This window comes from Pleurodeles waltl, chromosome 1_1, assembly GCF_031143425.1.
Source record: "Pleurodeles waltl isolate 20211129_DDA chromosome 1_1, aPleWal1.hap1.20221129, whole genome shotgun sequence".
NCBI lineage: Eukaryota > Metazoa > Chordata > Amphibia > Caudata > Salamandridae > Pleurodeles > Pleurodeles waltl.
Window position 1 is genome coordinate 167,049,168 of NC_090436.1, and position 72,089 is coordinate 167,121,256.

Here is a 72,089-nt window from a genome sequence, read left to right on the forward strand (position 1 = left end):
AAAAGAAGGACTGCCCTGCTGGACCCCTGGCCTGCACTCTGAAGGACTGCACCAGCTGCACACTTGGGCTTCACCACAAGAAGGACTTTGCCTGGCTTCAACTGGTTCAAGTAGGGACTCCCTGTTTGCCACAGGTGAAAAATTGCTAACCAGAGTCCTCTGCACCAACTCCTGAAGAAATCAACCAGCTGACCACTGTCCAGTGGCCAAAAAGGAGTTTGTGCCAGGTGCATTCTGGGAGTTGTAGTCCACATCCCCAAGGATCATCTCAGAGCTTCTGGAACCTTGTGGTGAGCTGTGGACCCCAAAAGAACCTTAAAGGAACATCTGGGAGAAGATCCAGAAGTTTGGAGGAGTTTAGAGAACTTTTGGAAAAAAAGCTCCATAGAGGGACCAACCCGCCGCTGCAACTCTAACAGGCCTGCCTCAACCGCGACCGGGCCTGATTTGCGGGTTCGTCCCGGTGAAGAAAATCTCCAAAAAAGAGACTAAGTCAGACCGTAAAAAGTTGACCGGGACCTCCCAGCCAGCGTATCCGAGGAGGGCTCCAAGGACATCGGATCAAGATCATGGTTTGCCCCGGTCAAAGGATTTTCACCTCGAAAAAACGACTAAGTCCAAAGGTAAAAATCTCCACCAAGGGCTCCCGCGATGCGTATCTGGAGAAGAGTTCCTGGAGGTCAGATTGGACTGGCAGGTTCGTCCCGCTGAAGAAAATCATCAGAAAAACAACTAAGTGCGAAGGTAAACTTTTGACCGAGGCCTCCCGCTGGCTGCAGCCGAGCCGGGCTCCATCGCGGTCGGCCTTAAACTTTGACTTTGCCCAGGTTGAGGTGCGACCAGATGACCAGATTGGCGCTTTTTGTTTCTAGGCACTAGAAAACAATAATTCTTTAAAAATTCATATCTCCAGTTCCCCTTATCCGATTGTATTCATTTTTGTGTCATTTTAAAGATATAAATATGAATTGGTTTTGCATTTTTAAACTGTCTCCTGTGTTTCATTTAATTACTGTTTTGTGATATTTGAATGCTTTACACTCTGTCTCCTAAGTTAAGCCTTGTCGCTCGTTGCCAAGCTACCAAGGGTTGAGCTGGGTTTAATTTACTGAGACCTAACTGGACCTAAGTGGAGGTTAGTGGCCTAGTGCTAAGTGTAGGTACTTACCTGCCCTTACCAAGAACCCATTTTCCAACATTTTTGGTGTGCAGTGGTGGGATCCTGTACTTGTGTTCAGTATCACATTACAGTTTAAGTAAAACAAATTAAAAATCCTTTAAAGTGTCCTAGTGCAAAAATTGTTTTTAATTTTTAATTTGGATTAATTTCAATTTTTGAATTTTTGTGATTTTTCTAAATTCTTGTTTCCAATTTTTGCAAAAAGTTTTTGTTGACACAAAACTAGGGAACCTTGGAGCTTGATCTGGCTAACCTATCCACACTGACAGTAGTCCAGTTAAGAGGGTTGTATACTGAAAGAGGGTTGCCTGCAACCACTGACCTCAGGAAGCATGTCCTGATTAAATCCCTGACAGCATGGGCTGAGGCCCAAGAAGTAGGCCCAGAGGTAGCTCCAGAGGAGGAAGAAGTAGGGGAGGATGCTAGCTTTAACAACTCAGGGGAGGGAGGGCATCTGAGCCTAAGTGAGGATGAGGAAGACCGGTCCTCACTACACACAGTTACTAGGGTCATACCCAAAGCTAGTTGGGGGAAGGGGTTCCCTTCAGGAGGAGAGAACCTGTCCCTCAGGGAAAGAGAGCTGGAGGCCCAGCTAGCATTTATAGCTTTAGAAGCACAGAAGCTGGCCCTAGAAGAGAAATAGTGGGCAAAGAAAGAGAAAAGAGATGGTGGCAGCGACAGAGAAGCTGAGTGTGTCCATGGGTGGGGGGGTTTGCCCCAGATTACCCAAGGGGGTGGTTCCTGCTTATATAGAGGGGAATGACATAGACAAGTGGTTAGAGGCCTTTGAGAGGGCACTCCAAATGAGAAGGGTTAGGCCTCAACACTGGGGTTCACTTTTATTGGAGTTGGTCCCCAACTCAGGGAGGGATAGGCTTCTGAACTTAAGTCGGGAGGAGGCAGATTCATACCCTAGTATGAAGAGGTGCTTAACCAAGAAGTTTGGTCTAAGCCCAGAGCAGTACAGGATGAAGTTCAGGGACACCCAGAAGGTCAATACCCAGTCTTGGGTTGACTTAGTAGACACCTCACTTAAGGCACTAGAGGGCTGGATTCATGGTAACAAAGTAAATACTTATGAGGGGTTATACAATCTGATCATGAGAGAGCACATCTTGACCAATTGAATCCAAGAAAGGTTACGCCAGCATCTAGTGGACTCTAAGCTGACCAACCCTAGAGAGCTGGGGGAGGCAGCTGATGAGTGGTTGAGAACCAGGGTGGTTGTCAAGTCCCAGGGGGGGAGACTCCAAGAAGGGGGGGTCAGGTCCCCAACAACCTAAGGAGGGAGGTGGGAAGCCCACCACAGAGACTCCCTCTGTACCCCAGAACCCTAAGAAGGAGGAGAGTAAATCCCACTCCCACTCTGACAAGCAGACACAGGGAGACCCAGGGTTAAAAAAGCACTTGGACAGTAAGGCTTGCTTTGACTGTCAGCAGACAGGTCATTTCAGAGGAGATGCAGCCTGTCCAAAGAAGGTGGTTTGCACTGGGCTGTCCAGTGTAGCCATAGAGGAGGACTCCTCAGATGATGAAGTCCTCCTAGCATTGAGCTGGGAGACAGGACCTGGTAAGCTGGTGATCCCTGGGGGAGGGAGTAGGCATTTCCACCCCCATTCAGGTGAATGGGATCCCTACCACTGGCCTGAGAGACACCTGTGCCAGTCACACTATAGTGAGTGACCGGTTTGTGATCCCAGACATGTATGTCCCAGGAGAGACCAGGAAAGTCAGAATAGCCACAGGGGCGGTCGCCTCCAAACCTGTAGCCATAGTGCCCCTAGAGAGGGAGGGTATCCTTGACTTGTTTAGGGTGGTAGTCAGTGCTGACCCCCCCCTAGTTTGTATCCTGGGCAATGACCTCCCAGAGGTGAGTCTGGTCCCAGATGGGGCGGTCGCCCAGGGCGCCCCCCAGCCCAATGTCCTGGGGAGTCAGTCCCTACAGTTAGGAGACATGGGTCCCCAAGAAAAGGAAAGAAGAAAAGGAAGGGTGGGCCACTCTTTAAGAGAGTTCCAGGGAGCCAAAGGCCTTCTGCCCCAGTAGGGGGGGGGGGGAGCCCAGAGTTGGCACTGGTGAGGCCTCACCTGACCCCAAGGAAGTCCTGATTAGTCAGGCAGCTGTCCAGATGCAGGGTGTTGTCCCTGCACTGACAGAAGGGTGAGTGGAAGGAGGGTGTCTGCCACAGGAGGTGGTAGCCCCCCACTCTAGACAGCAAGAGGGGTGCCAGGACCCCACAGTTGTCCGTAAAGCAGCTCAGCCACCTGTCAGTGGAGAGCTTAGGGTGTGGTTCTGGGTACTGACAGCTGTCAGTAGCCTCTGCTGGGTGCTAGCCTTCCTGGCAGCACTGTACTTGGTCTGGGAGGCAGACCCCATGGCCAAAAGCAAAGTAGGCCCCCTGACCCTGTTGATCATGGTGGGGTTGCTCAAGTGTTGGGTGACCTCTTTGGGTAAGCTAGGTGTTGCCCTAGCAAAGTTAGGAGTAGGGCACCTCACTACCCAATTTGGCAGAGAGAGAGGAGGAAGACCCCCCCCCCCTAGAGGGAAGTTTCAGTTTGAGAAGGGTCCTTTCACTGTTGGGATGGGTTCACTACCCAGACGGAGTGACCATGGCAAAAGGATGTAAGGCAGAGTAGGCCCTGAAAAGGGACAGCCTGTTCTCTGCACTGTCTTTCTCGCCTGACAAGCCAGGAAGACTCTCCCAGGGTTGGGCTGAGTCTCCTGGGTGTGTGGGCTGGGGGGCTTGTGTGAGAGAACAGGGGTGATTGCAGAGGCCCCCTAACATTTTGCCCCCATTTTCCACTTTTTGCTGGTGTTTTCCTGACTCTGATGGTGCCCTGGGTACTGCTAACCAGTCCCAGGGCCTGTGCTCTGTGTAAAATCAGTATGCAAATTAGGCTAATTATAATTGGCTAAGTCAACCTACCTATAAGTCCCTAGTATATGGTAGGGCATGTAGGTTTAGGGACCACAGCATAGGTAGTGCACCCATAGGTGCACTGCTGAGGTGCCCAGTGTCATTTTAAAGGCAGGCCTGCCTTGCTGGCTGCTTTTAAATTAAAGTTATATGCAAATTCGTCTTTGGAAATAAAAGTAGTTCCAAAGTCTTAAAATACCTTATTTTTACATATAAGTCACCCCTAAGGTGTACCCTATGTTCCCATAGGGCTGGGTGCCATGTAACTATAAGCAGGGACCTTATAAAATAGTTTTATAAGCCCTGGTGAGGTAAAACAGCCAAATTCGTTTTTCCCTCATTGTAGTAAATGGCCTCCATAGGCTAGAATGGGGAGACTTTATTTTAATTTTAAAAGACCCCTTAAATGACAGATACAAAGAGTTTGGTATCAAATTAATTGTTATAATAAATCCCACAACTTCCAGCTGTTCGATTTAATATAACTTGTTCAGGTAAAGAGTTTTACCCGAAAAGTTGCCAATTTCAGCCCTGCATTGTTTTTGCTGCTGTGCTCTGATTGGCCAGCCTCTGGCAGCCTGGCCAGGCTGATGAGGTGTGAAGTGGCCTGGCTTCACACAAAGAGATGTGCCTGTGGAGAGGGGTGTGTTTATGATTTGTAGCCACACCAGTGGGTGGGCTCAGACAGATGTCATCTCCAAAAATAATTTTCAGCCATGATGGATTTTTGAAGAATGTTGCCTCCTGGGATTGATTTTTGCCACACTTCCCAGGAAGTGGTCATCACAGGGGGAAGGACCCTGCACTTGATTGGAGAATCAGGTCCCCCCTGTTTTTCACCCAGGAGCAAGGATAAAACTGGCAGACCTGCACCCACACCTCAAATCCCCATCAGATTCCAACAAGGTAGAACCAAAGGAGAAGAAGGACTGCCCTGCTGAACCCGTGGCCTGCACCTGGAACCTACACTCTGAAGGACTGCACCAGCTGCACACTTGGGCTTCACCACAAGAAGGACTTTGCCTGGCTTCAACTGGTTCAAACAGGGACTTCCTGTTTGTTACAGGTGAAAAATTGCTAACCAGAGTCCCCTGCACCAACTTCTGAAGAAATCAACCAGCTGACCACTGTCCAGTGGCCAAAAAGGAGTTTGTGCCAGGTGCCTTCTGGGAGTTGTAGTCCACAGCCCTAAGGATCATCTCAGAGCTTCTGGAACCTTGGGGTGAGCTGTGGACCCCAAATGAACCTTAAAGGAACATCTGGGAGAAGATCCCGAAGTTTGGAGGAGTTTGGAGAACTTTTGAAAAAAAGCTCCATAGAGGGACCGACCTGCCGCGGCAACTCTAGCCGGCTTGCCTCAACCGCGACCGGGCCTGATTTGCGGGTTCGTCCCGGTGAAGAAAATCTCCAAAAAAGAGAACGTAGAAAGTTGACCGGGACCTCCCAGCCAGCGTATCCGGGGAGGGCTCCAAGGACATCGGATCAAGATCCAGGTTTGCCCCTGTTGATGGATTTTCACCTCGAAAAAACGACTAAGTCCGAAGGTAAAAATCTCCACTGAGGGCTCCCACGCCGCATATCCGGAGAAGAGTTCCAGGAGGTCGGATTGGACTGGCAGGTTCGTCCCTCTGAAGAAAATCTTCAGAAAAACAACTAAGTGCGAAGGTAAACTTTTGACCGAGGCCTCCAGTGGGCTGTAGCCGAGCCGGGCTCCATCGCGGTCGGCCTTAAACTTTGACTTTGCCCCGGTCGAGGTGCGACCAGATTGGCGCTTTTTGTTTCTAGGCGCTAGAAAACAATAATTGTTTAAAAATTCATATTTCCGGTTCCCCTTATCCGATTTTTGTGTCATTTTAAAGATAAAAATATAAACTATTTTTATGAATTGGTTTTGGATTTTTAAACTGTTTCCTGTGTTTCATTTAATTACTGTTTTTTGATATTTGAATGCTTTTCACTCTGTCTCCTAAGTTAAGCCTTGTCGCTCATTGCCAAGCTACCAAGAGTTGAGCTGGGTTTAATTTACTGAGACCTAACTGGACCTAAGTGGACGTTAGTGGCCTATTGCTAAATGTAGGTGCTTACCTGCTCTTACCAATAACCCATTTTTCCAACACACCCCAATACCATCTCTACCCTCCCTGTTGCTCTCCACCCAGTTGCCTAGGCTTGCTCAGCCAAGAGGGGAACCGTTTTGTTTGCTCCAGGCACCTCACCCCCACCCCTGTTCCCCCTGCTGCCCTGAGTGAGGAGGCTATTGACCTCCTGAGAAAGATCTCTGTGGGTGAGATGACACTACTGAATGCCATCCAGGTGCAGGGCAGCCACCTGCAAAAGATGGTGGTCTACATGGAAGGCATCCACAGCTCTGTGCCTGCCCTACAGATATCTTTTCAGGCTCTGGCCTCCTCCCTTATGACAGCCTTCCACCCATCCCAAGCACACTCACACATAAGCATACACACACACCTCAGCAGCCTCAATTAGCACACATAAACAAAAAAACACAAAACACACATGCACATAACCACTCAACAGACACTCAACCCACTCACAGCCACCACCACCCCACTATACCACCAGATACTACAGCCACACCCACAGACCCATCCACCACCTCCACCATTCCCCCAGACACTACACCGACACCAACCAACACATCCACCACTTCCACCATATTCCCAGACACCGCACCCACACCAACAGACCCAGGCACCACTCCCACTATATCCCCAGACACCACACCCACAGACACATCCACCACTCCACCATACCCCCAGATATCACACCCACACCAAAAGACACATCCCAAACTCAGTATTCACAGCACATCCACATCACACTACAAAGAAACACAAATGTCCACACTCACCCACACAACAGACACCTACAAAACAAACATCATACATCAGACACACAGACATCAGCACCAACGACACACACACACACACAACTGACACTCCAACTTCCTCCACCCCACAACTCCTGGTTTCTCCTGGACACCCTAACCATTTCCCTAATAAAAGTCTATTGTTTGCCCTTGCCCTTACTCCTATCAAAACCACTCCGCTCCCAAAGCCAAAGGGACATCGTACACCCCCCCAACCCATCCCTTCAATATCCAAGTCCTTTTCTGTGACCCCTGCTTCCACCCCACTGAAACCTGCCATACCCCCTGAGACTGCCAAAAAAGGACCTTCCCACCAAACCCATGCCCACCGCTCCCAAAACCTAACTCACCCATCCCAAAACTGACCCCCTAACCCCAAAGGACATCACTGGAGTGCCTGGACTGCCCACTAGATGCCCCTTCCAAATGAGGTTTCCATGGCAATGTTCTGAGAGGCAGTTAAGTGGCACAGCAATATGCTTGTCAACCAATACTGCTGTTGAACTGGCCATTGGCCTTACATACATTTGTTTATTTGTTAAAAAATAAAAAGGTTGCTAGTTTTCTTACACATTTGTCCTGCCATTACTTTTCTACCATTTTGATGTTCATGGATACTTTGGGATGTGTGACTACGGTTGTGTTTGTTTCACCCTGATTGATGACCCATATATGATCTGATAAACACAAAAGGGTATGGGGTTCACTAATGATACGGAGCTATAACCACGGGAGATTATCCACGGGCTCCTAGACCTCACTGGGCATCAAAACGTGGAGTGTGAGTACTGTGGGGTGGTGATGGATAGGGGGAGGGGGTATTTCCTTTACGGACTAGGTGGTCTCACACACTATATAGTGTCATGCTTCATCATTTGACCACCTAGCCCCACCCAGGTAGGACAGTGCCACCTGGGCGGACTCAACCTCACAGTTAAAGGAACGGGAGGGAGTGCGTAAATTATTATTTTTTATCTGGAGTTAGTGGGATCCAGCTAAGCTAGGGGAAGATATAAAAACACCTAGGCAGCTACCTGTGTGTAATCTACAGTTTTAATAGTGGTGTCTGCTGGTGTATTAAAAACAAGGGTAGGACACCAAAGTGAGAGTAAGGACTCACTGAGTCACCTATCTAAAAAATGTCCGACATGTTTCTGCCCTCTACAATGAGCCAAGGAAGGTCTGGGGGCATTCTTCAGGGCCTAGGATCCCTAAACGTCATGCAATGCACAAACAAACATCCACACTCAATAAGAGAGTGGGAAGGAAATAATAATTGAAGGGGCCTACCTGTGGCAAGGAAATACCTAGCGGAGGCCCCAGTATCTAAGGCTACTGGCTTCAGATTCCAGGAGGGGGAGTGTCCCCTTATAGTCACACTTATGTCAAAGGAGGCGCTCGCTGTGCGCCTAGCCCGACCCCTCGCTGGACCGCTTGAGGTATGATCTGACCTTGGAACCAGTGCTAGAGTCACCCAGGACAAGGAGACATGTACAATAGAGAGATATGTGGGATGTAATCTTATTGGGGCTGACACTGTATTAGGTGATATATCATTTGGTAAGTATTTAATCTTGGCTTGGACAATGTCAACATCAATTAGGTTCCCTTTCTCCTCATGATGTAGGTTGAACATTTGTTTAATGTGTGCAAGCTAAAGATGTGTTTGCCAACACATGTAAGCTGTTCAATTGCCATACCTTTGAATACATTTTAATGGACGTGCCCATTTTCATGTGTGTACCTTGCACATACTTTAACTAAATGTGTGATCCATGCTGTTACTGCTGTATTTGCCTTCATGACTTGCACTTTTCTATTTCTCACTTATGCATGGCACTTAGTTATACTACTGGTTGTTCCTGATATACATCAAGCCACAGTTCATGTGCAGATAGTGGTTCTGAGGGATGTGCAAAGTGGTATGTGGCCCAGGACACCAGTTTTCCAGGGGTCCCCCTGGTAGAGGCATTGCTGTTCTGCACGGATTCTGCACATCGTGACCTTTGAATGTTTCTCACACCGATTATTTGGCATCCCATTAACCTTGCATTATCATGAAATGAAATGTGGGTGATACATGGAAGTGCATAACAGAGGTTTAGCAGAGAAGGTGGGATTCAGTTTCATGACACTTCCATACAAATGTATCTTTTATATCACAACAGGCCATGGCATGTGAACAATGTAAGGGTATCTCTTAGAACAGTTGCTGTTTTGTGACACAATGTTATGGACACACTTTCCCAGGATATAAGTTGAGCACTTATTTGAAATTCAGAAGGGAGTGTCTGTGGAGTGTCAGTGAACGGGCCAAAGGAGGCATCATAGGACTGTGATAGGGCCACACGTTATGCAGTATGTCAAAAAGGGGGACACAAAATATGTTTGGCACACGGACCACGTACCCCATGCCAGGTCCATGGCGAGGCATTGATTTGCTGTGGTAAACAGATAAGTGTTTGGCTTACCATCAGTTGCGTGCATGACGGCAACAGTTTTGAGCGTCATCTAACGATCAGCTCCCTGGTGGCATCAGATGTGTTAAGCTGAGTACAGGTGTGTTTTGGCCTTATATGCCTCGCTTTCCGCCTGCTCAGATGTGGTGTTGGGACTGCCACAGTCACATCAACGGAAGGCCACATTGTAATTGGACCGGCAGTTGCACTGGTGGCCCTCCCTCCGAAAGGTGCATTGGCCTACCTCGCCAACACCTTGGTCTATCTTTGCTGGTAATGTCGGCAGGACCACATCGGTCTTTCGTCTATGTAGCCGCATGCATTGTAATATGGGGGTCTGACCTCCAACACTGCAGTGGTGTGGCAGCCGCCATGGCGGTCCCAGGATTGCCAAAGTCGTAATCAGGCCCAGAGATATTATCTTGCCAGGAGATTTGACTGAATTGCTAATCCCTGCGTGTATGCCAGACACTGCATTAACATTAAGGGTCAGATGTACGTACCATTTTTCTTGTCATAAACAGCCCAATTCGCAGAATCAGTCCGTTTGCGACAAGAAAAAAGCATTTTGGTATGTACAGACCCTATTTTGCGATTCGGTAATCTATTCACCGAATCGCAAAATAGGTTTGTGAGTCACAATTAGGAAGGGCCGTTCCCTTCCTAATTGTGAGTCGCAGTGTGATGTAGGATTGTTTTCTGACCCTGAATGCGGTCACAAAACAATTGCAGTTAGCACCAGTTTCAAATTGGTGCTTTCCCATTCGAAAACGGGAAGGGCACCCCATGGGACCCCTTCCCCATTGTGAATGTTAGCTAAAATATTTTTTTCAGAGCAGGCAGTGGTCCCGCGGACCACTGCCTGCTCTAAAAAAATAAAAATAAAACTTTTCAATTTTGTTTTTGAAATCCATCCTGTTTTCCTTTAAGGAAAACAGGCTGCATTTTTTTTTTAAAAACTGTTTTATTACAAGCAGTCACAGACATTGTGGTCTGCTGTCCCCAGCAAGCCACCGTCCCTGTGAGGGTGGCCATTCCCAATGGGGTCGCAAATTGCGACCTACCTCATGAATATTTATGAGGTATGTCTTTTGTGACCCCATTGGGAATCGCAAACAGTGTCATTGACACTGTTGTACATCAGGGTTTGTGACTCGCAAATTGCAAACCATGTAAAAAAAACAAAGGGGTCTACCCTAATAACCCTACTATACCTGGGTAGAATCAATGTAATCCATAAACATAAGTGGTACAATAGTAGGGACAGATTAAAATATTGAGTTACTCACAATGAACTTCTAAATTGATCATTGGTAATATACTTTAATTACAACAAAGTTATTTTTGCATGGTTTGGACATACAACCCAAAATGACAAACATACAACATATATATAGTACATAAATAGAATTACATTCTAAATATTTACAAACACTTATATACAGACATGTATAGAAACAGTCTTCATCGGTCTCCACAACTATTTAGAGAAAAGTGGTTGTCAAATTATATTTAGACTATCATCCACATGAAAGAGATGGTTACGGCTGTTGTCACATCTCATATTTCCGCTTTCCTTAGGCTTTAATTAAAAAAAAGATGTGGGTTCTAATCATCGTTTATACACTAACTATTGATTGCAACCTCCTTGACAAAAGGTCGATGCGTTTCGGCCCCTTAACCTATGGGCCTCTTCAGGACTCGTGGAGAGATAAAGCCCCATAAACAATATACAAAAAACAGTTCAACTTCTCTATAAATATTTTGCAATTGTTCCAAAAGTACCTTCACCGTGACAGATCATGACACACCCAAATGTGGCATAGTAGAATTCCTTTACCAACAATATATACTCATGTTATTTTTTTAGTCTAGGGTCACCATGAATGGTGTGATGAGACATATCTAAGAAATAAGTATTCTATTTGTGCCATTACCACCCAACTATTAAAGGTAATCTGGCAATTACTGAGGAGAAGAATAGAACAAAATAGAAACAAATGTGAGGGTATGACTCCCCAACTGCCCATCATGCTGAGAGAAAAATTGTGGTCATCTTACTTTGTTAGTCTGGACTAGTCCAAACTCACTGCCTCACTGTGTCTAAAGCTGGAGAGAAATAAAAGGAATGGAATATAGGAAAAAGATTCAGGACTACGATTTTAAAGTTAAAGCTAAAACAGACACAACTAGTCATGTTGTTTCTAGTAACTTACTGTTCATTCATGAGAGGCCAACACTGAGTCCGGAGAATCTGCCATACTCACGCGTTCCATTCGTTGTAAAAACGCGAAGTAGCATCTGCCATCTTTAAATAGGGTGCACGCTCTACGGCGGCCATCTTAACTTATGGCAGCGATCTCTAAGAGTAACCCGAGAATTATAACTAGGGTGAAAAAGCCAAGGCTGCCTCGCTGTTTGGTCTGTTGTTAGTTCTCCCTTCAAAATTAGAACCCAGGAGTGGAAATGAGACAATGGGCTTCTCAAAACCACAAAAAGGTATGGCGGCAGACATCTTGAAACAGGGAGGAACCCTGTTGTAGACTACACAGTGGCCATCTTGTATGGTGGCACGGTATCAATATTGCTCGCATCCTGATTAGTCAAAAAATAATAGCATCAAAGAGCTGGAAGATGCGGTCAGGCTATCTACTAATACCTTTTATACGTTGCCTCTCCTTTAATGAAAAACAGAATTGTTTGGATCCGAAAGGGTGGTATGCTAAATCGCAAACATGCTGCCAGGGGTCATCTAAGCTATGGAAAACATGCAGTAACTGTCGGAGGCCCTCTATGGCTATTGCAATGCTTCAGCCACCTAATGCTAACTATTTTATTGTATTCACATGTCTTCAGTGATATACATGCTCTAAATGATAGGAAAACAAAAATATACGGAAGCGAAGTGGGGCTAATACACACCAAGATCATATAGACTATCCAATGGATTTTAATATACTTGTCCTTTGAAGTGTTCTTATAAGCACCTAAATCTCTGCAGAGCCAAGATCTCTATATTACATTAGAGCAAGCATGTGTTGCAAAACACCAGGTATCGACGTGTAGTGCACCTATACAGATCAGAAGGTCTCTAGCCCTCACTATAACCACAAACTGAACATCTTATGTTTTATAAATACATCGGGCATAGACGGCCATCATCACAGATATCCGCACTGAATATTAGAGGACGTTAATGTACAAGTCAAAAATACATCCAAATCTGTCTTCAACAATAGTCAAATTGAAGATCATAGTTCATCCTGGTCATTCAGACTGCGTGAAAGAGAAAGGGCAGGAATGCACTGTATTTACCATTCCTGTCCATTCCTGTCCTTTCCTAGTGTTGGCACACGTTTGGATGTCTAGCTCCAGTGGAGGCACACTTGTGTCATGGTGCCAGGGTGCCTGCATTGTAGGCAGGATTGCTTTTGTGCAGCAGAAAGATGAAAAAACGACACAAAAGAAGGGTAACATTTTGGACTCTTGTCTTCTCTCACAGAGGATATTCCTGTGCCGCTTTTTTGGTCTGATTATTTGTGCAGTCTCTGTTAAGGTTCATATTACAGCAGCTGATTTGCAAGCTTCAGGTCCTTCTACCATCTCCAGATCTTGGTCAAATTTCAACCCAGAGGTCTTCTGTTCCTTCCTATTTACAGGAGAAAGGTCCTGAGCTCTTGTCACTTTGGAGGAGGACACAAGAGCAGTGGATTTATGGATTTGTTACTTTCTGGACAGGGCTTTACCATTCAAGTCTATGTCCAAATATCTCACTTACATTTCAGCCCCATGGTTCAGTGCCTTGCTGTTGGGTTTAAAGAATCAATGAAAGCAGTTAGAACAATCCTGGTGAAAGTCTTATAGTCAGGAGGAGAAGGCCAAGCACAAAGCTGTCTCTAGGGTCTATACCAGGGCCTGTCATGCTACTCATGCAGCCTACTATGCCGATAAGATTGACAATGGCCAGAACTCTTCAAAAGAGCTTTTTGCTATTGTTAAGTCCCTCTTAGATCCTCCATGGGTTGCATCATAGCCATCTTTTTCGCAGCAAAAGTGTAACAACCTAGCTGCTGTTTTTTCACAGTAAGGTTGTGGAGGTCTACCCTTCCCTGTCTATTTCTGGGGCTAAGGAGCTGAGCTTAGCCTCTAGTGATGCTCCCAAGTTCAGGCTAGACAATTTCTGCTATTTAGATGATTCTGATCAATTGGATATGCTTGCATCCATAAAGTCTGGCTCTCCATGTGATCCTCTTCCATCAAGCATTATCAGAAAAGTTGGTCCTCTCGTGGTCCCTCACCTGCTTCAGCTATTAAATGCTTCTATGATGAAAAACAGGGTCCGAGCAGTATAGAAACATGTTAAGGTTGCTCCCTTGTTAAAGAAGCCTATTTTGGAAGCCACTGATTGGACTAATTATCAACCTATATCGCTTTTGCTCATCTGTGCAAAGATCCTAGATAAACATATCAACCACCTGCATTTTTGGATGACCACGATCTGTTGCACGCATCTCAGACAGGTTTTTGCCCTTGATTTAGCACTGAAACTGCATTACTTGGTGCTGTAGAGCATTTGAGATGGTAACTGAACAGTGGAGACATGGGTGCCCTAATCCAGTAGGATCTAAGCACGGCTTTTGATGCAGTTTATCACCCAGTTTTACTTTAGAGGCTTGGTGACATTGGGATTCAGGCCTCAGCTTTAGCCTGGTTCAGTTCCTTTTCACAAGATCGCTCATTCCAGGCGTTCTTCTAGTCTCCTGTGTCCAAGGTGCTACAGATGCCATGCAGGGTGCAACAGGGCTCTTCCCAGAGCCCTACTCTGTTGATTGAACATCTATGTTCGGCCCTTGTAAAGTCACATGGCCTTACTTCTTTTCTTATGCTGAGGATGCCCGATTCATTGTGTCCCTACACAGGGATGATGCATCAAGCAACTCAAGCTCAGCCTATGCCTTACTGAGGTAGCTGAAGCAAAATGGACAGATGATGGACGGAATGCTGAACAAATCAAACATTCACCCCGTCTCACATCTGAGTTTAATACATTTTCTTTTGCTCATCACGTCACCCAAAAATTGTAATTCATTATCTGATTTGTCCCTACCTGCCGCTCTGTTTGGTGTTTTTGATTATAGATTGACCCTAGGCAGGATAGGGTAATAGGGTCCCCCCTTTCTAGTTATTATATATATATCATCACGTCACCCCAGCCATATGCAAATCAGTCAAGGGAACAGTTCAGCCTGAACTGCCAGGTCAGGACCTGAGGTAGCTGGCTGGATAAGGAACAACTGCCTCAAATTAAAAGGAAACAAAACAGAAGTTCTGGCTGGGCACAATCTCAATTATGAGTTCCATAGTGGTGGGCCAGCAGGCCTAGGGCCCTTGGCCATTTCCGGTTCGTGGTTAGGTTTCTGGGCTTCAGGCTGGATGCCAGCCTTACTATAGATCATCACATAACTAAAACTGTGGCATGATGCTTAGGTCTTCTCAAATGCATAAGGAAAACTCTTTGACACCTTCCTGCCTCTGCGCAAAAAAATCGCACAGTCCTTTGTTATCTCTAGTCTGGATTATTGTAAAGTTCTATAGTTAAGGACCTATAAAATGTCGGTGAAAATGAGGCCCTTCTTCTACATGCCATGTTACCAAAACGGCTTCGGACTCCACTCACCTATGCGCTCTTCACCGGCTGCCTATCACCAAGTGTATTTAGTTTTAAGTGCTGTACTGTATACACAAGGTTTGGGGGTGGTTGTGGCCTCAGGTATTTGAACTCACTGCTGCATCCTTATGCACCTTATTGCACCCTTCACTCAAGCAATTTGCTTCTTGCTAAGATACCACATGCAAAACGAGCCAGGATAGGTGGAAAGTAATTCTCCTTGCTTGGCCCCACTCTGTGGAACACTTTGGGCCTAATTATGAGTTTGGCGGTCCCACCGCGGGACCTCTAAACTCACAGGGAGGACACCATCGCCATAGTGGTGATGTCCCCCACCGAGTGTATTAAAATGTTCCAGCTGAGAACGGGAACTTGGTAATATGCATATTATAACAGTGCTCCTTTAAGGGAGCCAAAGCCAATATCGTAGCACATAGCACCCACGGAATGCGCACTGTCTTCAAAGCAGTGCAGGCGCCCCCCTGTGATCCCCAGCACACTCTTACCACCAAGACTTTCCATGGCGGGGTGACCGCCATGAAAAGGCTGGCGGTAAGGTGAGTTGTAAGTGATCAGCCAGGTGGTGCTGAGTTCAGCGTCGCTCTGGCTAAGTACAACTCAGACCGCTGTCACCCTATCAGGAACAATGTTCTCTGCAGGAACTGCAGTCTCCTGGCAGGTCTGCCTGCCAGGATTGTAATGTGGAGGTCAGACCACCACAGTTATGTTAGTCTGACCGTCAACCACGTAATGAGGCCCTTTGTCTTAAAAGCTGCATTAGCGTACTTACGTTTTGGAGTTTTGTAAGCTGCTGAAAACCTGGCTGGTTTAACTGTGCTGTTCACAATCCAGCAGTCCCTTGCTTACCCCAATAGGCAGCAATGCACTTCAGTAAGTCACAGATAGATAAAAAGTTAGGTAGATAAAAACACAATGGAATTACGAGCCTGAATTTTTTTTTTTAATAAACTGTCAAAACCACATCAAAACATGATCTAGCATCTACCAAATTAGCCATCAAATGTCTTAAAAAGAAATACCAAGTCAAGTGCTGCAAAAAAAGACAGCATTTGAAATGAAGAGAAAATATGATATTTGCATGTGGGCATTCACTCGAGACACCAAGGAATCCTGCAGACTAATTCATAATTTAGAATCAATTCTTTGTGTACTTAAAACCATAGAGGCAGAGTCACGCAAAAACTAGCTGTAAAATCTAAACTATGACCCCTTGGTGCAGAAAGAGACTTATGAGAATCCAAAGGGTGTATCGCTAGTGGATAGGACCAACAGCCTAGTCTCACTACCAAATAAGAGTGGTTCCCAGATGTGGAAATAGGGTCTGTGAGTTAAAAGCAAACCAATCTCGGTAGTTTCTAAAGAGGCCATATTGATAACTTTGGGCCACATGTACGATGCTTTTTGCACACCGCAAACAGCGAATCTGTCTGTTTGCGACGTGCAAAAAGCACTTCCCCATTTACAAAGCCAGTTTTGTGATTCGGTAAACTTTTTACAGAATCTCAAAACGGGATTGCGACTCGCAATTAGGAAGGGGTGTTCCCTACCTAATTGTGACTCGCAGTCCCCTGTATGATTGTTTTGTGACCGCGAACGTGGTCGCAAAACAATCGCAGTTAGCATCAGTGTCACACTGGGGCTAACACATTTGCATACGGGAAGGGGTCCCCGTAGGACCCCTCCCCCTTTGTGAATGTATCTGAAAACATTTTTTCAGAGCAGGCAGTGGCCTACAGACCAGTGCCTGCTCTGAAAAACTGAACCAAAAACGTTTCATTTTTTGTTTTTGTAATGCATCTTGTTTTCCTTTAGGAAAACGGCCTGCATTACAAAATAAAAACTGCTTTATTAAAGCAGTCACAGACATGGTGGTCTGCTGTCTCCAGCAGGCCACCATCCCTGTGAAGGCCGGCATTCCCAAGGGGGGTCGCAAATTGTGACCTACCTTACGAATACTCATGAGGTGGACATTTGTGACCTCCTTGTGAGTCACAAATAGTATCACGGACACTAGCCTATATTCGGATTTGCGACCCGCAAATTGCGAGTTGCTCTGACTTGCAATTTGCGACTCACAATTCCGAAGTTTCATACACGTAGCCCTTTGTCTTTATTGAGAAGTAGTGATGCTCTTGTTCCCTCATTACAGTTTTTAAGTCCAACGTTGCTACTTAGAGTGACCCCTTATTAATGTTATTTAAGGATACCTTAAAGATACAAATGATTCCTGATGATAGGCGGTGCTCAATATTGCATCCCATCAATAAAAGGGCTCTATAAATTACAATCATGGCCAGCTTTTAGTGCTGGTGGTGTCTAGTGTGACAGTCTTTTTTGGTGCCCACTCCTACTACCTCCTGCTCGGATTCACTCACTACCACTGTTGGACTTTTTTGCTTATGCAGGGTCATCCCCAGTCTTTTTGCCTCCTGCCTCCTATTTTTTCTGACCTGTTGCCGTTGGCTTTTGAACTCTGAGCACTTTACCACTGCTAACCAGTGCTAAAGTGCATATGCTCTCTCTGTAAAATGTGTATGTGATTGGTTTATCCGTGATTGGCATATTTGATTTACTAGTAAGTCCCTAGTAAAGTGCACTAGAGGTGCCAGGGCCTGTAAATCAAATGTTACTAGTGGGTCTGCAGCACTGGTTGTGCCACCCACACAAGTAACCCTGTAATCATGTCCCAGACCTGTCACTGCAGTGTCTGTGTGTGTATTTTTACACTGTAAATTCGACTTGGCAAGTGTACCCACTTGCCAGGCCTAAACCTTCCCTTTTCTTACATGTAAGGCACCCCTAAGGTTGGCCCTAGGTAGCCCCAAGGGCAGGGTGCAGTGTATAGATAAGGTAGGACATATAGTAATGTGGTTTATATGTCCTGACAGTGGAATACTGCCAACTTCGTTTTTCACTGATGCCAAGGCCTGTCCCTCTCATAGGATAATTTGGGGGCTACCTTTAAATATGATTAAAGTGTAGATTCCCCTAGAGAGTAGATGGACATGTGGAGTTTGGGGTCCCTGAACTCACAATTTAAAAATACATCTTTTAGTAAAGTTGATTTTAAGATTGTGCGTTTGAAAATGGCACTTTTAGAAAGTGAGCATTTTCTTGCTTAAACCATTCTGTGACTCTGCCGTGTTTGTGGATTCCCTGTCTGGGTCAGTTTGACAGTTGGGTTGTTTTTCACCTCACACCAGACAGTGACACAAAGGGAGCTGGGGTGTAACCTGCATTTCCTGATTAGCCATCTCTGCTAGGAGGGAGGGGTGGAGTGGTCCATCTCATCTGAAAGGACTGTGCCTGCCTCTGACAATGCAGACTCCAACCCCATGGTGTGTGTCTGAGGACTTGCCTGGGCAAGGCAGGATTTCACAAGTAGGTGTGAGTCCCCTTTGAAGAAAGGTGACTTCAAAGACTAAAATGGGTATAAGAAGGGCACCCAAATCTACAGACTTTAGAAACACTTCTGGAACCAAGAGGAACCTCTGCCTGGAGAAGAGCTGATAGCTGAGGAAGAAGTGCTGCCCTGCCTGTGACTGTGCTTTGTGGAGCTTTCCTGCAGTGCTGCTTCTGCCAGAGTAAAAGGCAAAGACTGGACTTTGTGTGCCTTCCATCTTGTGAAGAAATCTCCAAGGGCTTGATTTAGAGCTTGCCTCCTGTTGTTTGAAGTCTCAGGGACAGCAAAGACTTCTCCCTGCCAGCACCTGGAGTCTCTGGAGAGACTCCTGCTCTGACAAGTGGTGCCCTATCCAGTCCCTGGGCCCTTGAAAGGAAAGCTGGTGGAAATCCAAGGAAATCGACTTCGGACGACTTCGGACCGACGCCGCAGCTGAATCCGGTGAAGCCGACGGCGTGACCTTCGCTGGAACGTGACGTTCTTTGCAGGTCCGACGCCGCAACAGCCCCGCTGAAGTCCACGACTCCGTGGTAGTCGCCGCACCACGTCGTGACCGACGCCGCTCGAAGTGCACGGATTCGTTTCGCACAGACGCCGCGATCCCCGACTTCGCGCATCGGCTTGTTTTCACTCTTCACCAAAGGTACTGTACTTGGGGGTCTACACGACTCCGTGTCCAGCACCGCTGGTGTCGGCTTGTTGGGAACGACTCCGTCACGACGCCGTGTTAACATCTCATCGAAGCATTTTTGTTTCTAAGCGCTATTTTTGAGTTTAATCTTTAAAAATTCATAACTTGACTTGTGTATGTTGGATTTTTGTCGTTTTGGTCTTGTTTTGTTTAGATAAATATTTCTTATTTTTCTAAACCTGTGTTGTGTCATTTTGTGGTGTTTTCATTAAGTTACTGTGTGTGTTGGTACAAATACTTTACACCTAGCACTCAGAAGTTAAGCCTACTGCTCTGCCAAGCTACCAAGGGGGTAAGCAGGGGTTGGCTGAGGGTGATTCTCTTTTACCCTGACTAGAGTGAGGGTCCTTGCTTGAACAGGGGGTAACCTGACTGTCAACCAAAGACCCCATTTCTAACATTGGTGATCAGCGGTTGGGATTTGGACTTGTATTTGTACTTGACATACAGTGATTAAGTGTACACTACTGTTTGAGTTCAGACCACTACGTGACCACATACTACTTGTTTGGTGATCTTTTGCTTTTTCTCTTAAGGACTCCTTTTTGTTCTACTTCCATGATTTTGCTGATCCTTTGACGGATCCTTTTTACTTCATTGGGAACTTTTTTTCTGCCTTTGGAACTTTGCACTTGTGACCATCATGTCTCAATCTGGAGATGCAACAGCTGGAGCTGTGTTTGAAATAGAGAAACTGAAGGAGTACTCAGTTGCTCAATTGAAACAGTTCCTTAAAGATCTTGACTGTCCCACTGCGAGCTCCACCAGGGAGGGGGAGTTGCAAAAGGCACAGAGGGCCTGGGTGACAATCAAGGAGGCTGGAGGGCACACAGAAGAGGAGAATGTGGGTGGGGAAGTGCAGAGGAAACACAGTGGTGTAGTGGAGGTACCTGTTACGCCTGGGGGGAGGGTCCCCAGGAGGAGTAGCTGGGTGCCACCCAAGTGTCTGACTCCTGAAGAGTTACAGGACAGACAGGCAGAGAGGGCTCGCCGGTTGAAGTTCAAGGAGTTGAGGATGCAAAGGGAGAAGGAGTTGGAAGAAAGGAGGAGGGACTTAGAGATCAAAAAGAGGATTTGGGCTTATGAGCTCAAAATGAAGGAGCTGGAAGTCATAAGGGCTGAGTCTAGCTGGAATGGTGGCAGCAACAATTTTATATCCAGTTCTGCTGAAGAAGTTCACATGCCCAGAGATGTGGTGCCCTACTTGAAGAAGGGAGTTAGCACACGCCAGGAGGTTCAGGGGTATGAGGTAGCTCCAGTGATGCACAGGGTCCCTGAGGTGGATTGGGGAACTGGCATGGGGAGTCATATTCCTACTGGTGGGAGGGACACTCTACTGACTCTAGGTGAGAGTGACAGGGAGCGGGGTTCCCCCCAGGTAGAAGTCCTGGTTATGGAGTGTGAAGACATCCCAGAAGAGTGTGGGTTGAGTGTCAGGGACAGTCAAGTACTGTCTCACCAGTCTCAGGAGGGTGATGTGGAGTGCTTTTTCAAAGCAGAGTCACTGGATGGTTGGGTAAAGGGTACTTTGGTTAATTCATGTGAGGGGCTGAGTGATGTAATTGCTGGAGAGCATATGTCTAGTCCTTATTTTCCAGAGCTACGCCAACACCAGGTGGAGTGTGAGTTCTCTGACCCCAGGGAGCTTACAATGGAGGCAGACCTCTTGGTGAGTACCAGAGAGTCTGAAGAGGCATTTGGGGGGGCTCCTGAGAGGAGTGGTCTAGGTATTTTCCAACCAGGTGAGGTAGGGAAGGATTGTAGTGTCCCAGGTAGGTCCCAGTGTAGTGGGATGGGTGAGGGACCCCATGTCCAGTCTCTGAGGAGAGGGAATGGGGATGGGCTGAGGTCCAAGGTGCCCGAGATCCGGTCCCAGGTCCTGGAGGGTTCCATGAGGGAACACCAGGAGGGGAGCCTAGCCTGTACCATAGGGCCATCTGTTGAGGGAGATCCCACAGTGTCAGGAGAACTTGGGGGGGGAGGCTGTAGCCAGCGTCCCACCAGTTCTGGTGTCTGGCAGTACCACTCCTAGTGAGGAGGTGCAGAAGTCCAGACAGAGGGTTGAGAGGGGGTTGCAGACCCCAGTGGATAACCTGGAGGGTCAGCTCTGAGAGCAGAGCCCGCCAGGAATGACCTTGGTGAGACCATTTCTGGGTTGGGGGGAATCCAGACTCTGTCAGATGGGCAGAGGTCAGGAGACCTGTGCCAGCCAGACTCTTGTGTGGCCCTTGGGGACAGTGTGTCCCTTGAGGGGGGTAAGTGTGCCCCCCTGGAAGTCCTGGTGTGCCAGGCAGTGGTTCAACCGCAGGGTGGTGACTCTGGGTTGGATGACCAGGTTCAGAGGGTAAACTCTGACCTGGAGGGGGGTAGGTATGCCCCCCAGGAATTCCTGGGTTGCCAGGCAGTGGTCCAGTCTGTGGGTACAGACCCTGGACTGGAAGATCAGGTGCAGGGGATAAACCCTGACCTAAAGGGGTGGGCGGTTTGCCCAATCACCCCCCCTGGTGTTATTTCAAGGGGTACTCTCCCTGAGGGGTGGGTGCAGAACCCTGAGAGTAGGAAAGGGGAGAGAAAGACTCACCCCTGACCCCAGTACAATCTAAGAGTACAGACCCTGGATTGGAAGGCCAGGTTCAGGGTGTCCCCCCTGACCTGGAGGAAGGGGCTACTGCTAACAGTGCCCCTACCATGTTGTCTTCTGGGGGGGCCACTCCTTGTTGGGGGGTGCAGGACCACAGAAGAGAGGGCAGGGGGAGGGAAGCCTCACCCCTCGCCCTGGTCCAACCTGAAGGTACAGACCCCAGGTTGGAGGACCAGTTGCAGGTTAACATCCCTGCACTGGTGGAAGAATTGTGCAGGACTGCTTCTACAAGCACCCTGACAATTTTGGACTCTGGGGTGCCGCTCCTGCAGGGAGGGTACAGAGCCCCAGAGGGGAGGACCAGGGTCAGGTTATCTTCTCTGACCTGGTGGAAGGTAGAGTGGTGAAAGGGTGTCAGGCACCTGGGGCTACCGCCCCCCACTCTCCACAGTCACAGTGGTTGGAGAGGCCTGAGGTCAGGCTCTCATCCCTGACAGTTGTCAGGGGTCACTGTGGTTTGCTGTCCTAGTGGACAGAGCTGCCCCTGGTGGGGGAACGAGAGTCACACCCCAGGGGTTGAGTGGGCAACACCACTGTGTTGGCCCTGGTGGTACTATCTGCCCATTGGGATACATCTGTGAGCAAAGTAAAGTTAGGTGCTGCACAGATGGTGTCTGCAGATGTGGAGAAGGGTTCCCCATGGGTTAGCTTAGTGGGCCCTGAGAGTATGGACAGAGGGATCCAACTGGAGTCAGGAAGGCGTAGAACTGGAACATGCCCCTGCTGTTGTGGGCCTGGGTCCTTGTTCTATCGCCCCAATCAGGGAAGTACATCAAGGTATTGATTGTTCTCCCCTGGCTTTAGGCTGGTAGGGGGTCGTGTTGGACTTTTTTGCTTATGCAGGGTCATCCCCAGTCTTTTTGCCTCCTGCCTCCTATTTTTTCTGACCTGTTGCCGTTGGCTTTTGAACTCTGAGCACTTTACCACTGCTAACCAATGCTAAAGTGCATATGCTCTCTCTGTAAAATTTGTATGTGATTGGCTTATCCGTGATTGGCATATTTGATTTACTAGTAAGTCCCTAGTAAAGTGCACTAGAGGTGCCAGGGCCTGTAAATCAAATGTTAATAGTGGGCCTGCAGCACTGGTTGTGCCACCCACACAAGTAACCCTGTAATCATGTCCCAGACCTGTCACTGCAGTGTCTGTGAGTGTATTTTTACACTGTAAATTTGACTTGGCAAGTGTACCCACTTGCCAGGCCTAAGCCTTCCCTTTTCTTACATGTAAGGCACCCCTAAGGTAGGCCCTAGGTAGCCCCAAGGGCAGGGTGCAGTGTATAGATAAGGTAGGACATATAGTAATGTGGTTTATATGTCCTGACAGTGAAATACTGCCAACTTCGTTTTTCACTGTTGCAAGGCCTGTCCCTCTCATAGGATAATTTGGGGGCTACCTTTAAATATGATTAAAGTGTAGATTCCCCTAGAGAGTAGATGGACATGTGGAGTTTGGGGTCCCTGAACTCACAATTTAAAAATACATCTTTTAGTAAAGTTGATTTTAAGATTGTGCGTTTGAAAATGCCACTTTTAGAAAGTGAGCATTTTCTTGCTTAAACCATTCTGTGACTCTGCCGTATTTGTGGATTCCCTGTCTGGGTCAGTTTGACAGTTGGGTTGTTTTTCACCTCACACCAGACAGTGACACAAAGGGAGCTGGGGTGTAACCTGCATTTCCTGATTAGCCATCTCTGCTAGGAGGGAGGGGTGGAGTGGTCAATCTCATCTGAAAGGACTGTGCCTGCCTCTGACAATGCAGACTCCAACCCCCTGGTGTGTGTCTGAGGCCTTGCCTGGGCAAGGCAGGATTTCACAAGTAGGTGTGAGTCCCCTTTGAAGAAAGGTGACTTCAAAGACTAAAATGGGTATAAGAAGGGCACCCAAATCTACAGACTTTAGAAACACTTCTGGAACCAAGAGGAACCTCTGCCTGGAGAAGAGCTGATAGCTGAGGAAGAAGTGCTGCCCTGCCTGTGACTGTGCTTTGTGGAGCTTTCCTGCAGTGCTGCTTCTGCCAGAGTAAGAGGGCAAAGACTGGACTTTGTGTGCCTTCCATCTTGTGAAGAAATCTCCAAGGGCTTGATTTAGAGCTTGCCTCCTGTTGTTTGAAGTCTCAGGGACAGCAAAGACTTCTCTCTGCCAGCACCTGGAGTCTCTGGAGAGACTCCTGCTCTGACAAGTGGTGCCCTATCCAGTCCCTGGGCCCTTGAAAGGAAAGCTGGTGGAAATCCAAGGAAATCGACTTCGGACGACTTCAGACCGACGCCGCAGCTGAATCCGGTGACGCCGCCTGCACCCGACGGCGTGACCTTCGCTGGAACGCGACGCTCTTTGTAGGTCCAACGCCGCGGCAGCCCTGCTGAAGTCCACGACTCCGTGGAAGTCGCCGCACCACGTTGTGACCGACGCCGCTCGAAGTGCACGGATTCAACGTTTCGCACAGACGCCGCGATCCCCGACTTCGCACATCGGCTTGTTTTCACTCTTCACCAAAAGTACTGTACTTGGGGGTCTACACGACTCCGTGTCCAGCGCCGCTGGTGTCGGCTTGTTGGGAACGACTCCGTCACGACGCCGTGTTAACATCTCATCGAAGCATTTTTGTTTCTAAGCGCTATTTTTGAGTTTAATCTTTAAAAATTCATAACTTGACTTGTGTATGTTGGATTTTTGTCGTTTTGGTCTTGTTTTGTTTAGATAAATATTTCTTATTTTTCTAAACCTGTGTTGTGTCATTTTGTGGTGTTTTCATTAAGTTACTGTGTGTGTTGGTACAAATACTTTACACCTAGCACTCTGAAGTTAAGCCTACTGCTCTGCCAAGCTACCAAGGGGGTAAGCATGGGTTAGCTGAGGGCGATTCTCTTTTACCCTGACTAGAGTGAGGGTCCTTGCTTGAACAGGGGGTAACCTGACTGTCAACCAAAGACACCATTTCTAACAACCACCCAAAAAAGTGCGCTTCATCTCTTCATAGCCCTCTCTCACATATTTCATTTGTTTTAAGGCCCTGGGAAAGACCAGTGGTGTAACAATAGCCCCCCGGGTGTAACAATAGTCCCCCTCAGGCACTCTGCACAGGTGACAGGAGGCTGGCCCGAGAGCTCCTAACTTGGTCTGGAGCATGGGGGTGCCCCCTCCATATTTTTTGCAGGGGGGTTCCCTCAAGTTTTGTTACGGAATTGGGAAAGGCTGGCTTTACTAATCCATTCAGCTATCCACATAAAATACAGATCTGTTCTTTGCAGCAGGCATATTAATGCTCTGAGCTATTTTATGGTGAGTCAAAACTGCTACGAGACAAAACTCAAATCTCTATCTCTAGCAGGAACATTGGTCACAAGAGTTATATTGACATTCTTATTGCGACCTGAAAGCTGATAGCACTAGGAACACGGCAGCAGCAAGTGCTTTAAGTTGTATGTTATTGCCAAACACAGCGGTGTCCCCCCCCACCCTGCATCCTGCTCCCCCGAAGTCAGTGTTCCCTCCTCCAGAGGTCAGTATTTTGCAGCAGTCACACTACGTCAAAGCCGGCCCTGCTCACAATAATAGAACAATTGCTCTACTAGATGCTGAGGCAAATGTGTTTGCTAGAGTGCTACTGGAAGATCTGGAAGGCATGGCCAATAAATTGAATATTATGCCAACATTTCAGACAGTCCTTAGAAAAGGTTGCAAAACACTGTACAACATATCAGCAGTTAATCTTTCAGCAGAAAAGGCTATAGGCAAAAAGGTTTTTTTTGTTTTCCAGACTTCGGTGTAGCATTTAATAAAATAAACAGAGAAGCACTGTCGACAAACCTTGATGCCTGGAGTATTCCAGAGCAGTTATTTAGTGTGATTCACCTTTTACACACTGGAACCTGGATCAGGGTTAAGCCGAGTAATGGAGAAAGCATTTTCAAAAAAATACCAACTAACAGGGAATTAAAGCAAGGTTGTGTACTTGCTCCTTTGCTTTCCCATTTATACACAACTGACTTACTTCTCATGTTAGAAAACCAAAACGTTTTTCCCCTAAAACGAGGGGCCAGACATCTTCTTCTTCTACAGTATGCTGCTGATACTACATTGTTGGATTTCACTGCACTAGGTCTTCAATGGGCCTTCATCTGCCCTCAGGAGTACAATGGAAATAATGAATTAAAACTAAACTTGTTGAAAACAAATTATGAAATTTCGAAACACCAATCACAAAAAATCCCGGAGAATGGGAAACCAAAAGATATTGATTATAGATTCATATCTAAAGCTAGGAGTAGGGCAGGATAGGAAATTCACTTTCTAAAAGAAGCTCAATGTGATACATATTCGTTCTCATTATCTACAAATTAATTTATGGAAACTCTATAAAGGACCTAAGAGCCCAAGTGGTACCTGTATATTAGAAGTGCTTAGAGCTACACTGTACCCTCAATCACATATGGATCTTTTTTGGATCAAAGCTTCATGAAGAAATAGAAATAATCCTCTCCGATGTAATAAGGACAGTGGTTTAGCTTACCCAGGGGCGCACCAATCAGCCAGCTAAGAATGTCGTGTTAACACAGCAATCATTGCAGATTTTCAATGTATTAAATACTGTTTTAAAAAAAGAAACATACCAGTTGGGTGTTTAAAAACATGATCTGGAATGCACTTTGAGAACATTCCCAAGTTCACAACTATAATGGATCCCTAATCTCTATGGCATCTTAAAACAGCTTCAATTAAATGAGTGCTGGGAAAACAATACTACATAGTCTAGTTAAAACAAAATCAAAGTTGGCAGTGAGGTCTCCTCATTTAAAAAAAACATTGAAAATTTTGAAAAACTTTTGGATACAAAGCACCTACTTCCGTCATACTCATCGCTCACTTCACAAGCGTATCTTTTCATGAACATGAAACAATTGTTGAGAATAAAAAAAATATATATGATTGAGGTTCCCTTTGCTTCCACTTAAAAACCGTATTTATACTTTTTTAGCGTCGCATTTGCGCCGCGTTTTGACGCAAAAGCGGCGCAAACTTACAAAATACAATTGGGGGCCGTATTTATACTTTTTGACGCAAAACTGCGCTAACGCAGTTTTGCGTCAAAAAAATTAGCGCCGGCTAACGCCATTCTGAAGCGCCATGCGGGCGCCGTATTTATTGAATGGCGTTAGCCGGCACAAGCAGACCGGCGCTGCCTGGTGTGCGCGAGAAAAACCACGTACACCAGGCAGCGCCGGCGTAGGGGGAAAATGGCGAAAATTTATTTTCGACGCCCATCCCCCATCAACATGACTCCTATCATTGTAAAGATAGGAGTCATGCCCCCTTGCCCAATGGCCATGCCCAGGGGACTTCTGTCCCCTGGGCATGGTCATTGGGCATAGTGGCATGTAGGGGGGCACAAATCAGGCCCCCCTATGCCACAAAAAAAAAAAAAAAAAAATACCTGAACTTACCTTAATGTCCATGGGATGGGTCCCTCCGTCCTTGGGTGTCCTCCTGGGGTGGGCAAGGGTGGCAGGGGGGGTCCCTGGGGGCAGGGGAGGGCACTCTGGGCTCATTTTGAGCCCACTTGTCCCTTAACGCCATCCCTGACCCAGGCGTTAAAAAGCGGCGCAAATGCGCCATTTTTGGCCACGCCCACTCCCGGGCGTCATTTTTGCCCGGGAGTATAAATACCACGTAAAGGCCTGGGAGTCATTTTTTAAGACGGGAACGCCTCCCTTGCATATCATTAACGCAAGGAAGGGGTTCACGCTAAAAAATGACGCACATTCCGGGAACTTTGGCGCTAGACGCGTCTAGCGCCAAAGTATAAATATGGCGTTAGTTTTGCGTCGAATTTGCGTCGAAAAAAACAACGCAAATTCGGCGCAACCAGAGTATAAATATGCCCCTGGATTTTGTAAGTTTGCGCCGCTTTTGCGTCAAAAAGCGGCGCAAATGCGGCGCTAAAAAAGTATAAATACGGGCCTTAGAGCCTCATTTACAAGGATTTTGCGCTGCCTTAACATCATTATTTTCACGATAAGGCAGCGCTAAACAGTCCCCAACCCCACGCCATATTTACAAACTGGTGCAATGTCACCATTGCGCCAGTTTGGAAAGCCTTGTGCCACATTATACCTGCACCAGGTAGGCGTTTCCCGTTAAAAAGCCCCACAGAAATTGCGCAGTGAAATCTACAAGATTTCACTGCACCGTGCTGCGCGATCATGTCATCATTTTTTTTAAAGCCTGCTCAGCACATACTGTAAAGGTGATGCTGTGATGTCTATCGGGGCCCCCTTAACGTTGCTGGACTAGCATATAGATTTGGATGCTAGTCCAGCAATGTTAAGGTTTAGCTGCACAACAGCATCAGAATTTCTGGCGCTGTTGTGGATACTTTGCGCCATGGAGCCCTGCATTGTAAATACAGCGCTGCCATGGAGTTGTTAGGGGGCACGGGGCGGTGCAAGAAAACTGGTGCATCGATCACGACACACCAGTTTCTTGTAAATGAGGCCCTTAGAATCCTGGACAGATAGTTGTTTGTGCTGTAGAGGCTGTGGCCATCGCTTTGCATCAATGGCACACAAGAACTGTATTCGTCCTTATTCATTATCTTTATCTTTACGAAGGACGTTTTTACACTCATGTTTTAACAGGCTAGAAGTAAGGTTGATTAAAGAAACTATGATTGTGTGTTTGCATGGGCCAGATCTTTCAGACAATTAGTAGGTTACTAAAATACTTAGCAATATTAGAGATACAGAAGTGGAAAAAACCCTCCACACCTTCTCCTGTTTTCAGTATTTTAGTAGTCCTGTAGACTCGTAGCTTAGTCATGGATCACTGAACTCAGATGTTATTTGCAAAAATAGAACTTGTTAGATAAAGGAATAAGAACATTTACACAACAAGAGAGCAGTGGCCAAGGAGAAGGGGGCTCGTAGACATACGAAAATGTTTACATCAGCACAGTGCTCCTAAAAAACTAAATAATACTGTCTTACATTGTAATCATTAACAATTTTAATAACTTGCATTAATTGCAAATGAGTCAGTGTATAAGCAGCAGTCGGTACGCGTAAAGAGTAAGTTTATTTGCACTACAGTGACAATAGACAAGCTAGTTATACATATTTTTAAATGCTATTTGAACAAACTCATAAACCAATAGTGAAAAAGGGCTTTGTAGTTGTTTTAAATATACACAAATGTTATCATTGATATTAATTGTCAGACGTGCAAAAATGAAACCCCAGGTTATAAAAAGGATATGCGTATTTGCACTGTAAGGGTCATATTTATCATGATATTGTGTCGCCCTTGTGCTACACAAGAGTGACAAGAAAACCTAGAAAGACATTTACCAAGCCACACAAGGCCATCTTGTGTGGCCCTTTGTGGCTTGGTAAATATAGAGTAACACAATGCAGCGCAAGGTACTGGCTTGCCTCACTCTGCCCCTGGGAGACTTCCATGGGTGGGGCATGGTTGTTCCTGCGTATCCACCAATGGATTTTGGTGCATTCCCAGATTTACCATTACTGGTACACCTTGGGATGCGTTAGAATGCTACACTTCCCCAGGGGTGGTGTAACAAGGGGAATTATACTTATTTTTCCTCGCTTTTCTCAGCACACTTAGAAAGAGGATAAAGCATCAGAGGATTGTTTTTGTGCAGGAAAGTGTACCTTCCTGCACAAAAAATGCTGCCTACAAAGCAGGCCCCATTGCATTGCGGTGCGAGGGTGCCTGCATTGGCACTAGGCAGAGGTTTGTGCGGCAGTGCAGGCAATAAGCTGTATAATGTTAAATATAGCACATTCCTGCCCTCTCCCTTTCATGTAACATAGCACAGCAGGATATTTGATAAATGTGCCCCTAATAGAGTTGTGGACAAGGTAGAGGGTGAATACGACCAAAAAATGCTTACACTCAAAACTGTGAATCGGTTGTTTTAAAGATTAATTAACTGAACAATAAACGTTTTATGAACACTATCAACCTTCTGAACCCACTTCAATAAGGCTGTCGTACCATCCACACAACTGAAACCAATGTCATATGTGTTTAACTTCATAACTGCTCTCCACACCCATCTCTCTTCGCCCTTCATACTTCTACACCTTTATGTTGTGTTTGATGCTGTTGACCACCCTACAACAATATCCTTCCTTCGTTTACTTGGTATCACCAAATTAGCACATGGATGGTTTACCTCCTGCCCCTCCAACCAATTTTTACGTTCACCTGTGATTCCAAAACATCTGTACCCAGGTGGGTGTTCATTAAGGATCACTCCATAGACCGCCTCTCTTCTTTTTGTACACTATTTCTCAAGTTAACATCATCTCCATATTTGCTTCTCATATCACCTCTATGCTGATGATACACATTATTTTCCAAACCTCTCACCTGACTTCTATGCATGCATATCTGTCTTCTAGCCAACATCACTAGATGGCCCTATGGTTGCTGAAGATAAATGCCATCAAAGCAGAAGTGCTATTCTTTCACTCTTCCCCTCATCTACCCCTCCCCACAACTCAATCTCATCCCTTCCTGACTCAATGCACTTCATCTCTTCAGTCAGAAATCGTGGTGTTCCCTTTAAACCATCAGTGGAGAGGGAATCCTTCATGACCAGTCTTGGCACAGCAGCCTGGCTCCAACTACTTAACATAAAGGAAATCTGCTCATTGATCCCATTCAACACTGCAGAATCACTTGTCAAGTTACTGGATTTTAGCAGAGAGGATTACTGCAATAGCCTACCTAATTACTCTCAAGCTCCCCTAGATATGGTTCAATCCACTAATCACAACTTGTTGACAACACATTACCAAAACAAGTGCCTTTTTTGGCTTTCCTGCATTCTGCCTGCTCATTCCAAGGGAATGCCTTCTCATCTGCCATTCAGAAATGTAACTTGCTCAAGGACTTTAAGATTAGATTAAAAGTGCAGGTAAGAGCTGCTTAGTGGAAAACAACTACCTCTTGTATCTTTCTGTTGCATATCAGTACTTATATAACATCTAAAACTATAGGTGTGCCTAGCTAGACATAGGTCTTCATGTTCTTGCACAAGTATAACTCAGATGTAGGCATAATTTATCACATCAATCTTACAAAATGTGTATATGGAAATAATCCAAGCTTCCTTGACCTATTTACCATCGTACATTTCTGTTGGGGATGTTGTGTTTATGTTGTCAAATAAACATTAACAATAAAATGGCAACTTCACGCAGTGCTAGGTTCACAAAGCGTAATCAGGTGGGTGGTAGCACAATCCCAACCACGAAAATCACTGCTCATGCTAAACAGAGCTAACATTTCTTAAAGATACCTCCTCATACTGCAAAAATACAGCTTGATATAGCAAGCAGGGAAGCACTTTTTGAGCCCTTATGTTGTTTTGTGGAAATTCAGTTCCTATACTCCAAATGTTGTTTAAAGACCTCTTTAAAGGCAACTGGCTTGAACTATGTATCCCGTTTTGTGTTGTGTAAAATATACTAATGTAAGACTCAACGTTCTCCTAAATACCAGGCCTCACATCACCACCTTGTTCTGGGATTTTCTCTACTCACTGGATTGAAATGTGCATTAAACTGCCTTTGTGGCAGACATTACTCCATGGTATTCCTCCTTGCACGCTGTTTTGGCCATGCAACTTTTACCTGGTTACTGGAAGACGTTTTATAAGTAAGAACCCGAGATCAATAGCATCTTGCACAGAAGCTGCAATTTGAATCAGACCCGTGTTTGAGCTGGTGGTGCGAGTGGAGCCCATCAGCACTCTGTTTTGGGGACCAGCACTTATTTTTTCTCACTCGACATTTCTTGAGACAAAGAGGAAGGCAAAAAAAAGAAAGACCCAATAACAGTCACAAACGGAGAAAGCAGGAACCTACAACCGTGAGATAAAGGAGCAGCAGTGTCTGGGAGTGGATTAAATAAGTATGAGGTGGACTCCAGAGTATGTACCCTTGGTATTCGGTGCATCGACATATGATAGCACCTTCTGCAGGCTTTGGAGTATAACTTTGGTCAACAACACTCATTCTTTTATTTTTATTTATTTATTTATTTGATGAGTTTTATGTAGCCTGAACATGACCCGTCCGGGTAGCAGATCGCTGTACATAAATACATGGAAAGGGAGTAAGCAATAACAAATTAAGAAGGAATAGCAATGAAAAACATAAATAAAATATATCAGTCAGCAGGCAGAACCAAGGTCAGGGAAGTCCATAGTCAGGAATGAATGAGCAAGGAACAAATAAATATAGTGTAGTAATTTAGAAAATAAGCACTGAATCAGACCAAACGCAGTTTGCCTCAAATTTACTACAGCACTCAGAAAATTGCCTCTTGCTCTTCACAGCGCTAATTTCTGTTGTTTTAACCCCTCAAAGAAATACAATTTGAATGTGAGTAAAATCGAAACAATTCTTGTAATGAAGTCAACAGTAGCAGAAATTCAAATTTAATCTGAGTAAAATACATTAGAATTCACTTGGTTAATTTTATTTTTTAATAAGCATATTATTTGAATTTTTAATTTGTTCTGCAGTACTAAGAACTGTCAGACAGCTAGCTGGAACATTGGCACAAGCTATTTTCACAAGTTAATGATCCAAATGACTAAGTGTCCCCTGGAAAACAAAGCATGGAGGTGGCAACCAGTTACATGAGTTTTTTGACAGTTTACAGACAGTAAAAATAAATGCAGTAATTCAATCAGAGCTAAGTAAGAAGTTTTCAGTTTTAATTATTGGTCCATGTTGGGAACTGGGTAAGTGGTTGTTTGGGGGGTGAAACCCCTGCCTAAGCAGCAACCACAATCTCTGTCAGGGTGAGACACAAGCAACCCCAAACTAACTTATGCTCAACCCCCTGGCAGCTTGGCACAAAGCAGTCAGGCCTAACTTAGAGGCAATGTTTAAAATATGTCTGCAGTACTTCAAAATACAATAAAGTGAAAACACAACACAATATTTTTTTGTGACCTATAGTAATTAAACAACATGTACAAAGTTTTATCCAAGCTCTGTCAGGTTCCAGCACGAGGCTAGATACCAGCAAAAAACATTTAACTTGGACGGACTGCTTCTCAATAAGAGAGCCCGAAGACTATCTCCTCCTGAAGTGCATCTACCTGCTCTGCTGCAGCTCAGTCAGTACCCAGACAAGGTCCAGTAGTGAGGTAAAACTGTCTTGGAGGCGAGATCCAAAGGGAAAGCTGTCTCTCCCTCCAAATAGTTGAGAGTCTCACTGAGACACCATATCAGCAGCCTCGTGTTCTCACCTACTAAACATCACCCAGCTCCAAGTTCTCTCAGAAGGTACATTTCACCCTCTATCTCAGACATACGAGGTGAGTATTTCTCCAGTAATGCCTTTTAGCCCCAACTCCTGGGTCTATCTAAAATCATCATATGAAGACATCCTCCATACTCATGTGAACTTTCCCCCCAAAAAAAACATGGCTCAGCTATGACATTTTGAGTAGGAATAACACACATGCTGTCCTTCCAGAACACTATAACTTTAACCCAGCTCTTTCTAAAAACACAAGGACTGCATACACCCTAGTATTAGTCAGTAAAATAAGAACAAAATAATGTTCTGCTGGGTCAAATAACCTTACACCCTGTATAGGAATTTTTTCAGTACCAGACTTTCTCGTCTAGTTGATTATTATGTTAGATATGTATATTACATTGCTAATGTAAATAGTTATTTTGTTTGAGTCTGTATTTGTCTATATCATTGCAACCTTTATAATCTATGCTATTTCACAACTTTCTTTTCTAGCGTGGCTGCCGCTGTGCTGTCACAGCCGCCACCCCTTTTGAGTGACGCAGGAGAACCCATGATACCTTGGAAACATTGGATACATTTATGTACATGATTTTTAATTACAAAAGATTCTCCTTTGCCAAACAACATATGTTGCTGCATAATTTCTGGCTGCAGGTGAGAAACGTTTATGAAAGTCTGCTTGACACAAAGAAGAGGGAGCGGGAGAACATGGAGACATGCTCCAGGTAAAGTTAAAAAAATTAGAAGAGCAGTTTAGGTGCAAAATTAATATCGTTATAGAAAGATATTTTTTTTAGCTGAGCCTAAGCCAAGAATGCAAAATATTTTTGAAATTATACTGCTGTCCTAAGAGGTTTATCAATATGTTTGACTTCATTTGTGTCTCTCCTGGGGAGGCATATCTTTTTGGTGAATTAACAGGTTTAAAGGTTCTTGTAAATTTTGGAATGCGTCACAATCCATGGATGTTGGGTGGAACCACCCACGCAACACCCATGGAAACGCCTCCCTGGCACAGAGTAATGTAACGCAGCGATTTCCAATGAGTTACAATACTTGAGATCTATGAAGCAACACAAGGTGGCCTTGCATGGCTGCATAAATCTCTCTTAAGGTTTGCATTGCTCTTGCGCCACGTTGCATGGTGCAAGAATGAATCAAATCAGGCCATAAGTTTGGCCCTTAGAATGTAAAAGGACAACCTAGGTGGTCTGACCACATTAGAAGAATACATGGGATAGAGTCACAACTCATGCAGGAAGTAGTAAAGTTTGCACCAAGGAGGTGACCTACTGGATGTGCAGGCTCAGTATTTACCAAAGAAAGGTTGTATACGTCTGGATTTTTTAAAGAAGTTGTTAGTTTTCCCTGTGATTGTTCCAACCAATACTTAAAGCTTAAAGCTACCCAGGATTAAGACATGATTATTGCTCAGAACACAGTTTCCAGTGTCCTTCAAGATGGCAGCGGAGGCTTCTGTGAAGGATTGAAGGGGATAATATACAAGGAAATGATTGAACAAGAAAAAGGTGAATTTGCATTCCCAAATAAAGATTTCACTTTTAAATGAGCAATGAAAATGCTTAGGTTTGAGGGCTAAGTTAAAGTTGTTTTTATAAATTATGGGCATTCTTCTACCCATTTTGAAGCTATGGTCATGACTCATAATGGAGTAATAAGAAGATGAAGTTCACCAAGAGGAAAATTGGTAGTGTTGTGTAGCTAACTTTCCGTCAAGTAGCATCAGACAAGATTGTATGCTAGACATAGCTCCGCAATTCAAGGCAGTGTTTATCAACATATCAAGCATTGCTCAACAAGGCTTTAATTTTGGTAGAATTATTACAGATGGCTGTGGGAGGAGACCAATGGGAGAAAACCCAAACCAGAGGAACTCTGTGGTACAGGTTTTCTGATTTTCTGGGGTGCAATAGCTGTCTCTAATAGTTCATAAGATGAAGTAGAGAAAGCACATGGGCCACAACAGAGAGGTGTAGATGACATGTAGTGGTAGAGGAAGAAGTGTGGCTGTCTGTAGCACGAGATGCAGCACTGGCGGAGGTGTTCAGGTGCAGACGGAGTAGCAGCGCTCATATTATACAAGTACAATATGAGAGAGAGAAAACAAATACCCTGAAGCAGTCTGCTGTTCATGGCTACACTATGAGCTACACGAAACCGTATGAGCTTATGGAGTAAAGAGCAGCAGAGTACATCATCAAAGGGTTTCAAAGCAATCTTCAAATACTGAACACAGACTGTAGGACTCTATGATTGTCCTGGACTGCCACGTTTTGGGTGTACATACACATATAATGTTGGAGCAACTGCAGCCGCACCGACAAGATCAGCAGAACTTTGGCTAACCATGCTAAGGTGTCCCCAGGCCCCCTACCAACTACGTGGAACCTGACAGCATTCCCCTTTTCAAAGGTAGGAGCGGCTCCCTTGATGTCTCCATGTCCCCTGCCAAATCCTCATCAATGTTGCTGAATATACATTTCCATAAACATGACAAACATCTAGAATCTCCTTGACATTACGTCCTTGCACCTGCAAAGGGGACCTGCTTGTTTCCATGGGGGCTGCCCCAGTGTAAATAAGTGGATTCCCTCTAACAATGCACTGGCACTGGAACAGCCCACATGCTTTCAATAGTGATTCAATGCTATATAGCCCACGTGCTGTGCAAATAGGCAGCTGTATACTTCTGTAATATTGGCCCAGGTGTGCAATACGCTGTTTTCAATGTCCCACTGTGCCTTTGTCGGTCGTAAACATCGCACTAGATATTAGTGTTGCTAGAGCATGTGTATTAATAAAAATGATTAACGAGTGTTCATGTATTCTGAACAGGGGATTTGTGTAGAAAATATAACAATGTAGAAAAATAATGCACACATTTAAAAATGTGATTATGAAGAGTGGCCACCAACGTTCACAAGGTGTACTTACTAGTAGTTTAATATTATGAAATGTTGAAAATATGTTTGACTAATGTACTAATATGTCATATTAAGGGTTATGCATTATATCCTAGCTTTAATAATTGTAGACCTTAACTTAGCCATTTGCCAGGCCTCATGTCAAAGCTGTATTTCTTAATGTTTAATAAATGGCTGTCCTAGAGAGTTAAACTGTTATTTTCAATTTTTCATTGTTTAAAATGTGCTCATAACTGAAGGTTCTCATGAGAACCCTTCTAGAAGATGCTGTTCTTGCTAATGTAATGTTTTGTGTGTAATGCGAGTGAGACTGACTTTCTCAGGAGGAGAACAATGGTGATACTGACTGGAGTAGTAGCTGCAGCAATATTGTTAACTGAGAAACCGGATGATAAGGACATTGCAGGACAACCAATCAACAACATGTGACCAGATTAATGGTAGAATTCATAGATTTGGGGTTTTAATTTTATTGAACAAAATGTGAACATGCGATTAATTGACCAATAGGGATTTGGGAAGTAGTTTAGTCGTTTTGGATTAACGACACAGCACAGAGAAAAGGCAGGTTCATTGCCCATTTTCTTGCTGGCTGAAAGATCAATATTTCTTGTGCTTCCTGACAAGAGACGGAGGCGTGCGTAACTTTAATGCTTAAAGACTTTGCTTTTTGTGAACTTTGATGCTGAAACCTGATGCATTGCTGATCGACTGATGTCCTGAGGACATAAACTGACTCTGCTTGCTTATCTACACTGAGGATAGGTATTATGAATTAGACTATTGACTATTATGTCTATTTGCTTTTCCTTTGTAGGTACCAACTGCACTGTTTTGATAGAGCCCTAGTTAGATGGTTTCCAAATTGGTGTTACTTAATTGTTTTGCATGAAGCCCAACATGCTGATGCTAATCTGGTGTTAGTTAACTAACAAAATTATGCTAATAGGGAATAATGCTTGATGAATTTCTCTGCTGAGTTCAAATGTATGTATTCACTTTGACACAGTTGACTTTGCTATTAATTTGCGCCATTTCTTTAGAAGGTGTTGTAGTTCAAGCTTTGATTAGATTACGTTTCTTCTGCTGCTTTGAACAGCCAGTATTGTTTCTATATGTGTTTCATTTGATTTTGAGATTAATCTACATGACTTTAGCATTGTTAATATAGGGAAAGAAATATTCTAACTTTTACTAGGTGTGGTTATTCATGACTGAAAGGTCATGGTGCGTGACAATTACTGACTCTATTGATTATTACGGTTGTTGATTTTTGTTGATTATTGACATTGTGTATTGGTTATTGATTATCGATTTGTGTCTACTGGAGCTATGGTAAGAACATCTTAATTGTGAGTTAAAAGGTTAATCGACCTATTTGCGACCCTTTGTAAGTTCACTTAATAAGGTCAGACGAGCTAACAGTGTGCAAAATGCACAAGGAAATTGGCTGTGACTTGTGCAAAATAGGATGTGTGAATAGTAAAGACGATCATAGATCACTGTTCTTGGAAGACAAACTCTGCTTTAGCCTCTTTACTGAATCTAGTGTGCTTAAGGCCAATGTAACTTATGGGGATTTTCAAGCAGATACCAAGCAAAGACCAAGGCATTAATGGGCAAATTAAGTATTTAGGGTGAACACAATTGCAATTTCCTGTAAGAGCAGTAAATATTGCTCATGTTCGATTCTTAGCTTGAAAATATAAATCAATCCCGTCAGCTGTACCTCACGGAAAATTAACTTCATAGTAAGAAGGAATGACCTATAAATTATTTGGAAATCCCGACAGTCCTACCACCGACCAAAATAATCCACTTAAATTACTTTAGAGTTCAATGTTTCAATAAAGATTGTAATGAAGAAAATAATTAAAAAAATGTTTACAGTCAAAGTCTGAGACAGATTAAATTAAACATAACTCTGTTGTCTGGTATTTCCTTTTGAATGCCCCTGACAAGGAAGTCACGGGATTTGAACTGAGACAAAGCAAACACACCAGGAATGTGGAAATGCAAGCATTTTAATTATAGGCGGTGATGAAAATCCTATTCATTTAAAAGACATTCTTAGAGCGTTCTTGAACTACTGAATGCTTTTCACAGGTCTGAGAAAGGATAATAAAGTCTGCCAGCTGAAAGGATAACTGTCAGGAAGCAGCATAGCTGCTGTCACTTTTCATTTGCAAGTTCTGAGTGCCCTTTAGACCTTGGTGTATCTGTCAGCTGCCTCAGTCCTCATGGCTGTATCCACCATGTCATGCTTAGCAACCTCTAGTGCACTACTTGCCCATCAATCCCTCGCTTCGTCCATTACTATACGTTAGGTGTTACATTTTTACTTTTCCACAGATTTTAGTGTGTGACAGTATCTCTTCACAGAACAGGGAACACTTGCAAAATCGAATTAATGTTGATAACAAAAGTTATTTTTCATATAAATCCTGTAATAATGTGATCCAATAACATAATCACCACTAATGAGCATTGCAATAGGATTTAGCGCCCCTCTCTAAAAAGCGATCACACCATCAGGCATGTTTTTACAGAGTAACTTGCTATGCGAGTGAGAAACCACCACCAACATTTGACATCATCTTCCCCACTCCTTCCTCATAGGTTCAAAATAAACACATTTTATCTGGCCTGGTGGAGGGATGAGCCTGTAAATTGGATGGCTGGTGGAGGAAACGGGTCAAAGTCAGAAGTTGTTAAGCCCTTAACGGGGCTTCCGGTAAGAAGACGCACAAGGATGACCATTGGGTGCTGTGGAACATTAGAACATTAGGGGGGTCATTCTGACCCCGGCCGGCGGCCTGGCTGGAACCGGCAGAATACCTCTGCACGGTCAAAAGACCGCCGCGGGCATTCTGGGTTTCCCGCTGGGCTGGCGGGCGACCGCCAGAAGGCCTCCCGCCAGCCCAGCGGGAAACACCCTTCCATGAGGATGCCGGCTCCGAATGGAGCCGGCGGAGTGGAAGGGGTGCGACGGGTGCAGTTGCACCCGAAGCGATTTTCAGTGTCTGCATGGCAGACACTGAAAATCATGGTGGGGCCCCCAGGGGCCCCACGACACCCCATACCGCCATCCTGTTCCTGGCGGCCATAACCGCCAGGAACAGGATGGCGGTATGGGGGTCGGAATCCCCATGGCAGCGCAGCAAGCTGCGCCGCCATGGAGGATTCCCCAGGGCAGCGGAAAACCGGCGGTACACCGCCGGTTTTCCGTTTCTGACCGCGGCTGTACCGCCGCGGTCAGAATGCCCAAGGGAGCACCGCCAGCCTGTTGGCGGTGCTCCCGCGGTCGTTGGCCCTGGCGGATTTTACCGCCAGGGTCAGAATGACCCCCTAGGTCTTGAGTTGCGCATCTTGAGTTGCGCATGTAAGAATAATCCAAGCTTGGCAGAAAGAGAATGCTGCATTTGACCAACATGCATCTGGAGAAGATGGTGGCCTGATTCATGGAGATGAGGAACTCAAAATGAAATCAGGATTTATAAAGTGCAGTTACTCACCAGTAAGGGTCTCAAGGCACTGCTTTGGAAACTATTGTTGATGTGTGTATCTAACTCAGGGCTAATCTTGCGGACGTACCTGGCAATGATACGTTTCTTGCTAGGCTTTCTGAACTTGCATAGTTGGCATTGTTCTGCCTAGAAGCACTTTTTTTGTTTTCTGTGTTCCCTCCAGACTCGCTCCTTAGTCCTTTTAATATCTGTTACATTTCCTCTGGTTCCTACTTTGGATGTTCCCTAATTAACTGCTTGGTTGTTGTTTTCCCTTGGGTGACGTGGTCAAAAAACCTATAAGTGATGAGTGATAATTCTAAAGAGTGACAATCTAAAATTTGATTTGTATGCCCTTTGAAGTTTACTTAATTAACTTTGTTTGCATAAGTTTATGGTGTTTTTGTAGAGAAGATTTCTGTCAGGGTTCATTCCAGAATTCAGTGTATTCCTCTTTGCTATCCTTCTTTTCTGTTTCCCTAGAATATATGTTTTAACTATTGTTTCATTCAGGAGTTGGGACATATATTTCAGGGATGACTTTGGCTAGTTTGTTGAATCTTTGTCAGATTCACAATAGATTGGCCAGCGATGGACCCTGCATGCAACCCCTTGGATACCTTTATTCAAGTTATAGATGACATTCAAAAAAGAGTTAACAACCGTTAGGGTGGATAGAAAAATCACCTACCATGTTGCACTACCAGCATGTTTCCTACTGGACTTTCAAGTCTGTTTAGTGCAATCTCCACATCAGACTTTTTCAAACGCTACAACTTTCTATAACACAGTTCGCTGCTTCCCTGGGCCATACTGGGAGTGTTGGAATTAGTATGCCTCCTACTGATAAGTTTGCAAGAGATCCAAAGTTATTTTTAATTCATCCATATCAATTTCCTTAGTTAGCTAACACCGTCATAGTATTCTTCATCCTTTCAGTTTTGAATAATAATGCTCTTTCAAAGGTAACTTTTCGAATTCTCAGATATGATCCCTCTCTCAATTGTTATGATAGATTCCTAATAAAATTTCAGTTTTGAAAGATAACACACTAAACAAGGTGCTCCTGTGGGTTTAATTTGTTTGAAACAGGATGCAAAAGAACTAATATTGTATAACGTTTCAACTATATTTGGCTGAAGCTTCTTGGATATAGGAAGCAGTGATCCCTGCCTTCTATCATGACTGAAGAGATGATTGAAAAGATACAGTTTCTATGGTGGTGAATAGAATCACCACCACGGGTATGATTCATTTAGTACCACAAACTGACCAACATCTGTCCATACAAAAGAAACAATAACAGCAAGATGTACAACTCTCCACATACATTTATCCTCCACGTGCCCCCATGTCAAATATAAGCTCTTATCATTCAGGTCCTATGTACGACAGTGCATGATGATTTTGGAGATTTTTTAAATCATGACATTAGTTGGCAGGGAAGGTTCAAGTGTATTTCCAGTTCATCTTAAAATCTCATTTTTACATTGATGTGAGGTTATTGTTGCCATTGGAGCCACAGAAATGTCTGCGATGATTGATTCTGGGGATTCAGGAATACTTATGAATTGAAAATTTGCTTCTGATGATGATCAGCCCTTAACACTTAATGAAAGAAGAGAATCTGTTAGAAGTATGAATGGGTCTCCTCCCACATCTAGGCACACTGTTCAAAAAGCTGCACCAATGGCAATAGTCTCTCTAATCAGGCATCTGAGAATAATAATTTTCAAGATTACTGAATTCCTTCATTTGTTTTGGTACAGGCAATATAACCCAAATATAAATGGGATAACAGCGCAATCTCCTTTCACTCTATAAACTGCCAAAATAAATTGTTTTTCAGAGACATAAAAAATTATCAACGTCCATTGAGCTATCAGGCTTGCAAGAATGATTAGTATCTCAGTATGTTGTATTTGCTGTTGTTTTCTGTGGAAAAGTGGCAGAGAAATTACTGTCACATTGTACATCTGACTTTTCTATTGAGTTAGGGCCTGATTACGAGTACAGCAGTCCCTTGGACCACCATTCTTGCAGTGGTGGTCCGACCACCACATCCCTTGCATTCCACCTGCCAGTTTACGATGCTGGTGTTCGGACCGCCACAACACCGCTGCCACCACCAGGATCAGAGGTCCCGACAGTTGGCAGCAGTGAAATTTATAGTCAGCAACAGCGGTGCCGAGTTCGGCACTACCGTGCTGATCACATCTTTCCTTTCCACCAGCCTTTTCATGGTGGGGTCCGCGCCATAAAAAGGTGGGTGGAAAGGCAGACTTGGGGACACAGAGGGGGCTCCTGAACTGCCCTCAACCATGTGGTGGGCAGTGCAGGGACCCTCCTGATTGTAACCGAGATTGTAATCGACCCCTTAATTTCCAGGCAAAGATACCACATGGATGGATTTATGCCCTCACTCAGTGAGAGGCAAATAATTGCAAAGATACATTGAAGACACCCTAGCAAAATGATTTATGAGACATGTACAGAAAACTAAGGCCCATATTCATACTTTTTTCCGCCACATTTGCGTCATTTTTGGACGCAAAAGCAGAACAAACTTACAAAATACAATTATATTTTGTAAATTTGCACCACTTTTGCATCAAAAAATGATGCAAATGCAGCACAAAAAAGTATAAATATGGGCCTAAATGTCATTACTGCTCCAAACATCTGTTACAAATATGATCTGTTTTACTGGCCCACAATAAAATAGCACAATATACTGAGTTGACTTTGAGAGGTGTTTATCACCTGGTACACATTTGAGAAGGAGACAAATGAAAAATGTAATTTCATAATTGGTATGGTAATTATGAGTAGTTAGTGATGCAATGCTGCTGTGGGCTGTCTGCATCCCACCAATGATAGTTTCCAAGATTTGTTAGATCAAATATTTTGTAGTTTGTCTGGATGCCATGTTGATATATTTAGATTCTTTGAAAAAATTGGCAATGTGTGCATGATATCCTATAATGTTTAAAGGAACATTGGTTATTGTGGTATCTTCCACAAAGACCCATCTCTCATGTTTTGTCACACAACCATGCTCCATAATAGGTCTAGAATACACAATGTTAAGAGACAGTGTTCGTAGTTATTCTAATGAGAAACCCGTTGCCTGAGCTGTGGCTGGAGACTCTTTAATAAACTATCCTGCTTCAGCTTCCTGGCCTGTGTGTACATATCTTCAGAGCCCAATCTCACACTGGCAATGAGTGGGACACCTCAACATGCAAGCATTCAGGAATAAATGCTCTTAGCAAGAGAAATATGTGAGAACTAAAAGATCTTATGTGAAAAAGGAAAGGTGATATATGAAGAATGGAGTCAAGAAGCTCAGAGACAATCAAGGAATTGTTTTCAATACGAGTATGAACAAGAGCATGTCACCATACGTCAAAGTTATGTGAAGCACTCTCTTATACATTGAGTATGGTATTTTTGGGAGGGCAGTAATTAAGGGTATGGTGCACAATCGCAAGGAGAGTGAGCTGCCAGTGCTCGACTAAAATGGATCCACTGGGCAGTTACAGTTAACCGCATGCACATAGGGAGATTTGCTGAACGCAAGTGAGCTCGAGCACCAGGAGGAAAGTGGCAGCACCCAAAGGTTGAAAGAGGCAGCGCACAGCCAGGCGAAAGCTGTGCGCACAATGTAACTCACTCGCGAGGGAAAAAGAAATAGCCATGTGTGTCTCTTGGTCTTAGTTGTGTGCGAACATTTATTTTTGCTGTGGAAAAAGGAAATTCTATGCACCCATCCAAAGAGTGAAATGAATGCTGCATTCAAGAGGGGTTCCTTGGTTTATACACTATGGGCCAGATAGATGCACATAGCTTTTTCTTCGTCACAAACTGTCTGATTCACAGAAGTTATGCAGCACTGTGTGGACCATAGACAGCGCTCACAAGAAAGTTAGCAGAGTTGCAACACTGTTTAAGTGTAGAGAGACAAAAACAAGAGGTATTGGAATACCTGCCAGACTTAAGCATGGAGGATTCTAGGGGTTGGATTCTTTTAAAAATTACATAGAAAATAAGACATTCATGTCCTTCCATGAATTAGCACCAAATTGGAGCACACCAATTTGGTAAGCATTCACAGAAACAAGGTGTTACTGTAGAAAAATTTGTCTCAGCCTCATGAAAATTAGCCACAAAATTTAGGTTTGGCCCAGAAAATAATGAGTGCATTACAGATAAATTTTTACTTACCTGTAACATAGGGAGCAAGAGAAGAAATATGTGGTTAAAAGATGAAGGCTCTCATTACGACCCTGGCAGTGGGTGATAAAGTGGTGGTAATACCGCCAACAGGCTGGTGGTAACTACTGCCAAATTATGACCATGGCGGTGATATCTCAGATAAACAGCCAATGTACCACACTGATCGCCAGGACAGAAACAACAGGCACTACGGCGGTAGCCGCCTACAGCCAGGTGGAAGACAAAGTACCGCCCACCATATAATGACCCGCAAACCGCCACCTTTTCTGGGGTGGTACCAACGCCATCAAAAGCCTGGCAGAAACAGAGCACAAAGGTCAAAGGACTCACCATTGGAGACACAGGGAAGAACCACACCACCATGGAACCAGAACTGCAAGTTTTTCTGATGATCTTCTACGTTATGATCCACCTGGAACACCAACGCCGGCAAAGACGACGACAGTGAGTACAGCCACCAAGCACACAAGGGAGGGGGGAGGAAAACGAGAGTGACACACACAGGCACAACACACACCCGACACATACACCATACACACAACCATATGCAATACAAAAACAATTTGATCACGAAAATCTGCAGAATATTGCGAAGGTAACAGGAATTTACGAAAATGATTGTAATCAGTCCAACAATAAATTCAACAATTCGATTTACACATTAAACAGATCTGAAAACGTGTATAAAAAAGGGACACTGCCCAGTCCATAGTTCACAGGGCCCACATGGCCACAGGGCAAAGTCCAAGGCCCCACTCGAATCCTGCCCCAATATGGCGAGAACACTGCAGGGGCATCCGTTGGCCAGTAGGCAGGCACCTGTGGTGGTGGTTGTCGGAGGCTCCTGTGCAGCCCCTGCACCCTCCGATGGCTGCACTGTGGTGGTGGTTGTGATAGGCTCCTGCTCAGCCCCTGCACTCTCTGATGGCTGCACAACCACTGTTGGTGGGGGTGCTCCGTGACAGCTGCTGATGCAGGCTCCTTCCCCTTCTTTGTGGCTGGTGCAGGCTCCTTCCCTATCAGTATTTGTGGCCTGGAATCCTTTCCAGCGCAAGTAGGTGCTGCTACCACTGGGCCTGTGGACTGTTTGGCTGAGGTGCTTGGCTGGGTCCTTGCTACCCTGCCCATACGTGCAGGACGGGGGGTGGGAGGGGTAGGGAAGAGGTCAATCTGGAAAGGAAAAGCTTTTTAGGGACGTTGGGTGGGAGGAGGGAGGAGTAATCGGAGTGGAGGATGAGGAAGTGGTTGTTGGAGGTGTTTGTCTGCTGGATTTGGGTGCAGGTGCATGGGCTGTATGCTGTTGTGGGGTGGTTGGCTATTGGGTGTCTGAGTGCTTGCATTTGTGTACTTTAGGAGGGGGCAGACATGGTGGGAGAGGACACAGGGCACGTGTGCATGGATGTTGTGGAGGTGTCTGCCAGTGAGGTGTGTGTTCTGCTTGGTGTGGTGATGCTGGTAGTGGATGATCATGTAGTGGATGCAGATGTGAGTGTGGACCTAATTGGGTGGGAAGTGGAGGAGTAGGAGGAGGGGGAGACAGTGGAAATAGTGGATGTTGTTGTGTCTGCAAATGAATGTTGTTTATGTGAGAGCCTGTGGGATGAAGTGTGGTGCTTGTGTTTGCCTGTGATACTCTTGGGTGTTGTCTTGTGCGTATGCTTGTTTAGCTGTGTGCTTGGGACGGGTTGGGGTTGGGAAGAATGGGACTGGGAAGTGGAAGTTGGAGGGGGGAGGGTTGAAATAGGGACAATGGCTGCCATCAGAGAGGAGGCCAGAGCCTGAATCGATCTCTGTTGGGACGCCAATCCATTGTGAATGCCCTCCAGGAATGCATTAGAATGCTGCATCTAGGCTCCCAGCCCCTGGATGGCATTCACAATGATTGACTGTCCTACAGAGATGGATCTCAGGAGGTCAATAGCCTCCTCACTCAGGGTAGCAGGGCTCACTGGGGCAGGGCCTGAGGTGCCTGGGGCAAAGGAGATGCCCACCCTCCTGGGTGAGCGGGCACAGGCAACTCTCTGAGGGGCTACTAGGAGGGCTGTGCTGGTACAGAGGCGGCGGCTGTACCTGCAGCTGGGGTGGTCACAGAGATGTCCGCCACCACCAAAGAGCTCCCATCGGAGGAGGTATCAGAGTCTGTGTTGTCCCCTCCAGTCTCCACCGTGGTGCTCCCCTTGCCCTCTGTCCCACTGGTGCCCTCAGCATCGGTGAAATCTGCCTCCTGGGTCCTGTGGAATGCAGCTCCATGTGTTGCCCGTGCCTCTGCTCCTCCACCAGATTATGTTAATGCACATAAGGACAGGATGACAAAACAAAAAAGGGGGGGAGAGAGACAAAGGATACACTGGGTCAATGACGGCACCAACACCACTGTTGGCGTACACAGCACCCTCACACACAGGGAACAGGTCTATGCACTATGCATTGCACTACCAATGAAATGGCTACTCAACAAAGAATGAGGAGGGGTACACACCACCCACTGCAGCACACCTGGGAAACACGCAGCCCTGACCAGTAGTGAATACTAACAAGCTAGGTAAGCAGAATTTCCCCTTCAGCCCCTTAGCCACCAGAGGACCTCCGTTAATATGTATGGCCTGGCCTAGGGGCACCCACTGGCACAAAACTACTACCCAGATACCAACCCTCCAGCCGTGAGCTTCAATGATGGCCATGGTACTCACCCCCTTGTGGCTGCTGTGATGCCCTCAAGCGCCCATCCAGCTCAGGATAGGCCACCACCTGTATGCGGGCCACCAGGGGGGTCAGGTTCCGACGGGCACCCCTTCCTCATTGGGAGGCCATCCCCAGCTGTACCTCAGTGGTCTTCTGTGCCCAGCGTCTCAGGTCCTCCCATTGTTTGCAAAAGTGGGTGCTCTGCCTGCCACAGACCACCCGGGTCCGCACGTCCTTGGCAAAGGCACGCCATATTCCCTTCTGTGGATGGGCGCTGACCTGCAGAAGCAATATAGACAGGAGAACACCATTAGACAAACAGTCCTGCCAGCAACACAAATGGTCTACTATACCTGTTTGCATCACCATTGGCACACACATAGCCCAGCACACAACGTGTACACCGCCAAGAGGACATCCACCCACCCCCTTATATGAGGCCTTCAAACACACCACATCCAGGCCAGGGTAGGTTCTAGACACAGGTCACAGCAGCACATGCAGTGTGGGTCCTCTCCTATGAAAGGTCTGGAAAAAAGTGATGATCACAATTGGCCACTGTACCCCGTAGGGCCCAATTATAACCAATAAGGAATTGCACAGCGGTTCACGACCGCCTACCGCCATGGCGCACAATGTCAGTAGCATTACGTCACATCCACCTGTCCCTCCACACAGGACAGGTGGATGCCATTTCAGGGGGTGGACAGGCCAATGGATTAGTGGTGTGTCACAGGATAAACAGGCACATACTTCACAAATCACACTGTTTGCAGATTGCGGACTGCTGTTGTGGCTCCATTGTTCAGTTTGTGACAGGCTCCTCACTCTTTTGTCCCTTAGATGCCTACCACTTGCGGATGAATAGGAGATGGATACATACCCAGTGTGCAGACCCCTGGTGGACTTGGCTACACTGGAGGACAGGCACATTATCCTCACCTATAGACTGGACAGGGCCACAAACACAGAGCTGTGTGCCCCCTTGGTGCCTGACCTGATATCTACTATCCTTCACCCCACTGGGATCCCCCCTCTTGAGCAAGTGCTTTCAGTTCTCCATTTCCTGGCAACTGGTTCTTTCCGAGTGACAGTGGGCTTGGCAGCAGGAATGTCACAGCCAATCTTCTCAATAGTGCTGACAAGAGTGTTGTCTGCCCTGATAAAACACATGTGCAGCTACATTGCATTCCCCCAGGTTAAGGATTTGGCCACTGTGAAGCCCAGATTCTATTCAATGGGACATATCCCCAATATAATTGGTGCGATTGATGGAACACATATTGCATTCGCACCCCCCCTGCCAGAATGAACAGGTGTTCAGGAATCGTAGGAGTTTCCACTCCATGAATGTGCAGATGGTGTGCTTGGCGGACCAGTACATCCGCCACGTCAATATTAAGTATCCTGGGTCGGTGCATGATGCCTTTGTCCTGAGGAATAGCAGCATCCCAAATGTGATGTCCCAACTACAGAGGCACAGGGTGTGGCTAATAGGTGAGCCCTGTTTCCCACCCAGTAAATGTTGGTGTATGCCTATGGTGTTGGCCATATAGGATAGTGTGTGGCTAAATGTTGTCCCTCAATATTTGCAGGTGACTCTGGATACCCAAACCTATCATGGCTGCTGACCCCCATGAGGAATACCAGGACAAAGGCAGAAGAACGTTATAATGAGGCACATGGGCGAACCAGAAGGATCATAGAAAGGACCTTTGGCCTCCTGAAGGCCAGGTTCCGGTGCCTCCATCTGACAGGTGGATCCCTGCGCTACTCACCCAAGAAGGTCTTTTGATAGTATTGGCATGTTGCATGTTGCACAACCTGGCCCTCAGACGCATTGTACCATTTCTGCAGGAGGAGGAGACTGGAAAAGACCCTGTGGCAGCAGTGGACCCTGTGGACAGTTAGGATGAGGAGGCAGAGGATGAGGATGAGGATGAGGATGTGGACAACAGAACATCTGTGATCCGTCAGTACTTCCAATGACACACAAGTGAGACAGTGCAACTTTACATTCAATGACTTTAGTTGTATTCTGTGTGGCATTGGCATGCTGGTGTTTCCCACTTCTTTGGCCACTTACTGTTACCTCTGGATATTCATTTTGCAGATGTTGGTGATTTGACAAATACTCCAGGTGTGATCACAGCAGCCAGCTACAGGTCATTTATACTATGCTCATTCTATGTGCAGTTCATTTGCAATGGTTGTAGCTGTTTCAATCAATACTTATTTAAAATATATGACATACTCAAAGTCGATTTTTATCAAAGGTTGTTTATTGTAGTGCTAATATATAGAGGGAGAAGTGCAATGGGATGGGGTGATGATGGAGGAAAGTCCAGGGTACTGTTCCAGTCTGTTCGTAGCACATGTGCATTGTCCACCGTGACATAGGAAGGGGAGCAATGGTGGTTCAAGGTGGACAAGGTGACTGAGTAGGACAAAAGGGGGACAATCAGGAGAGTCTCATTTCCTGGCGGTGGTCTTGGCAAGTGTCTCTGGCTTCCGTCTGGATCGCAGGGAATGTTTGCAGGGTGGTTCACCTTCTGCAGGGGGAGGGGAGCTGGTGGCCTGTTGGTCCTGTAGCGCGGCCTCCTGGCCACTAGCCACAGCGGAAGTGGAGGGCTGTTCAGATGGCTGGATAGTGGCAGGGGCCCGCTGGTGTGACACTGCCTCCCTCATAATGTTGGCTATGTCTGCCAGCACCCCTGCTCCCCTGATATGGAGATCAGGGTGTTGTTGATGGCCTGCTAGTCCTCCCTGATCCCCTGATACTGTCCGTCCTGCAGCCGCCTGTTCTCCTGCACGTTGTCTAGGTTCTGGCCCATCGTGTCCTGGGAATGTTGATAAGCTCCCAGGATCTCGGAGAGCGCCTCCTGGAGAGTCCTGGTTCCCTGCTCCTGTCCTCCCCCTGGCACACAGCAGTCCTCCCAGTGTCCCTATTGGTCTGTGTCTGTGTCCCCTGAACTGGGAGCCCACTGCCACTGTCCCCATGTCCTGATTGTGTTGTGTGTTTGGTGTAGCCTGGGGTCCTTGTACAGGTGGGCACACTGCTGATTGACGTGTCCTGGGGGCAGAGGTTTGGGGATGCTGGGTGGGTGCTGTGATGTTGGTCCTGATGAGGGAGGCTCTGTGGTGGTCTGTGACTGGGCTTGGGGGACCGGCAGTCCAGCAGTCCCTGATGGGCCAGGTAGATCATCCAGATCCTGAAGACCAGAGTTACTATCATCACTGTGGGCCTCTTCTGTTGGGGGACTGGATAGCGATGGCACCTCCTCTCCAGTGACATTGGCAGGGGTACTTGTGGGGATGTAAATGATGTATTATGCTTCATGTGTATGACATATTGTACATTCCTGGCTTCCCCTCTATGGTTGGTGTTGCCCTGCCAGTTTTTAGTTGTGTATGTTGGTGTATGGTGAGATTGTTAGTTTCCCTATGCTGTGCATGCTTTAGTGATGAGTGTACATGAAGGGCTGTGAGTGGTGTCCATGCATTGGTACAGCATGCAGGGCTTGGCATTGGGAGTAGTGTGATGTGATGGTAGAGTGTGTGGGATGGAGTGGAGTGATGGGAGTGAGGGTATGTGATTGCATGCAGGTATGAGGGTAATCATTGTTGTAAGTTGACTTACCAGAGTCCAGTCCTTTGACTCCAGCCAGGCCCTCAGGAGCAGTATTGCCAAGACTTGCTCCTCCCATGCTGTGAGTTGTGGGGGAGGAGGTGGGAGGCCACCGCCAGTCCTCTGGATGGCGAGCTGATGTCTTGCTGCTATGCAACGTACCTTCCCCCGTAAGACGTTCCATCTCTTCCTGATGTCATCCCTTATTCTGGAAAGCTGTCCCACAGCATTGACCCTGTCCACGATTCTCCGCCATAGCTCCATCTTCCTACAGGAAGCTGTGGCTCTACCTTGATAATTTCCTCCACCATGACCCTTAACTCCTCCTCAGTGAAACGGGAGTGCCTTTGTAGTGCCATGGGTTTTGTGTGATGTGTGTTGGTGAGGGTGTGTTGGGTAATGTGAATAGGATGTGTAATGTGGAGTATGTGAGGGGTGTATGGGTGTGAGGCTCTAGTTGTGGCAGTGGTCTTGGTTTCAGTCTTGTGCCAATGATTTGCATTCGTAAGGGGTTGTGGGTAATGTGGGTGTGTGTTTTATGGTGGTGTGGGTGTGGTGTGTGCATGGGTGTCAGGTGTGTGTTTTTTGAATTTGCCAATGTGGTGGTGTTTTGTCTGTGGGTGTCCATTGCAAGCGCAGCATTATGTACCGCCAATGGTTTACCGCCGTTGAATGTCTGCCATGGTGATTCGTGGGTCATAATGTGGTGGGCGTTGTTCTGTTGGTGTAACGTCTGGGTTTTGGGACCACCTGTTTATCACTAACCTTTGGTCTGGTGGATTTGTGTATGTGGCTGTATTCTGTCAGATTGGTGTGTTCCATGTCATAATATGGTGAATGAATATCCGCCACTGCGGTGGTAAGTTGCCGGCCGTCAGTGTGGTGGTATGTGGGATTTACCACCAGTCTCATAATGAGGGCCAAAGTGTTAGTTGTGGCTAAACAAATAGAATATATGTTGGTTTGTGTTAAGGAAATAAATAAAAAGATACAAGGAGGAAAATGATTGTAACAGAAAGTAAAAGAAAAGAAAGAAGAAGTCAACAAAGGACCTGAGAGTAGTTTCAAGGTCATTGTTTTCATTGTGGACAGATGGGCTATATGTCCAGCTCCAAAGAGAGTCCTAGTATGAGGGTGGTATGCACAAGTATGGGAAAAATTGACATTATATGGTAATTTGCAGGAGTAACAAACTGGTAAAGAAAAATGGTAACTGTAAAGTCACAGATATATGTGATGGAAATGTTTTGCAGATAAATGACTTTGATACAGATAATCCAAAAGGCTTAGTGAAAATAGATGATATGGAAATTGAGAATATGTTTGATTAAGGCTCAAGACTGACAATTATTTCTGACAAGGTATTTGAGGATTTGTGGGGGTGGATCGGAGCTACGCACCATGCTCTGCAAAGTGGCTGTTCAGAGCTCTCTGATTCCTCAAGAGTCTTCATGCTTATTCTCCCACCTGAGCCCACCCTATTGTAGACTGAGGTGCTCTTCCCTGTGCTGAGGAGTAGGTGAACTGCTGCCCCCACCACCCCATTCGAAGGCCACGGCCACCCCAATGCTGCAACATCCAAGATGGTGGTTGCAAGTTGATGTCAGGGTTCACAATTCTACTAGTAAGAAATCACAACAAATAGCTTGCATCAACACTCACACATGGTCCTTTTTACTGCATAAGAGGAATTGCAATATGGTGGTCACTGTTAATCAGCAGTGAAGTAGTCTAGTGTTTAAGTTCTCCCCTTAGAATGTTCAGGTGGGCTCCTACCTTGGAATCTTCAGAATGCTAGAAGTTCTAAAATGCGCACTTCACCAAAGAATTTCCAGTGGCAGCCTTTATGCATGGACTCAGAAGTATGACATCTCAGGGAGTGTCGTGGTTAGATGGAGATTACCCCTTTCTCACAGATACATTATGGGGGTCATTACAACCCTGGCGGACGGTGTTAAAGCAGCGGAAATACCGCAAACAGGCCGGCGGACAAAAAAAGGAAATTATGACCCTGGCAGAAACCGCCAACAAAGACAGCCACTTTAACAATTCGCCCGCCACGGCAGTACAGACAACAGCCCGGCGGTCACCGCCAACAGACAGGCGGACGACAATGTACCGCCCACACTATTACAACCCGCCAATCCGCCACCTTTTCCGTGGCGGATTCACCATGGGTAAAAACACAGCAGAAACAGCTTTTGCTATGGGAAAACGCTCACCTGAACATATCCCACGAGGAACGAGGAATCCATGGAGCCGGAACTCCAAATACTCCCTGCCCTTGTGTTTCTGCTCCTCTATGACCAACAGCTACGTAGGAGCCGAAGACAACGGTGAGTACTGCACCCACGACATGGGGGAGGCAAAAGTTAGGGGGACACCCACCAAACACCCCCACCCTCGCATATTACAACATACACACCAATGAATTCACCAAAAATCACAGTAACAACCCACAATCCCCCCGGAAGAATGAAAACACAAAGCGAAAATCGGTCACACAATGTAATGTGCCAATATACATGTCATACAAAAATATACAGATATATATTTGAAAATCAGTCATAATTATATACAAGACAAGAAATAGTGCAGATATGTACATAACAATGTCCGTGCACCATCAGTCCAAAAATGCATGGGCGAGGCCCACAAACGATACCTGACCGCAATCGGAGAGAACACTGCCGGGGCATCAGATAGAAATACTACAGGCACCTCAGGGGGAAGGGAAGGGGGGGCACCTCAGCTGGATTACTGCAAAGCCAGATCCACGACGGGGCTCCATGCCCATTTATGCCATCCTGGGGAGCGAAAAGCCACAGTCTCACAAGTCTCTACAGTGGGTGGTTTGCCCACTGTGCCATCCTGGGGAGTGCAAAGCCACAGTCTCTCAAGTCTATACAGTGGGTGGTTTGCCCACTGTGCCATCCTGGGGAGTGCAAAGCCACAGTCTCTCAAGTTGATGCAGGTCTCTACTGGTACTGGGGGGGACTGGTGCCCAGACTGGATGAGTCTCCCCATGAAAGGTCGTGTCCTGTCACTGTCCCAGCTGCACATGGGATAAGGATGCCTGATGTGGCAGTCCATTCATTCCTACCTGGTGCTTGCCCTGTGCAGCGGTGCTTTGCCGTGGCGGTCTTTGGCCTGTTCAGCGGTGCTTTGCCATGGCGGTTCTGATAAGAATATTGTTGTGTGGCATGACGTTCTCTACACTGGACATTGGTGTGTGGCATGACGTTCTCTACACTGGACATTGGTGTGTGGCATGACGTTTCATCATTGCCCAGCGGGGCTGTGGCAGCCGGGACCCTCCAGGGCACTGACTACGGCGGTGGCGGTGGTCTCCTGACCAGTGACGATACTTGGGCCCTCCTGGGCTGTGACTCTGGCAGTGGTCTCCTGACCAGTGATGATACTTGGGCCCTCCTGGGCGGTGACTCTGGCGGTGGTCTCCTGACCAGTGACGATACTTGGGCCCTCCTGGGCTGTGACTCTGGCGGTGGTCTCCTGACCAGTGACGATAGTTGGGCCCTCCTGGGCACTGACTCCGGCAGTGGCGGTGGTCTCCTGACCAGTGACGATACTTGGGCCCTCCTGGGCTGTGACTCTGGCGGTGGTCTCCTGACCAGTGACGATAGTTGGGCCCTCCTGGGCACTGACTCTGGCGGTGGTCTCTGGACCAGTGACGATACTTGGGCCCTCCTGGGCACTGACTCTGGCGGTGGTCTCCTGACCAGTGACGATACTTGGGCCTTCCTGGGCACTGACTCCGGCGGTGGCGGTGGTCTCTGGACCAGTGACGATACTTTGGCCCTCCTGGGCACTGACTCTGGTGGTGGTCTCCTGACCAGTGACGATACTTGGGCCCTCCTGGGCACTGACTCCGGCGGTGGCCTCTGGACCAGTGACGATACTTGTGGCCTCCAGGGCACTGACTCTGGCGGTGGTCTCTGGACCAGTGACGATACTTGTGGCCTCCAGGGCACTGACTCTGGCGGTGGTCTCTGGACCAGTGATGATACTTGGGCCCTCCTGGGCACTGACTCTGGCGGTGGTCTCCTGACCAGTGACGATACTTGGGCCCTCCTGGGCTGTGACTCCGGCGGTGGTCTCCGGACCAGTGACGATAGTTGGGCCCTCCTGGGCTGTGACTCTGGCGGTGGTCTCTGGACCAGTGACGACGGTGCTGGCGGTTGTGTCTCGAACGCCGGAAATGATGGCGCACTTCTCCGCCGTGACACTCACAACAGGCTGGGGAGACTTCCTCTGGCCCTTCCCCACCTTTGGTGGAGTCACAGCTGACTCTCCAATCCCATTGGAACCCATGTCAGTTGTTTTCCCACCAGGAGTCTTAACACGGTCCCGTCGTCCACTCTCCAATTTTAGAGCCTTTACAGGGGGTGGGCTGCCAGTGCCTGGGCTCCGGGTCCTACTGCCTGCCCTGGTGGCCGGTGCACTCCACAAACCTTGAACAGGCACCACTGGTATTGGAGGCTTTTTGGCTGAGGAGCTACGACAGGACTGATGAATTGGAGGAGGGTTGGGGGCAAAAAGGTCAACTTTACAGAGGGACAGTTTCTGACGAACACTGGGATGGGTAGCTGGAGGGGGTCTGGGAGTAGAGGAAGAGGAGGTGGTTGTAGGAGGTGTCACTTTAGCTGTTTTGGGTGCAGGTGCAGGTACTGGAGGCTGTCGTGAGGTGGATGGATGTTGGGTGACTGATTGCCGGCGTTTGTGTACTTTAGGAGGGGGCGTCACAGACACACTGGGAGAGGACACAGGGGACGTGTAAATGGCAGTGGAGGCGGTGAGTGCAGGTGAGCGGCTTGTCGTGGTGGGTGTCCTGGTGCGATTCATGGTGCCTGTAGATGTGGTGCATGCAGGTGTGTGTGTAGATGAGACTGGGAGGGAGGAGGGAGAAGAGGAGGAGGGGGACACAGTGGAGGCAGTGGATGTTGTTGTGTCTGTATGTGACAGAGGCTTGCGTGAGTGCCTGTGGTGTGTGTGGTGCCTATGTTTGCTTGAGCTACTTGTGTGTGTTGACTTGTGTGCATGCTGGTCTGTAGATGTGCTTGGGATGGGCTGGGGTACAGGAGATTGGGTCTGGGTGGAGGAAGTTGGAGGGGGGAGGCTAGACACAGGGACAATGGCTGCCATCAGTGCTGAGGCCAGAGATTGCAGGGTTCGCTGAAGGACAGCCTGACCAGAATGAATGTCCTCCAGGAATGCATTACCGTGTTGCCACTCTCGTTCTACACCCTGGATGGCACTCACAATGGTAGACTGCCCAACAGTGAGTGACCTGAGGAGGTCAATGGCCTCCTCACTGAGGGCAGCTGGGGTGACTGGGGTAGGGCCTGAGGTGCCTGGGGCGAAGGTGATGCCCACCCTCCTGGGTGAGCGGGCACGGGGCGAAGGCTGAGGGGCTGCTGGGAGGGCAGGGCTGGTAGGGGCGGTGGCGGCTGTACCTGTAGAGGTGGGGGGCATAGATGGTGCCGCCACCACAAGGGAGCCCACATCGTCGAACGAGTCCGTGTCGCTGCTTGGTGATCCGGTGGCCGACGTGAAGCTCCCCTCACCCTCCGTCCCACTGGTGCATTCAGAGTCCGTGGTGTCGTCCTCCATGGCCATGTGGGATGCAGCTCCCTCGTGCTCCGGTGCCACTGTACCTCTGCCTGTTGATGCTGATGTACAAAAGGACAGGGAGAGCAGAAAAAGGGGGGGAGACAGAAGAGAGTTTTAGTGCATGGCATACCGCTACCGTTGGCGGACAAGACAAACGCAGCTGCCCCCTGCATTACGCCGTGCTCCTGCCCTCAGCACATGCAATTTCTGGGATATGGCGTATATGGCAATGGTGGACATCTGCGCACATGGATGCCACAGGGGCAACTATACCTCGACTTGGCACTCTGCTGAGGTGGGGTAGAGTGCCACATGGCCTACATTACAGAGGGCCCTTGCCTACCTAACAAGCCCTGGCCTAGGGACACCCACAGCCCACCACCCCCACCCAGACACCTCCACTGCACGCAAAGTCCGCAGAATGAGAGTGTACTCACCCCCTTGTGTCTGCTGTGATGCCCTCAAGTGCCCATCCAACTCCGGGTAGGCCACCGCCAGAATCCGGAACATCAGGGGGGTCATGGTGCGACGGGCACCCCTCCCACGTTGGGAGGCCATCCTCAGCTGAGCCTCCGCCGTCTTCTTGCTGCAGCAGCGAATGTCCTCCCATCTCTTACGGCAGTGGGTGCCCCGTCTCTGGTGGGCCCCCAGGGTCCGGACCTCGGCGATGGCACGCCAGATGTCCCTCTTCTGGTGGGCGCTGACCTACATGACATGCACAAGGGAAGAGGAACAGTCATTACCAACTGCACCGTCGTTGTGAGTGGCCCCCTCCCTACTCTGGCCATTTGGCCCATTCATTCACATGCATTAATGTTCTATGAACTCTGCCCCCTTCCCTCTTCCAACCAGCCCTCACCACCCAGGCCTAGCCCATACAACGTGCTCCCTGTGTAGTAACATGTTGGTCTGGAGGACCGTAGAGTAGCGTGTACTGGGGGAGGACCCCATCCACGAGTTTCTCCAACTCCTGTGCAGTGAAGGCAGGGGCCCTTTCCCCAGACACAGCAGCCATCGTCGCTTCCAGACCGAGGTCACAGCAGCACTTGCAGTGTAGGTCCTCTCCTGTCGAAGGTCTGGTATCTAGTGATTGAACAGATAGAAAATGGCGGTGACGTCCGCGGCGGTGCGCATCATCACCGCCAGCGCACCTGTTCATTGGCTCATGGGACCCATAGGGTCCAATGTTAACCAAAGCAGCATTGCACCGCGGTCTACGACCGCCTACAGCGACGGTGTGCAACGCCAGCGCAGTTACCCCACAATCCCATTGTCCCAGTTTAGAGGTCAGGCAGCCGCCATTTCAGGGGCCCACATGGCTTCATTTACTACTGCGTCACACATAGCTAGGCCTACACTCAACACACATGCAGGAAGGGTTTTGTGAGTGGTGAAGTCTTGTGTGTAACTGTGGGTACATACCTGGAGGAATAATGACTGGTTCTTCGCTGTGGTCATTCGTAGACACCGTCTGCTGGGACATATGAGAAGATGGCGGAATCCGCCGGTGTACCGACCGCTGGTGGACCTGTTGACAATGGAAGAGAGACACGTCATCGTAACCTACCGGTTTGACCGTGCCACAATCCAGGAACTATGTACCCAGTTGGAGCCAGACCTGATGTCACCAATCCGCCATCCGACTGGAATCCCCCCTGACGTGCAGGTGCTGTCAGTGCTCCATTTCCTTGCAAGTGGGTCTTTTCAGACAACAGTGGCCATGGCATCAGGAATGTCCCAGCCTATGTTTTCCAACGTGTTGTCCAGAGTGTTGTCTGCCCTGCTGAAACACGTAAGGAGATACATTATTTTCCCTCAGGTGGAGGATTTGCCCACAGTGAAAGGTGACTTCTATGCCCTTGGACATATCCCCAACGTCATAGGTGCTATTGATGGGACCCATGTAGCTCTGGTCCCCCCCCACAGGATTGAACAGGTGTACAGGAACCGGAAGAGTTATCATTCGATGAATGTACAGATGGTCTGTTTGGCAGACCAGTACATCTCGCAGGTAAATGCTATGTTCCCTGGCTCTGTGCATGACTCCTACATCCTGCGGAATAGCAGCATCCCTGATATGATGGGTCAACTCCAGAGGCACTGTGTATGGCTATTGGGGGACTCTGGTTACCCCAACCTGTCCTGGCTATTGACCCCAGAGTGGAATCCCAGGACCAGGGCAGAGGAACGGTACAATGAGGCCCATGGGCGGACTAGGAGGGTGATCGAACGCACCTTCGGCCTCCTGAAGGCCAGGTTCAGGTGCCTCCATATGACAGGTGGATCCCTATTCTACTCACCGAAGAAGGTGTGCGACATCATCATCGCCTGCTCCATGCTCCATAATTTGGCTTTGCGACGCCAGGTGCCTTTTCTGCAGGAGGATGATCCCGATGATGGTGTTGTAGCAGCTGTGGAGCCTGTGGAGCCTGTGGACAGTGATGAGGATGAAGCTGAGGAAGAAGACAACGACAACAGGGAGTCAGTCATACAGCAATATTTCCAGTGAGACACAGGTGAGAACATTTTCATTATTAGCATTACATTAACTTTCACACGTCTACCTCTATCCTGTTTTTCGATTTAAATCACTATTTGGTTACTGAGTTGTACCCTTCCATTACAGTTTCACAGGTGTGGTTACCTACGTGTCAACTGCTTGCATCCTTCAAGGGCTAGTGATGTGTGACATAGGTATGTTAGCTTTACAATGGTACACCCATTTTGACACTGTCAGTGATAATACATTTTTACTAAATCACAGACTGACTCCAGATTGTTTTGTGTTTCAAGGGTGTTTATTTAAGTGCTCAGAAATGGGTGGGGGTTGTAAAATGAGGATGGGTGATGGCGGAGGAATGTCCATGGCAGAGTCCAGTCTATTGGTCACACAGGTGCACTGCCCATCTGGGCATAGGAAGTGGAGCTGGGGCAGTTTAAGTATGGACAGGGTAACAAAGTGGGACAGTGGGAGGACAAACAGGGTGGTCTCATTTCCTGGCGGGGGTCTTGCCATCTTGCTCTGTCCTGTTCCTGGATCTCAGGGACCACTTGCGTGGTGGTTGTCCGTCTGCAGGGGGTGGGGTGCTGGTGTGGTGGTCCTGTGGCGGGGCGTCCTGTCCACTAGCGCCGGCGGAGGTGGTGGGCAGTTCATCGTCCTGGCTAGTGTCAGGGGCCCCTTGGAGTGCCACGGTGTCCCTCATGGTCTGCTGTATGTCCTTCAGCACCCCTACGATGGTGCCCAGGGCGGAGCTGATGGTCCTGAGCTCCTCCCTGAACCCCAAATACAGTTTGTCCTGCAGGCGCAGGGTCTCCTGAAACTTGTCCAGGACCGTCGCCATCGTCTCCTGGGAGTGGTGGTATGCTCCCATGATGGAGGATAGGGCCTCGTGGAGAGTGGGCTCCCTTGGCCTGTCCGCCCCCTGTCGCACAGCAGCCCTCCCAGTTCCCCTGTGTCCCTGTGCCTCCGTCCCCTGGACCGGGTGCCCACTACCACTGCCCCCAGGTTCCTGTTGTTGTTGGGGTGGTGGGTTACCCTGGGTGCCCTGTAGTGGTGGACATACCGCTGATTGACCTGTCCTGGGTAGGGAGGTTTGGGCCAGCTGGGTGGGTGCTGTGCTGGTGTTACCAGAGGGTGGAAGGTCGGTGTTGGGCTGTGCCTGTGCAAGGGGAACCGACTGTCCCGAGGCCCACGATGGTCCGGGCTGGTCATCAGGATCCAGTAGGGCAGAGCTGCTCTCGTCACTGTGGGCCTCTTCTGGGGGTGGAGTGGTGTTGTCTGGACCCTCTGGTGTGGTGACTGTCCTTCGGGTTCCTGCAGGGGCATAAGAGCTAGATTATTGCACGTGTGTGTGTAATGGTGTGCAATGGGTGGGTGACCGTGTACCCCAGTGCAAGCATTCCTGTGTGTGGGGTTGTGTGGTGATGGTTAGGGGGGTGTACTGGGTATGTGCAGTGGGCATGCTTTAGTGAGGGGTTTTCATGCTTAGTTGTGTCTTGCAGGGCTTGGTGTTGGGATGGGTGGTTTGTGATATTAGTACATTAGTGAGGAGTTGTAGTGATAGGGGAGGGGGTGAGGGAGGGGGTGTGTGATAGCATGCAGGTAGGGTGGGGGATATGATAGTTAAGAATTGACTTACCAGTGTCCCATCCTCCACCGACTCCTGCGAGGCCCTCAGGATGCAAGATGGTCAAGACTTGCTCCTCCCATGTTGTTAGTTGTGGGGGAGAAGGTGGGGATCCGCCGCCAGTCCGCTGTACCGCGATGTTGTGCCTGGAGACCGTTGAACGCACCTTCCTCCGTAGGTCGTTCCACCTCTTCCTGATGTCCTCCCTATTTCTTGGGTGCTGTCCCACGGCGTTGACCCTGTCCACTATTCTGTGCCATAACTCCATCCTCCTGGCTATTGATGTGTGCTGTACCTGTGAGCCAAATGGCTGTGGCTCTACCCGGACGATTTCCTCCACCATGACCCTGAGCTCCTCCTCGGAGAAGCGGGGGTGTCTTTGGTGTGACATGGGGTGGTGTGGGTGATGTGTGGGGTGGTGTATGTGGTGATGGTTGTGGTGAGTGTAGTGGTGTGTGGTGTTTTGTGCGTGGATGTTGTGTTGGTGATGGTGTTGTGTGCCTCTGTGTAGTGGGGTTGTCTATTCTGTGCTCTCTCTCTGTGGCCTTCGTCTGTACTTTTTGGTCATAGGGGTTTGTGGGTGATGTGGGTGTGTGTTTTATATTGTATTGGGTGTGTGGGAGTGTTGTTTGTATGTGTGTCAGGTGTGTGTATTTGTAATTGTCCAATGTGGCGGTGTTTTGGAGATGTGTGTGTATTTTGAGCGCGGCGGTGTGTACCGCCAATGCAATACCACGGTTGAAAGACCGCCGCGTGGATTCGTGGGTCGTAATAGCATGGGCGTGTTTCTGTTGGCATGAAGGTGGAGGATTTGTTTCCGCCAGTTTATCACTGACCTTTGGTGTGGCGGTCTTGTGTGGGTGTCTGAATTTCAGCGGATTCCAAGATGTGTGTCATAATAGCTGTGGGGGAGTGCCGCCACCGCCGCGGTGTATTGGCGGTCTTCTGCACGGCGGTAAGCGCCTTTTACCGCCAATGTTGTAATGACCCCCTATGTCTCAACCAAACACAGGCAATAACGAAGATGCAGTAATGTTTCAATAGTTTTTATTTAATACAATCTGCAATCTGTGATAAATCACATGGGCTGCAATGATTAGGATATTGAACAGTTCAAGAGATAAAATTGTAAAAACAAGTCATGACTCTGAAGACCCCCACCATCTTGCGATAGCATGGAAAGACACAAAGGGGGTTATTACAACTTTGGAGGAGGTGTTAATCCGTCCCAAAAGTGACGGTAAAGTGACGGATATACCACCAGCAGTATTACGAGTTCCATAGGATATAATGGACTCGTAATACGGCTAGTGGTATATCCGTCACTTTACCGTCACTTTTGGGACAGATTAACACCTCCTCCAAAGTTGTAATAACCCCCAAAGTGTATAGTATGTCCTAGTACCCTATCAATATAGGCCAAACCTTCTACCTAGAGGAGAGCTGGGTATGTTAAACCTAATCTGCCAATGCCATGTCCATGGAAGGAACCCCCAACCCTCGTTACTTTGAAATGAGGTCTCGAGCTCAGACTCCGGAGGAACACGAAATCCGGGTAGGCGCCAAGGCGACCTGCAGCCTCGATAATAGCGATGGTATCTGGTCGGAATCCCTCTTCAGAGGAAGAATTAGATTCGGTGAGGATAAGTCTGTCAATTCTGATGGTAGCTAGCATGTTACGCTGCTCGTCAGCATTAGAATTAGTATGCGAGTCTTCACACATGCTCAATAGATTTAGTGGGCAGTTCATGTCCTTGAAAGATTAGTGTCTGATAGTTCTCTGCTCATGAGCAATAAAGTGTTCATAGTTTTAGGTGGAGTTAGTGTCTCTGAGTTCTGTTTCCAATTTTCATTTCCCCAGAATTATTTTTTGAGCAGGCGCAAGGGTTAGCATTCTCACATCTCTGAAGCGAGACACTTTTTACACCCTCCCTCTTTCCTGAATAATAGATATTTAAGCTAGGCATGTATGTAATTAACTTTCAGAATAGAAGAAAATTATTTGCACATTCATACTGACCGAACTCCCAGTATTCCATCTGTAGAGACCTTTCCAAGCATCCTTCTATGCCTCAGTCACACAAGTACCCTGTTAAGAAAAGAACAAATGCAAACTGTATGAATATAATGTGAAGTTGCACTCATAATAAGATTTTTAAAAAATTGCATTTGATATGACAAGAATCTTACAGAAGAGAGGCACAAGACTTAGTCAAAATGGCTTGTTGATATTTTTAGGAACCTTCTTTTAAAATTCTCACACATGTAGTAACAGCAGAAGTTAATCTATGGAAGAATGTATTTTTAAAGGTTAATGCATTTTCATTTCAGTTCTACAAATACCTAGAATAGCAAGAATGCAGAAGTGGGTGGTGAGTACCATAAATGACCTGGACTAAGCAGTCTCTTCTTTCTATCCCCTTCCCCTCTTTAGAACTTGTCAAATCTCTGATTATACTTAGAGATTGGGGAGGTTTTGAGGAAGGTATTGGGAAATCTCGTCATTCTGCTCCTGACAGGGATTTTGGCTTGACAGTTGAAGAGAGCCAGAGTGGCCGGAGGCAAGATTGTGACATCTGGAGGAATTCCGCATGGGGGTCGCAGCCCTCTGGGAATATCACCACCCTGGAGGGAGCCTATGCACCCCTCCCAACTGCCCTGTGGGTTCCTCATATGATACATGACTGCAGCAAGAGTAAGTGTGCACCCTGGAAGAGGCTGTTCCAAACTCACATCTCTTTTCCGGCTAACTAAACATTGCTCCCTATAGATGGTGAAAAATATACTTGCTAGGGACCGGATCCCCAGTCCTACTCCCACATATATCATTAACCTGCACTGCTACAAGGGGGGCATGACAATGGAGCCCTTCCACCCCCTGGAAAAACACCATCAGGAGCCTCCTAGAAGACTCCCACTGGCTTGAAGCAATATAGGGGAATCACATTGGGGCCCTGGGCAAAGGTATGATGCTGTTGTTGATCACCCCTCTTTTTGGACTGCTACCTCTGTCCTGGGTCTACAGGGTCATCCCTACAATGCTGTAGTCCCACTTGGGGGTGGTGTTGGGGCTGGCAACTATAGATGGAGTGGCTGGTGCTGTGTGGGTCCCACCCACCAGTTTGTCTGCCTGACATGGCCTTCTAAATAGCTGTTGTGCCGCCCATCCTTACCGAGGTGCTGCACCCTGATTACTACACCAGCTCCACTTCCTGGCTGCATAACACCCCTTTCTTTTTCTTCTATGCTTGCTACCTCTATGATGGCTGAGTTGAACACCCACAGCCGGAGACAAAGTGGATATCATCCTGGCCATCATAGGCTCCACAAAGAATGCTTTGGAGAACAAAATCATCTCATTGGTGATGGATTTTGGGTTATTGAAGTATGACAACTGGAAAATGGCTATATTTGAATGAATACCATTTGGACTGGTATCCATGGCCTATGTATTTCCGAGAGGTTAGCACTGTCCTCTATCCTTGTAACAGTACCAGGTGTGTTTTATTACCAGGGCGATTTGTTGGTGTGTGTAGGAATACAAAGGTACAACATGATGAGAGATTGACATTGGTTCAAGAGAAGGTTCGGGAATATGGTTGGACAGTCAAAATAAAAAAAAATACGTTTTGGGTTTGGAGAAATCAATCAAATGGCACTCAGGTTGACTGAGGAGGGTGTGGAGCCTAATAAGGAGACATAAATATCACGTTCGGACAAGTTACACTAAATAACAAAGAGGAGTTGTGGTTTTTAGAATGGCGGAATTCTACAGCAAATTCATTAACAATCAAGCAAGAATAATATCCCATATGAGAGAACTGATGAAGAACAAAGTGACTTTTGAGTGTGACAAGACATGTAATGATGGGTTTGAAGATATCAAAAGGTGTTTGGCATGTGCCCCTAAATTGAAAGCATTCATGCCTGAGTGCAATGTCATTATTAGGATGGTTGCTAGCTTCAAATGGTTGGGGGAGGTAGTATTATTGGAAGATTTGTCAGAAGTAACCATAGCCTTTGCCTCAAGGGCCTTGAGAGGGGCAAAAGTGTGTTACTCTGTTACAGAAAGAGAGACTTGGCCATGGTTTGGGCTTTGAATACGTTGAAAGGTTTCATTCACGGTAACGTATTTAAGGTACATACTGACCACAAGTGACACAAGGAAATCTTTCTGAAAAGGGTCTAAACGCAGTGTCCAGCAGAATAAGGCAGGCAGACTTGCAAGAATTTACATTTGATGTTGAATATTTTCCTGGAATCAAGAATTGGACACCTGATGCCTTCTGGTGGCCAGTCATTGATGTGCTAGAGAGAGAGGTTGGCTGGATAGTGTGTACAATGTAGCAACAGTGCTAAGATTTTGTTAGCTAAGAAACCACTAGCTTCCTGAAGGACCCTGGATGGATATAGCATTATATATTTTTGGTCATTTGGCTGGTAAGGTGAACTCTCCCTATGTTTTGGTTCTAGTAGACTTATTTCAAGATGGTCAAACATCAGCATCAGAATTATTATCAGGTTTCTAGAAGAGACATTCATGATAGAAGGTCTACCTACATAGATTCTTACTGATAAAGGTGTGAAATTCTATTCAAAAGCTATCCAATTCTTCTTTAGAGAGAAATAGGATTAAACACCGCTTTTGTGCTATTTATCACCCAGTGACCATTGGGGTGGAAGAAAGATGTAAGAAGATAATTAAGGAAGGCATTTAATTGACCAAATCAAATGAGGTGTGCTGGAAAGAAGAGGTGAAGATGTGACTTGTAGCATATTGATTGACTCCACATCAAACTATAGCCAAAACTCAATTTGAGTTGTTAAGAGACAGAAAAACAACCCCCAGTTAGTTCCTGGTTGAATGAAATGACAGAAAAGATGAGTATGTGTAAATACTAGACAGTCTTGTAGATGGAGATGGTTAAAGTTATGTAAGAACAGTACGATGTGTATTTTGTTAGCAGGGAAACCACTGATGCAATACCGTCAGCTTCCTGAAGGAATGTAGATGGCTGCAGCAATGAATATTATTAAGCTTTTGGCTGGAACTCTCCATAGTTATTGTTCCAGTAAACTAATATTCAAGATGACTAGAGATTAAATTAGTCTCTGACATCAGCATCAGACGTATCATCAGGTTTCTAGAAGATACATCATCAAACAAGAGAGGGGATGGATAGTAAATTAAATGTCCCAGCACACATCCTCCATCATCTAACACTAAACTGAAGTGAGTGAACTTCAAACAGTTATTGAGGGAATCCTTTATATGATGCACTGACACTCACCCACGAAAGTGGCATGCTACATCATCATTGGGTAGTGCTCCTCAATCGGTGGCAGCGGGCCCATCAGAGCAGCTCTTTCCCAGAGATCCTATGATTGCAGTGTTAGTCCGGTGTTAGTCAGACAAAGGGATGGTGCCCTACTCTGAACTCTGGAGGGGATGTGGTAGATTGGGAATGAGCAGTGCATTGCATTTCCCATGCCAAGATTACAATAACATGATATTGAGCCCTAGTTCTAGTGGCAGTCAACATGTTTCTTGCCTGTTATCCTTAGAAATGAGTCAACGGCAATACTGCAGGACCGAGAGTCAGTACACTAATCTACTCAGGGTTGGCTATATTAGAACATGTTGCCATATACCTTTAAATTCAAATGAACATGTTTAATTTTGATAAAGAGAAGTTTCTCACATTATAGCCGTTTTGCTCTTTTGACCAGCTTATCAATCTAAATAGGGCTCTTTGGAGTACCATGGAGAGACTTCTCATACAACTAAAGAGTTCTGTTCTAGAAGAGTGTCACCATTAGCCTGCCTCCTTCCATGATCTACAGAATTTGAAGAGACATTCATGAGAGTAGGGTTACCTACATGGATTCATCTGATAATGGTGTGCAGCTCAGCTCCAATGATATGCAATAATTATTAGAGAGAAATTTGATTAAACACTACAGTTGTGTTCTTTATCACCCAGAGACCAATGGGGTAATAGAAAGATTTAATAAGACATTTAAGGAAGGCAAATCAAATGCAGTGTGTAGGAAAGAAGAGGTGATGAGGTAACATGTACCACATCAGTTGACTCCCCATCAAAAAACAATACAAAACCCCTTTTGAGTTGTTGAGAGGAAGGAGACAAAACTCCAAGTTTGTTCCTGCATTAATTAAATGATGGAAAGGTTGGGTGGTTGTAGACAAAAGACAATTCGGATATGGAGTGAGTTAAAGTTATAATCTGAACATAAGAAATGGAATGATGTGCATAGTACCAGCCCCCCAATTGACAAGCACAAGTGGTCAAAGTTCACTAAGCACATGAAGACAGTGCAGTTATTTTGCAATGCTGTAGAGACCTAAGACAGGATAATCTGGAAGTTAGGAGGAGTTGCAAAACCAGGGGTTTCTGAAAGATTGTGTTACCAAACAGAGGATTTATTCTTCTGTTGTTCTCTGTATAAAGTGTCTGTTATTCTATTTGGTTAGTCGTAGTTTTTGCTATGAACATTGTTCTAGTAAGTTTCGGTTTATGTGTTTAATTTTTTTGTCATGGAACCTAGCTCCACAGTGATTCCACAATACATAATGTTAAGAGGCAGAGTCATTCAAATGAGACATCTGTTGTCTGAGCTGTGGCTGGAGTATATCTAATAAACTACCTGTTTCAACTTACTTGCCTGTGCATACAATTCTTCAGAGCCCAACTTCACAGTTATATATGCTAACCTTTTTTAAAGCTTGTATGCAGCCACTAGTATCAGCTTTCTGGGATACATGATCACATTGCATGCAAAATGAGAACATCAAAGCAGTCTTAGAATGGCCTACGTCCATGACTGTCATAAAAATCCAGTGCTTTGTGGCATTTCCTAACTTTTATTGGCAATTAATCCCAGCATTTCCTCTATCACTGCTTCGATCACAAAATTAACACAAAAGAAATTATCACAGAAAGTGATTTTCTATGGAGTAAAGAACAGGCTAATATTTTTTAAAAATGAAAGTATGTTGTAGAGCACCTATTTCATGTCATCCTAATTTCCTTGCTCAATTTATTGTTGATAACTAATGCTTCAACTATAGTTACTGGTGCTGTTTCTCACAGTGAGATTCAAAGACTCGAAAGCTACACCCAGTGGCTTACTATTCTCACTCTTTTTACCCAAAGAACAGAATATACAACCTATGATTGAGCACTGTTGCCAATGAACGATGCACTTAGATGATACTGTCACCATCTTCAAACCATCCCTGGCTCCTTGCTGGGGTACAAACTGACAGACACACACATGTCTGCACATCAGTGAGGAGCCTGAATGCTGTTTTGATTTTCTTTTTGCCTCAGCAAAACACATACTACTCCTGGGTTCTTGCTGAGAGATGCAGACACACACTCAAAAGTTTGTATCCCAGTGAGGATCCAAATGCTGGCTCCACCCCAACCAGTAGCCTGAATGCTGTTTGGCTTTTCATTATCCTCAATGAAAATCCAAACGGTGCCTCGCTGCTTCCTGGCAGGCTGACACACACACACACATACACACACACATGTAGGTGTAGCCCCAGTGAAGAGTCCAAACTTCATCTAGGTCCTTGCTAGCATGAAAATACTGGCACACATGGGTCCACTCCTCTGTTTGGCTTTATTCCCTGCCTAAGATAAAATCTAAACTATGCCTCATTCCTTCATGGTGTACACACACACACACACACACACACACACACACATACAATTATGCCTATAAATGACTCTTGATGCTGTTTCCTTTGCCTCAGAAAAAAATCTAAACTGCTCCAGGCTCCTTCTAGAGGCACTTTTGCACATATGAGGGTCTTAGTCCCAGTGAGGAACCGGGACACTGTTAGGATTTTTTCTCAGCCTCAGAAAAAATCCAAACTGTAACTAGGTCTTTACTGGGGTGCAGACACACAAATCCTCACCCCAGCAAGGTGCCTGGATATTTGTTTTAGCTTCAGAACGGTTCCAAACCACACTTAGCTCTTTCCACATACACACATAAACACACACAATGTCTGTGCCCCAACAAAGAGCTGGAATCCTTATATCCTCCGCTCCTTGCTGGGTTCCAGATACACCCACACTGAGCGAGGAGTCTGTAAGCTGTTTGGATTGATGCTTAGCCTCAGAAAAAATCCAAACTGTGTGTGGGTCCTTGCTGGGGCACAGACACACACACACACATGCTTAGGGTACAGACACACAAAGGCAACACAACTGATACAGGTTGGGTTTCTTCTTAGCCTCAGTAAAAATCCTGTGCCCCAATGAGAAGCCTGCATGTGTTTCAGGAAAAATCTAAATTGTGCATCACTCCTTGTTGGGTTGGGTTCCCAGAATCTGTTTCGGATTTTTCTAAACTTCGAAAATGTCCAAGCCACATGTGACCCATTGTTGAGGTGCAAACATAAACACACACATACAAGTACATACTCATATAGACACACACACATACATTTGCACCCCAGTGAGGTGCCAGTATGCTATTTGCATTTTTGTCTTTTCCTCAGCAAAATCAAAAGCATGCCTTTCTCCTTTCTGAGGTGCAGATACACACTTACACTCACACACACCTGTGCTCCAGGAGCCCATACGCTGTCTAGATTTATTCTCAGCCTCCGAAACTGGCTCCTTGCTGGTGTACAAGCATGCAATTATATACTTGCACCCCAGGAAAGAGCCTGAGAGTTGGTTAGAACTTTTCTTAGCCTCAGAAAAAAACACCTTGCTGATTGCTGGTGCACAAACACAAACAAAAATGCCTGTGCCTCCTGTGAGAAGCCCAAACACTTTTTTGGCTGTTCATTATCCTCCTAAAAAATCCCCCAAAAATCCAAACCATGCAGAGCTCCTTGTTGGCATGCAGACATACATATGTCTGAGCCCTAGGGAGGTGCACGTATGATGTTTGCATTATTCATACTAAAAAAATAATTCCAGGCTGCCCTAGCTCCTTGTTGGGCCACTGACACACACATACACATTTCTGTACCTCAGCAAAAAACTGCTGGTTTAACTGTAAGTGGAAACCAGTAGACCATTGGCAACCAGTTTTTGGCTTCACTTCAACTGGATTTCAAGAGACATCCACCCCTGAGGTCAAAGTCACCACACTGTGTTTGTGGACAGAGGAGCAGCCAGGAAGACCCCTATCACTGGATCATCATCCTCATCAGGCCTCAGCATCTTCAGCATCCCGTTTCCCTATCATCAGGACCACTTCATCGTAGTCTATGGTGGTTCATCCATACAGCTGATAAAAGTTTGTCAAGATTTGCAAAGTTTGACCTTGAGCGTGGTCCTTTAGACTGATTTATTGAATTGAATAGAAAAAAAGAGACTTATTGTTCCTTTAAAAATTCATATCTCCGGAAACCTTCAGAGGATTTTTGCAACTGAGGTGTCATTTTAAAGATGCAAATGCATCCTATTTTTAGGTTTGGCCTCAAGACAGCTTTAGTTGTTTTTTGCCAGCCTCATTAAAAAAAATCTAAACGATACATAGATTTATAGGGGCTCCCAATCAGCACTCTTCTATCATTGGTCTGTTGACATGTTACTCAAATTATACTCCCTCCCACCCCAACAGGTTAACATCAACAGACCAGCCCACTCCAGCCAATGGAGGAATTCCCTTTTGAGTAACTTCAATTCACCCTTGAAAATGTACATGTACACCTAAAAAAGAGTTCTCCAACAAAATAGAAATTGTTAGACACTTGCACTTCCCTATGTATAGTAGAGTTACATCACTTATTTTCATAACTCTCAAGACATTTATTGTACATTACAATGTTCATTCCTCACTGTAAATCTGCTTTAGAGTTTCTATTTATCCTACTAAAAGTGAACCCAAGTCATTAGAGTGTAGTGTGGTCAGTTTTATGTATCCTTTGCGCGTTAGCTTCAGGCTTTAGGCCTTTGTGCATTTTGCCCTGGATGTATTTTATTCCTTTGCTTGCAGCTTAGAGCCTCTGTGCACTTTGCTCTAAATGCTTTTTATTCGGCTTCGTACTGTTAATTTTCACATAACCAGTTCTACGGTCTTGTTTTATTTTTTATATCACACTGTTTAGCCTACTTCAGCACTGGAGTTCTCAATAACACATTCTTGTTCACTCTGTGCTTCAGTCAAGGATACAGTCTGGTACATTGCCGATAGACGTGGTAGGAGTTTAGTCTTTGGCATTTTTGCGTAGGGACATTTTGTGATCACACTGACATGTTAGTTATAAAAACACTTCCTTGTCCCAATACACGCAAGAAGGAGATTCCGACCAGGGAACCACAACTAGACGCTGACTGCCTCGTTGCAGATGCTGAACCAGATCACAGGCCTTTGCTCGGGTATGAGGGTTTCTGGCTTCCCGGGGAACCTGAAAGGAAAGTTAGAAGCTTAACATGCTGTGCTCGTAATAGAACTAGCTGAGAGAGAGTAGAAATTATTAACACCATGATAGCGTTATTCTTATGTTTCACTCTCCTTGTGACTATTTCAATCCTACTGTGTTGTATGGTTCTGATTATTGCGGCTCATGCCTTAATATCTAAAATGCAGTCGTTTTATTAAAACAATCTATAAAACTCAAACTGCCTTTGTCATTTGTATATGAGATCATACTGTAAATGAGAGAGCTGGTTTGGATCTGAGTGACCACGACTTCCCTGAGAAGTTCCAAAGATGTCATGCGCTCGGCTGCCCAATCATCCCTTCCCCATTGGAGGGATGAGGCACTGCTAGTTAGCCGGAGCAAAACCGGATTTAGGGTGACAGAGGTCCTTCCAAGTGGGTCAGACTCAGTCCCCCACACCGTGAACGATCCTGCTACCTAGAAATCCAGTAGTCTCATTTAGGATAATGAGAGCCCACGCGGCAAGAGTAGCTAGAGTGTGTATGCTGATTTATAAAGGTTGAGGTCACATACACCCTGTCGCCGCAGAAGTGTGATTGACATTTTCAACCACTCATGAGCATTGATGTTGTTTCCTTTCCCACTGAAAACATCTAGACTGCTCCTAGCTCATTTGAGAAGCACTTATAAACAGTCAATATAAGCTATCTAAATGAGTTACCAGGAAATTAAAGTTCCAAAAAGTAGTAGGAGCTGATCACAAACATAAAAAAAAAGAAAACAAGAAAGGTATTGAAATCTGTGATTTTGACTCATTATTATGGAACAGATTTGGCAGATAATCCTATGGAAAACAAGCACAAATTATTAAAACAGCAAAAGAGTGTATGCAAATTTAAATACCAAAGCCACACCCGGTCAGCTTGTTACAGGTCATTAGAATCACCTGCTTCTGACTTGAGCTGGACCACTATTAACAAGACGTGGAACTGCATCTTCAAAACAATATTTCAATGCTTTTGTATCTGGCTCCATAGGGACACCTAGTAATGACTAGGGGAATTGTCCCTTCATGTAAGAATTTCAAGGCTTTTGAAATTGACAAAAAAGTGACATCTGGTAATGATGTCTGGAACTGCAGCTTCCTGGAGGAATTTCACTGCTTTTGCATTTGACTTTTGAAGGACACCCAGTGATGACTAGGGAAACTGCGCTTGATGTGAGAATTTCAATGCTTTTGCTTTTGAGTTGTGAGGGACACCTAAAAACGACTTGAGTAACTGCACTGTCATGAAAGAATATCAGTGCATTTGCATTTGACTTGAGGGACACCTAGTAATGACTAGTGGAGCTGCAGCTTCATGAAAGAATATCAATGCTCTTGCATTACAAGGGACATCTGGTAATTACTAATGAAACTGCAGCTTCATGAAAGAATTTCAGTGCTTTTGGATTAGACTTTTGAGGGACACCTAGTGATGACTAGTGGAACGCTGGCTTGATGCAAGAATTGCAATCCTTTTTCATTTGACTTGTGAAGGACACATGTAACCACTAGTGGAACTGCAGCTTCATCTTTGAATTTCAGTGCTCTCACAGTTGACGCCATAGGAATAGCTAGTGATGACTAGTGGAACTGCAATTTCATGTAAGAATTTCAATACTTTTACATTTCACTTGTGAGGGAAACCTATTAATGACTTGCGGAACCGCACCTTCAAGAAAGAATATCAAAGATTTTGCTTGGTCATTGGAAGTTAGTTATAGTTAGGTCTG